Genomic DNA, 72,089 nt, shown 5'->3' with positions numbered 1-72,089 from the left:
TAGCGCAGAGATATATGTCCGCGTGCCTTACAGGCCTTTTTCGACATAGAAAGTTGGCCCCTACAACCTGAGTTACATAGGTAGTCATACCGACTCGAGCTTCCCCGACTGTCACACCCTATTTCTCTCTTTAACAACACTACAGAATAGAATCTCGGCCTTCGACAGGTTGCAGATAAAGGGCGTGATCAATGACTGCGGTAAGAACTGAAATGTGCAATAAGAATTTCAAATGTGCAATAACACTAGCCACAAGTACCCTCTAAACTCAAATTATGTCGCACTAGGCCTAAAACAGGAGGGTATATCATAATTATAGTTCTAGATTATAGAACCTTACGTTATTACACATTTACTATATACCTTAATAAAAAGAGACTTTATATAATATAAATTATTAGTTATTTCTTATTTTTTTATATAAATTCTTACTATATTTAAAACTTATATTAATATTACTATAGTTATTACTATACTTTAAAAACTATTTCTTTATTACTTATTACTATAATTAATTACTATAAATAATTTATTATAAAATTTAACTATTTTATTATAATAATTATATTTAGTACTATTATGGTAAAATATTAAGCTAATAAAAATAAGAATAAAAAAAAAGTTATTAATAATAGTAGTATTATAACTATACACTAAATATATTAAAAGCTTTTCTTTAGTTTAAACTACTATTTCTTATACTTTTTTTACTTTAATAAATAGTAATTTTAAGTATTATTAAAATAACTTATAAATAATATATCTTTATAATTATCTTAAAACCTTTTTATTAAGCAAAAAGTATTTATTTATTTATTTATTTTATCTTATAGTAGTAATCTTAATTAATAAGCTATTATTTATTTTTTTTATATTAGTTAATTAACTATATCTTTAGTTTAAAATAAAGTTTTACTATACCTTATAAAGCTTTATAAGGTATATATTATTCCCTATAAAAAAGCTAAAGTCTTAGAAGAAATTAAAGGTAATAAAAAACTAAGTAAATACTTTACTAGTTATATTAAAGTAATTAATAATACGCTTATTAGCATATATATTCTTACTACTACTTAAAAGAAGTAATATAATTAAAAAAAAATAGTTTCTTAAAATATCTTTACTATTATTTATTTTAATAGTAGCTTTTTATTTTTACTTACTAAAGCTAAAGGGTTAATCTATAATACTAATTTAATTAATTTTATAAATATTAAAGGGTTTTAAGTCTTTAAAGGCTAGTATTTCTTAAAGGATATAAGGTTTAATGCTTAAAATAATATTATTATTCTTTATTTAAAAACCTATTACTATTTATAAGATTTTAAGGATATAAATAAACTACTAGAAATAGCTTAAGAGTTATATAATCTTTAATATAATTATCTTTAAATAATTATTAAGTAAATATTTAGTTACTTAAAATAAAAATAAAAAATAATTACTTTTTTAGCTTTAAAGTATAACTTAAATATATAAGTATAAATTATTTATATAATAATAAGCTTATATAACTTTTTATTTTACTATATTAAGGATAAGAAATATAATAGTAATATAAAAAACTAGCTTAATATAAATAAAGTTAATAAAAAGGCTAATAGGTAATATTTAAGTTAAAGTATAAGATAAATTTATAAAAAGATAACTAAAGTAACATAAAAACAGTAATAAATATAAAAGAAATAAGAATTATTATAACTAATTACTATAATTTATACCTCTCTTTTTTAAATATCTTCTACTATCTCTTTAATAAAATTAAAGTTATAAGCTTATATAGCCTTATAAGCTATACTAAAAACCTTCTTCTAAAAGGTTAAGTATACCTTAATAAGTAGCTAAAGCTAAAAATAAAGTAATAAAACCTCCTATAAAGGCTTAAAAGCCTTTATTATTAAGTAACTAAATCCTATAGTTACCTCTAAGTTAAAAGTAACTTTATCTTATATCTTTATAAGACTAAGAAGAATCTTTTCTTAAGAGAATAAAGCAAAAGAGTCTTAAACCTATATTTATATTAGTAATTTATAGTAATTAGTTATAGTAATTAGCTTACCTCTTTAACTAACTACTTAATAGTTAGCTTAAAGTCTTAAGTTAAGTAGTAACGTTAAACAGTATAAAGGAAACCTTTACTCTATTAACTTATAGTAAAGTAATATTAGAGAATAAATTACCTAAAAAATAATTAATTAATAAAATCTATTAGTTATAAAATTTTAATTTTATTTATTTCTTTTTTTAATAGAAACAGGAAATAATTTTTAAGAGCTTATGGTCTCTAAAAGTAAAGACCTTCTAATACTTAGTTAGGACTAACTAAAGAAGAGATTTCTCCTTTATAAAGATATTTGTAGCAGCTAATAGACTTTAACCAGGCTAAAGAAAGCCTGCTTTAAAAGTAACTTTAAGGTAGATAGAAGGTTAAACCTTTAGGTAATAGACCTTAGTAAAAAGCTAGTTAAGAGCTATATACTAGTAGTTAGTTATATAGTAGTACTTTTAGTAAATAAGATCTTAGTTTTATTAACGATTTATAGTAATCTTTTATAGTAATTACTTACCTTTTTACGTTTAGCAATAAGTACTTATATCTCTTACTAGATATTAATACTTTTAATAGAAAAAGAACTAACCTTAAAGTTATAGTAATCTTTAAAATCAGCTAGCTTTTTTTCTATTTACTTTTCTAGGCTAAGAAAAAAAATCTTTTCTTAGTTATTATTATTATTATTATTATTCTAGATAACTTAATTATTATTATTAACCTAGATAAGGGCTTAGCTCTTAAAAGGGGCCTAATAAAGACTAAGTTATATAATAATAATTCTTAGATAATTACTTTTTACTTACCTATTTTTAAGGTTAAAAATAAATATAAAATAAATAAAAAGAAAGTTATTTACACTATAACAGTAATATTATTAATTACCTTAGTCTTTATATTAGCTTTAACTAAAGCTATATTATTAATATATAGCTAGGACTTCTTAAGAGTAGTTAGCTTATGATTTTTCTAGGTAATAAAGGACTTTTTAGTCCTCTTAAGCTCTTTTATTTCCTCTGTTATTTCCTTAATACGCTTATAAGCTTTTTTAGTATATATATTCTTAGAGTAGTTGTTATTAGCCTTTTGCTTTATACTAGTACTAGAGCCTAGTAGGTAGCTTAGAGAAATATTAGTTAGGTTATTATAATTAATTACTATAAACAAATAGATATAAATAGACCTTGTGAAGGCTAAGAGAAAGATATCCTTAATAGTAAATAAGAAACTAAATAAAAGTTAAAATACTTTTAGAATAAATAAAATAATTAGTTTTTTACCTTTAAATTAATTTTTTTTTAGAGTTATTATTATTATTATTAAAAAAAAAAAAGTAAAGTTAAAAAAAAAGAAAAAGTAAAAATAAGTTAAAAATAATAAATAGGATAACTATAAATCACTTTATTTTTTACACCTTCTTTAACTATTAATTACACCTACTTTACTTATATTCTTTTACTTATTTTCTTTTTTTCTTTTTTTTTAATTTTACTTTTTCTTTTTTAATAATAATAATAATAATAATAATAACTTTTATAAGTTATTTTTTTCTTTATTTTATTTTTTTTAAAAATTACTAATTATTTAGACCTATTATAATACTAGTAGCCTAAGCTTTTTATAAATGCCCTTTAAAAAAGGGTACTAAAAAGCCTTTTATAAAAAAGAATAGTGCTAAAAAGTCCCTTGCTACTAAAGCCTTAGTAAAAAAACCCTTAGCTAAAAAGGGTACTAAAAAAACGCCTAAGAAAGTTAAAGCTACTCCTCTAAAGAAAAGACACTAAAAGGCTAGTAGTAAGTATTTATTTAATTATTATAAGTAATTACTATAATACTAATTTACTCTTAGCTATTACTTTTTACAAAATCCATAAGTATTAGAAGTTAACTAACCTTTTAATAGTAAAAGTACCCTTTTAATATCTTTATAAAGAGATTATATATAATATTTCTTAACAAAATAACCTTTGCTTTTAGAAGGTAATTATTCTTATACTCTAGGAGGCTACTAAGACTTATTTTATAGCTATATTTAAAGGTATATAATTACTATAATTAATTACTATAATAACTAACCTATATCTTTCTAGCTATTTAGTTAGCTACTATTTATACTAAGAGAGTTACTATTATAAAGAAGAATATAAACTATATTAAGTCTATTCTTTTTACTATAAAGCTAATAAATAAAGACTAGTACTATTATTAACCTCCTTTAAAGTCCTTTTAGTCTCTTAGACAAGAGCTATCTAGTTCTAGTTCTAGTTTAGGTAAAGAAAAAGGAAAAACTAGCTTAACTACTACATAAAAGCTTACACTTAAGTAGTACTGTAAAAGGCTTTAGGAAGAGAACCGTAGTCCAATAAGGCTTCAGGAAGAGAACTATAGTCTAATAGTTAAAGAAGATACTATAAGAGAAAATAAGAATACTACTTAAGAGACATTTCTATAAGTAGGCTAATACTAGAAATTACTATAAAGAATTACTATAAATAGAAAGATTCTACTACTAGTACTTAACTTCCTGCCTATAAACCTTTATATAACGTATATGCATAGCGAGTCGCCCATCATAGCGAGCCGCCCACTTTTCCTTAATTCTACACTCTTCACCTTCACAACAACCTTCCTCTACGTACGACCATGAGTTCCTCTTCAAATGAAAGTCGCATTATCCTTGCAATTGAAGCTATTAAAAAGGACCCAAAACTATCCGTTCGAAAAGCAGCTTCTATCTATAAGGTCCCGAGAACTACACTTCGCGACCGACGCGCTGGACTTCTACCACGACGCGAAACTCGTACGAATTCAATGAAGATGACTCAGGTGGAAGAAACTGTGATTCTTGAACGAGTTATTGACCTGATCGATCGAGGATTTCCACCGCGACTTGACGACGTACGAGATATGGCCGATTGTCTCCTTGACGAACGTGACGCGACGCGTGTCGGACCGCGATGGGCAGAGAACTTCGTACGACGCCAACCACAACTAAAGACGCGTTTTCGACGTAGAATCGACTATCAGAGGGCATTGGCTGAAGATCCTGCAATTGTGCAGGCCTGGTTTGCCCTCGTACGAAACACAATCGCGAAGTACGGAATACACGATGACGATGTCTACAATTTTGATGAGACGGGCTTCTTGATGGGAATGCTGTCGCACGCAAAGGTTATTACAACCTCTGACCGCCGTGGAAGGCCTCGTACGAAGCAGCCTGGCAATCGCGAATGGGTTTCTGTCATTCAGGGCGTATGTGCAGATGGCTGGGCGCTGCCTCCATACGTCATTGTTAAGGGCAAATATCACCTACTCTCATGGTATACCAATGGCCAATTCCCACCCGAATGGCGCGTCCACCCTAGCGAAAATGGATGGACTACAAATGAGATTGGCCTAGATTGGCTAAAACATTTTGAAAAGTGCACAAAGTCTCGCACGAAGGGTGTTAAACGGCTCCTAATCCTTGATGGCCACAACAGCCACAAATCCACCAAGTTTGACGATTACTGCAAGGAACACGGCATTATTGCTCTTTGCATGCCTCCGCATTCATCGCACGAGCTTCAGCCTCTTGATGTTGGCTGTTTTAGTCCGCTGAAGGCTTCATATGGCAAGGAAATCGAGAAGATGATGCGGATGCAGATTACGCACATTACTAAGGATGATTTCTTTCCTGCCTTCAAGGCAGCCTTTTTTACTTCAATAAGCAAAGAAAACGTACAAGCTGGTTTTAGACAGGCTGGCCTTGTACCATTCGACCCAGAAGCAGTTCTTTCCCGCCTGGATTTCAAGCCAAAGACGCCAACACCATCCAACTCATGCCCAAGCAGCCAGGGCTCCTGGGACCCAAAGACACCAACCACAGCACATGACGCCGTACGAAGCTCTGCTTCACTTAAGAAAAGAATCACTAGTCATCAAGATAGCTCACCAACTCATTTGTACGAGGTTGTTGATTTGCAAGCTAAAGGTATTAGCAAGTTAGCACACAAACTAGCTCTTGTTGAAGCCGAGTGCCGCGGGCTTCGTACGGCAAATGAGATACTAAGTAAGCGCCGGAGAGCTAAGAAAACCCAACTACGTCTTGGAGGGTCACTTAATACAGCTGAAGCTGAGGCAATACGGGTAGAAAAGGGGGTTGTTGATGCTGGAGGCGAAAACATGCGTCAAGAGGGTGCTCGTACGGAGGGGGGTGAATCGCGCGGGCGGCGATGTGGTAACTGCGGAAAGACTGGACATAATGTACGAACATGTCAGGTAGTTTGGGAGACCTCTGAAGAAGAGGCTGATGAGTAGTTTCAATTGATTTCGTACGATGTGGCTTAATTGACTTACACAAATGGCTGGAGGGTAGTGAAAGGTGGGCGGCTCGCTATGATGGGCGACTCGCTATGCATATACGTTAATATATCTTCTTTAACTTATTGCTTAGTAGTAAATTCTAATACCTTACTCTTAAAACTACTAGTTTCTTCTCTCTTATTATTAATTAGTTTAAAATAACTAAATAAACGTTATAATTAAGATCTTTTTTAAACCTTATAAGGTCTTCTATTACCTTATTAACCTTAGCTTTTTCTCATAATAATTACCTTTTTTCTCTTTTCTTCTCCTATAGCTTTAACTCTAATACCTTTTTTTTACTACTAAAGTATTTGTTCCTAAGCTCTTATATTAATTTACTAACATAAGCATTAACTTTAGTAATAGTAAATCTCTTTTTTAATAACTTATTATTACTAATAGAGATATATTATTACTAGAATTATCTATTAAATTACTGGTTTTATAAAAATATAAAAGTACTAAGAAATAATATAAATAACTATAATAGTATATAAAAAGACTAACTTTCCTATATATTCCCTAAGTTATTATTATTATTTCTATCGTCTTTCTTATTCTTATCTACCTCAGAGTTAGTCTCCTAGCTATATATAACCTTATTAACTAATAATATAGTATTACTCTTCCTAGTATTTATACTCTATATCTCTTTATATAGATCTAGTAGTTTTAACCCTTTTTTAAAAACCTACTTATACTTTAAGTAAGTAATTAAGAAGTTCTCTTTTACCTTATTACTATAAGAGACCTTTCTATTATCTTTATTAAATATATTACTTAACTTATAAGTAATAAACGTTTAAATAAAAAACCTCTTTTTCTTACTATTATACTTATTTTTTATTTACTTATTAGTTATAAAACTAATAAACTAGCCTTTAATATTGATTTATGCTATAAGATCTTTAAAGACTAGCTTTTTTATAGTAGCCTTATTAGTGTTAAGGTTTTTGTTATAATATAAATTAAAAAGCTTCTTTATAAAGCAATAAATAAGCTTTAAAGTCTAAATAGTATAAGAGTATATTAGTATTTATTAACTAAATAAATCTTTAAGAAAAAGTAATATACTACTTAAGGATTTATTATTAACTTTATTATATTCTTTATTATTATTTTTATTATAGACTTTAGTAACGTTTTAAGTAACCTCTTTGTTAAACTATTACTTCTTTACTAGTTTTCTTTTTAACTAACGTAATAGGTCCTTTTATTTATTAGCAATAAAAGCTAAAGTAATTAGTTAAATAATAATAAAGCCCTCTATATTAATAAAAAGCCCTTCTTTGCTTTACTAGTCACTTATTATAGAGGTATAAGTAATTATAGTAATTATTTATAATAATCTAATAAGAAATAATAATATAAATAAAAGTAAAAGGAAATAAAGCTTATTTAGCCTAGAGAAAAAGGAAAGTAATAAAGATAATAACCTCTATAGGGATAACAGCAATACATTACCTAATTTAAGCCTTAATAATACAGGAAACTCTACTTAATTTCAACCTGAGGTATTTTTTTACTACGGTACAGCCGTTACCACACTTATAACGCAGTCATCAATCAGGCTCAAAGATGTCAATTAACCGGATATTTCGACAAGCCGTAACGGAATCAACCCCCGTCTTATCCTATTCTCGACATTTGGCTGGTTAACTGGGCTATCTGACACCCCATGATGTTTTGCCAGCAGGTTTTCTAGTGTTTTTCCAATCTCGTACCTTTCACTGACTGAGAGACGCAGTGAGACCCAGGCACCCAGCACTTGGCGTAATACATGATAGTGACTGGAACACGTGACCCAACGGCACAGGTGAATGCCCAAGCGGCCATCAAGAATCGATGTGAGGTTTTGCTTACAAAGATTACAAGTCTGTCCAAGAACGTTAATAAAAAAGGTGGAGATAGCCACGCAGTGACATGCTTATACGCTAGCTCTCAATCTTGAGGTTTAACTCCTTGTGGTCATAATTACATCGTTTGAGTTCATGTGAAAACACATCACTCGCGGCTATATCATAAGAACTAATTACTGCTAGATATGCCCAAAAGCTCTCCTGTCCATGCATAGCCTCGGCGAACAATCACAATCCAAACCTGACGCGAGAAACAGTACAAACATCATTGACCAGGCTCACTAAACCTCTGCCGGAGACGACTCGATGAATTGGATGCTTTCATCTTCATTCACCTTCTCAATGTCTCCCGTGACGCTCGTGCTACAGCACGAACTGGGATGGTCCGAGTAGCCCGTGGCGATATAACCCCATAAGGGATCTCAGCCGTGCAGGCCGCGGTCTGTGTTGTTGCGGTTGACAAGGTAGATTTGGGACCCGGCGCACATGCAGACGCCTACGCCGCAGCACCTGGATGAAGCACTGCAGGGACATAATGTTTAGTCAGTAGCCAAGAACATACACGAAGAGAGGAGGAGAAAGAAAATCTTGTGATGATGGGCTCTTGGAAGACGACCCAAAAATGATAACAGCCGCTGGCGATCTGGCGGGTGTTCAGAAGCTGGCCCTCAGCCCCCATCTTGAAAGCGGACTCGAAGAGTGGTGTTTGGACTTGGCTGCATTGCTAGCTTGTGTTAAAAACCATTGTATTCACTGCTGGTTTCTTGGGCCTAACTCGCTGACATATAAATTGGCAGCCCCTCTGACTTGAAACCGTCATCAGTTGCGTCGTACTGCTGGTGATAGTTGGTCGTTTAGATCAGGCTGGAGGTGTGACTTCGGTAAACATTAGCGGAACCCAAGTCTTTCACTCACTGTCGTTGATGAGTCGAGTCGCACACTGCGACGGAATATTAACGGTTGCGCTACCAGTAAGTAGCATACAAGTCAGCACCTGGTGTTGGAAGAAGTCAACCAAATTACCGCCGGCTTCTTAACGCGTACAGCCCTTCACCAATGTGTGGTGAAGGGATAAGGATCAGTAAGGGTTTTATAAAAGATTTGACTCCTTTAATAGAGAAATCCTGATGATGCAATACAAAAGAGCTATGGGTCGGCTCGAGTGATGTTACGCATCGGATAAGAGCGAACAGCACATGGCCGGGCGACTCCACTTCCCGGTCACAGACCTTGACCGGCGACGGCCCACACCGACTGATAACAGCACATCGACGCCGAGAACGCCGACAAGCCCGGACGGACTGAATATAATCAAAAGGGGTTTGGAGTTAGAGATCTCGCCGGCAATAGATAGTCTCAGACATCCACGTGTTGAACGAATAACTTCAGTTCTAGAGATATTCACCAATAAATGACCGACTTTTGTGGGGGGAGAAGTCTTCAAACTTCTGTTTGTGCGTGTAATAACCGCGCGAATCGTTCATGTTCAGTACATTTCTCAACAGACTTTGTCGACCCCCCAAAAGATCAATCAAGTCATGAGATGACTGCTGTAAGTCAAATCTGACGTCCTGTATCATGGTACCCTCCTTCAGAGACTGACAACCAACTCGGTTGCGCGGCTCAAAGCGAGGATCGAGTGGCGCACTAAAACCATGACTCGGGTCTCAATGGGCATACCATAAGACCTGCACATGCAGGTTCTCCGTGACTTCCCCACAATCCCCGCTTGTAAATTTGCCTTGTCCGCAGGCGGTTGAAGTCGAGGGTGGATATATCTATCAAGCGCTACCGGCTCATTAGCTATCACGGCTAAAGTCCAGCACGAGGGCCAGCGTTGATGACAGTGACATTCTGCTGTTAAGAAGCGAAGTCTGGTCTCTGTTGCAATCGCGGCCAGTTAAATACAAGTTGAGTCTTACGAATCATCCTTTGCCCATGTTCTACTCCGCTTTCTACCGCATAACTAGTTGTGTAGAGACCATGTCTACAAGTGCAATAGTTCGCCCATCGATGCCTGCCGGCTGATCTGTCGCTGCGGCTAAAATCAATGATGAGGAGCCGGACTCCACCAAATGTGCCGTAATGCCGGAGCTAGGTCCTAAGATGGTCTTCTTTCAACGGCCACCTGCATTGTCGTAGACAATAAGCGGTGCTCTGTGTTGCAAATCGTGGGTATTTTCCAGTGCGTATTGCTGATGATGGTGATTCATAGCCGCAACCGCTGCTCCACGCCACAATGTGTAAAAGGCTCGTAGCCCGCGTATATTAACGACGGTTCGAGTGTTTGCACTCTCAATTAATGATAGTCTCGGTTCGCAGGCAGAAATAGCATAAACTGACACCATGATGAGTATTCACGTGAGCTTAGCTGTAGGGCTCGCCTGCCTGGCTGGTATCAACACCCATCCCACTGCGGTCAATGGGAAGTTATATAGTGCAAGTAATTCTGAGACATCTCTGACGTTGCTCTTCCAGAACAATCTCAACTTTACAGATGATGCCAACCACATCGGAACCATCCTGTTGGACCCCATGACCCTGGCCAGTGGCGCCAAAGCATGTGCCGCAATCGGCGAGACCCTTATCCCACAAGCAGCCATACAAAACTACACTTCCGACTTTCAGCATTCTCTCGCATACAACGCCTATGCTGGTCGGGCTAGTCAGCGTCAATCATACATCATCAAGGATGGCACCGTGACCGTCGACGAAACATCGAGGAAACTCATCTTTGGACGAGTCCCTTGCGGCTACCAGACACTACCCGTGCTTTGCACCCAGTCTAGCAACCAGAACATGGCCGAAAACGCCGTTGCCACCAGCGCCAACAAGATCACCGTTGCCTCGAACGGCAACGCTTTCGTCGGGTTTCGAAACCAAAAGTCTTTCCGTTTCCAAGGCATTCCTTTCGCCAACCCGCCATCACGATTCGAGTACTCGACGCTGTATTCCCCTAAAGGCCGGGTCATCAACGCCACCGCATACGGTCCCGACTGTTCTCAGGGTTCTGACCTACAAGTAGTGAAGATTGTCTCTTTGTGAACTTTCAGACACCATATATCCCTAAGGCCGGCTCTACCAAGAATCTCCGTCCAGTACACTTATGGATCCACGGTGGTGGATTCACCGGCGGCAATGGTGCCGACCCGGGTAGCGACGGCGGCCAGCTAGCTTCACGCGAGGACATTGTCGTTGTCGAGATCAACTACCGCTTGAGCACGCTCGGTTTCCTGGCCGTGCCTGGGACAAACATCACCGGCAATTACGGCATCGCGGACCAGGTGGTGGGCATTAAATGGGTCATTGAGAACATTGCTTCTTTTGGCGGCGACCCGGAGAAGATCGTCATCAGCGGTGGATCTGCCGGGGCCGGCTCTGTCCGCACGCATCTGGGATCCCCAAAGTCCATTGGCAAGTTTCGCGGCGCCATCGCGATGTCCAATCTCGGCGGCGGTGTCGATCTTGGTCTTGACGGCGACTATGGTACCACCTACAGCTCCTATCTTTCTATTGCCGACTCGTACAACCGCTCCGCTGCCCTCTTCTCCGAGGCGGGCTGCAACCAGGCAACTGTGGAGGCGCAAGTTGCGTGTCTAAAGACCATCCCCGCACAAACCATTGTCAACCTCGCAACTGTCGCCCGCTACGTTGTTCAAGATGGCGTCTATGTCACGACTGGAAGCCTGAATGTTTACAACAGCAATGGCTCGACTGCTAGCGTCAACACTATCTGGGGCAATATCGTCAATGATGGTGCCTCCTTCTCGACGTACTCAACTAAACCGATCGCCAACCATACACAAGGTCTTATGGTCGGCCTCGGAATCTCCGAAGCCTACGCTCAGAAGATCATCGACTCCGGCTTATTTCCTTACTGGGACACTGGAAACGCAACTCTTGACTCGTTTAATGTTAGCCAGCGTATTGCGACCGACAAGACGTTCCGCTGCATCGACCAGGCCACCGTCTACGCCGGTGTCCACTCAGGGGCCTTCAAGACTTCTTACTATTACCAGCTGGAACGCGCATACGGTGGCTACAACCCAAACAATGTGGACGGGATAGGTCCGATCGAGCCGGGATATCCGAACGGTGACCCAGAGAAGCCGTACTTCCGACTTCACGGCGCCGATATGCCTTGGGTGTTTGTGAGTGGTGTCCCGCCCGACGCTGTGTCAAAATTTTCTGACTGTCCGAAGGCAAACCTTTACACCATCCGAGATGACAATGATCTCAGGTCAGTTCAGCTTAGCTCTGCGTACTTTGCCTCCTTCGTGCGCGAGCTACAGCCAAACCCAGAGGCCACGTACCTTTCCGTACGCGGGTATACTGACAGTATCGCTGGCGTTGCTGCTAGTGATGCTTGGGAGCCTGTCAGTGGTTTAGAAGGCCCTATCAAGCGGCTAGATGTTGTCTCTAAGACAGACACGTTCCAGGATAGAGAACAGTGTAATTTTCTAAACTACAGTGTCAGCTACTATATTAATGAGAGGTTAAAAAGAGGCAAACTGATTTAGACAAAGAATACTGTTTAAGGATATTGAACAGGTAGCAATTCTTAGTCTAGCCTTTGTTAGTTATACAGTTTAACCTTTTTTATGGTATATTTCTTACTAGAAATATAATATAGTTACAGTAGAGTAAACATTGTTATTAACCTTACGTCGCTATCCAAATCTTAGTATAATGAACATAATAAAGTTTGTTAGAAAGTCTTGTAAAAAAAGAAGTAAAAACGCTCATAATAAAGGTAAAGTTTTTTATTTTATTGTTTTTAAGTACCTGTTATGACCCGGAAAAGCGTTGGTTAACATATCAACCTGAAACGAACCCACGAGAAGCCAGGGGGGCAGTCAGGCTTATGTATACATGATCACGGCGCTTATAAGCAAGGGTCAGAACAGAAGAACTATAGATAGGTCACGTGATAATGAGAAAGTGATCAAAAGATAAGGTAATCACTTTAAGTAATTACTAAGTAAGTAGCTTACCTTAGACCTACTTTAGTTAATTACTTTTACTAGTATTATAATGAATAGAGATAATATATAAATAAGACTTAAGCCTATAGCTTAAGAACTCTCTATAGCTATTTACTAATTTACTTTATAATTTACTTTTTTATAAGTAACTTTTATATTATTTTTTTATTACAAAGCTATATATTACTTATACCTAGATATACTTAACTAATTATTTATAAACTAATAAAATTACTAATAAGATATTATAACCTAAATCTGGTTAGTAACTAGTGTAGCCTGGAGCGAACCCCTGGAGCAGTTAATAGGGCAGCTAGATATTTAAGTATGTAGGCTAATAGCATAAACTAGGCTTAGAATAAAAGAACTAAGAAAAGTTATATAATAAATTAGTTAGATTATTAGTAATCTAATGTGATCTTTTAGTAAAAATTATTAAGTAGTAAAACTAATTATTTACTTAAAATTATAAGTAGTAAAAATAATTTAAGAAAAAGAACTAAGATATAAAAATACTTATTTTAAAGAAATAAAAAACTTTTTATAGCTTTTTAGTAATTAACTTTATAATTTATTTTTTATAAGTAACTTTTAAATTATTTTCTTATTATAAAGCTATAAGCTACTTATACTTAAATATACTTAATTAATTACTAGATACTAATAAACTAATAAGATTATTAATAAGACTCACTTTATTAAAACTAAGTATTAACTTTAGTTATTTATTAATAAAAAGTATTATTATTAGATATTTAATTATAATACTTTATTTACTTTTATTTAATAAATTAACCTTAAGATTTACTAAATAATAAAAGATATCCTTTAAAACTATTTTAACTTTATTTTTTAGTTAATCTAAAGAAAAAGTAATAATACCTTTTAAACTTATAAGCTTAGACTAAAAAATAAAAGGTCTTAAATCTTTTAGTAATAAAAATAATAATATTAAAATAGCTAAATAACTTAAAAAGCTTATAAAAACATTATAGATATATAATAAATATTTAATAATAATATAGTACTTTTTAACTAACTTTAAGCTAAAGTATTATAAGTTAATACCCTTAAAGAAAAGGTTTATATTCTCTAAGCTATTACTAATATTATTTTAACCTTAATAGATAAATAAAAAAAACTTAAGCTTAATTCCTTTACTACTTATAATAAAACCCCTAAAACACTTAAAGGATTCTTAATATATATTAAGACTTATTAAATATTTTACTTTAATAACTTTTATATAAAAATAAAAGAATTATTTATATAAATACTTTTTTTAAAGGATAAGTTTTTTCTTAGTTTAAACCTTACTTAGAAGACTACCTAGATAGTAAAACGTTAAAATGTTATAAGCTAGAAACTTAGTAAATCTTTAGAAGCTTTATAGGATTTAAGTATACCTTAAAATCTTGATTTTAAGATCTTAATAAAAAACACTAAGAATTAAGAAGTAAAATTCTTATAATTCTTATATATAAATCTCTTTATAACTCTATAACTAAAAGTCCTATAAATATATAGTTATTTTTTCTAGATTCTTCTTAAAAAATAACCAATAAAAGTATATATTACTATATATAACTATACTAATATAAACTACTATAAACTAATACAGTCTACTACATATAAACGCATATACTTCTAAGCATTACATATATCAGCGCTTATACTTATCTACAGGTATATACAAGCATATATATATATATACAAGAAACTATAAGTACCTCTCAGCACTTAGATATATACTTAGATATACACTTAGATACTATACGTATCTAAGGGACTTTCTATATAACTAAAAGATATCCCTTCTACTTAAACAGTTTTATAAGAACAACAAAGTATAATAATACCTTAACAGTTAATATATATATATACCTTTTCTATCTACCTTTAGTCTTCTCTACTTTTTCTTATAACTATTTATAAATAACCCCCTATTATTCTTACTAGTTATAAGCCCAGCTCAGTAAAGAAAACAACTCTTATACCTTTTATCTTCCTTTATACTTATACCTCTATTTTATACAACAGAAATTCAACCTTGCCAAAGGATATACCACATTAGCTAAAAGAATTTTAAGGAATATAACTCTAAGGCAACTATACCTCACACCCAACAGTCTATATTCAGCAGAATAGAGGGACCAGCTTACCAAGCAAGTACTACACCTATCGCTATATTTTACGCTACTATAGCTCTAGGCTAATTATAATTTAATCCTACCCTACTAGTTAAAGGTTATTTCTAGCCTATATCCAACAAAGACTATATACCTTAAGCTAGAATTAAACCTAAGAGCTCTAATTAAGTTACTAATTTAATTAGTTAATCTAAAAAATAGCTAAACTACTAGACTAACTGCTTTATCGTCTAGTAAAAGCTTCTTTAATTAAAGGCCCATATATATCTTTAACCTAAGGCAACCACGCAACACTATACTATTAATAACAACATTATAATAACTTAACCACTTTTAAGGCCTATTTTTTAAGACAAATTTAATAGTATTATTAAAATACTAATATCTCTCTCTACTCAACCAAAATCAACTAAAATCCTTATATTCCAATCAAATTTAAACCAAATTAATACTATAGAAAAAATCTATATACTACGCCTTTCTAGTAGCCTTAACTATAATATTTAAGTAACTAGATTTAAGGCTTTACTTATTAGTAAAAATATTAACTTTAGTCTTAAAACCCCTTTAACTATACCTTCTTAATAAAAGAGTAATATAAAAGTATTAGCTTTTATAAAGCTATTTTATAAGGATTCCTCTTTAAGGGTTATAAAAGACTCTATAATAGGATATAAAGCCTAGAAGAAACTAAAGGATCTATATAAACCTACTAGTTTTACTAATAAATATCTTACTTATAAAAAGTTCTTTAATACCTCCTTAGAATCCTTTAGATCTATAAAAGAATAGCTTAATAAAGTAAAAGAGCTTATAAATAACTTATCTTCTAAAGATATAGCTTTACTAAAATAAGTTATTATAGCTTAGGTATTAAATAGTCTAGATAATAGTTATAAAGGTTTTATAACTAATATAACCTAAGCCCTTAAAAGAAATACAAATTCCTATATTATAAAATCCCTTTTTATAAATCTTATAAATAAAGCAAAAAGAAAAGGTTCTTTTACAGTATTATATACTACTTTTACCTTTAAAAAAGGAATTAAAAAGCCTTAGAAAAAAACAAAAGGTATTTATTATATATACTACAAGTTAAAAAACCATATAGTTAAAGACTATAACTTTCTATATCCTATTAAGGCCCTTAAAGGCTAGAAAAATAAGGATAATACTAAGAAAAAAGTCCTAAGGTAACAAAGGACTAATATAAAGAGAAATAAGCTCTATAAGGCCTAAAAGGCCTTAATAGCTAAAAAAGCTATAATAAAGAAAGAAGATTCAAAAGAATTAGATAAATTAGATATAGAAAATATGTATATTATAGTTATAGATATTATAGTTATAAATAACCTTTAATAAGAAGAAAAGAGTAAAATAAACTTAGATTTTAAAAATATAAGTTATATAACCTCCTTTATAATAACTATAACTAATAATAACATAAGTAATATAAATAAACCTATATATATAACTAGAAATAATAAATATATTACGTTTTACTTAGATATTATTACTACTATTAATATTATAAGTAATAAATTCTTATTTAGAAAGACTACCTATATAAATAGGTATATTAACTAAGGAGATATAAAAAGAAAGAAAATCTCTCTATAAAAAGATATAGTAATTTCTTTTTTTAATAATAATAATATATGTTGAATGGATTCTCTCTTTCTAAGAGAACCTGTTTGTATAATTATACTTAGGTTAAAGTTAAAGTGAACCAAAGATGTATTTTCTATGATTATCTTCCTAACTACAAGACTTAGCTTTTATATATGAGATATATGATCTTATATATCCCTGAGTTAGTTTAGTATGAATATACTTTTGATCCCCTTAATGGATAACTGAGGGCTGAATATCCAGTCTGTGTTTTCTGCTATGATGTGTGTCCTTAAGTTATGCGTATTATATAACTAACTAATACTATTATTTTAATACTTATAACTTTTTCTTTTGTGATTATATAACTCTTTATAGTGTTTAATTAGGTTATGCTAATTATGATATTAATAACCTTATTATATAACCTTATAGGTTAAGCTATTTATATTATATAATAAATTACTAATATTAAAACTCTAAGTAATTATCTATTTTCTTTTTACCTAGTTAAGTAGGTAAGTTATATATTAGTAAAGTTTTTTTCTTTTTTGTTAACTTTACTTTTGCTTTTATTGTTAATATATTTTTTTTTTTGTGTAGTAATTTTAGCTATTTAAAACCTTTTTTATTTGTTTTTTTTTTTTCTTTTTTTTTTTTTTTTACTTTTTATATATATTGCTTTTTTATATAATTAATTAATAATAATCTTTTTCTTTTTTTTTAATTAACTTTAATAATAACTACTTATATATAAGATTTCTTTTTATATATTTCTTTTTATTGATTTATTAATAGTATTTTATATAATTAATCTATCATGTTTTTTGTTACTTTTAGTAGTTTAATTTTTAGTAATATTAGTATATATATTAATATATTTAGTAGTTATTAGCTTTGTTTTTTAATTAGTAATATTAATAATTGTGCTTTTTTGTTGGCTTTAGCTATTAATGTATATTATTTTTGTTTTTACTTTGTTTTTATATATTAACCTTGACTGTAGAATAAGGAGTATTTTATTATTAATATACTATTATGTAATATTAAGATTTGTATTACTAGTAATACTTCTGTTTAGTAGTTTATTATTAGTATTATTTGCTACTAGGGCTATTTCCTTGTGGTCTTGGTTTAGTTTTGTGGTTATGTGGCTATTGCTTATGGTAATAAATGCGTGACTATTAACTCTCTATGCTTCTGCTAGTGCACCTGCATTTTCACCTTTTAGGGTAGTACTTGTGCTAAGTGTGTCTAGTAGTTGTATAGTGCTTGTTATACCTACTATAGTTAAGATATTAATTTGTTTAATAACTTAGGTAATAATAATAATAATAATAATATTAGTCTTAGTAACTATAAGGCTTTTAATATTACTAATACTTATAAGCCTTATATGCTTAGTAATAAGCTTAATAAGAACATTAATAAAGGTGGTTATTTTCTTAGTACTTTTGCTAGCCTTATAGTTATTAATAAGGAGTAATTATATAATTTCTTTTTCTTAAAATCTTATATAATAATTAAATAAATTATATAATATAATAATTTAAGAAGGTTATAGATATAGTAGAAGTATAATTTAATATTAAGATTAGTATTAGTAGTAGTTAAGTATATTAGATATCTTTTTAAAGTTATATTTTATTTTTAAATAATTAATAATATATAGTAATAAAGTTATATGAATTAATTATTAAGTGTTTTTTTTTAATCTTTTAATATATATTTTAATTTAAATTTTTAATATATTTATTATAATTAATTATTTAAGTACTAAGTTTAGTAATTTCTTAGTAAAAGCGTTAACAAGGTTATTTCTTTTATTAATTTATCTTACTTTTAAGATTTTTTCTTTTTTATATAACTTATATAGACTTATAATATTAATTATAAGCCTTTTTTTTATTTATTATATTTAGTTATATAAGGTATTTATATAGAGATTCTAAGTCTAAATAGATAATAACTAGAATCCTTAGGAGTTATAATATAAAAAGGATCTTAGTAAGTATTATATTAAGAGATATTTTACTATTAAATCCTGTAGTTATCTTATATAATTTACTTATAAGTATACTTTATATAACTCTCTTATATTTTATTGAACTTTAGTGTATAATGTTTTTTTTAATCTAAAAGTTTATTGTTATGTAAGCTATTTTTTTAGCTAGTATAATAATAAATCTAAGTTATAATAATAAATCTAAGTTATTTATAAATAATTTATCTATAAAGATATATATCTTTATATAATAGAGATTAAGAGGGATATATATAAAACCTTGTGTAGAGTTATTAATTTACTACTAAAGTTATATATTTAAAGCTTTAATATTTTTTTTATTAGGCTTTTTAGTTTAGGCTATAGTTAATAGGTTATATAATGCCTCTGGTTAACAGATAGATGTAAGGTATACTTCTCTTACTTTTTAGGAAATATACTACTAATATATATTATATGTATTAAGATTAATAAGTTTTAGGTATTTTACTTAGCCTTTTTAAGTAAAAGTAATATAGTTATTATATAATTAAATCTTTCTTTTATTAAAATTAATTTTATTATTAAGTAATAAGGTAGTCTTTAGTTTTGTATAAAGTCCTTTCCTTTTTAGCTCTTCTTTTTTTCTCTAGGAAAAAGTAAGTGTAATAAAGCTAAGTGTATTATCTATTTGTATAGCTGTAATCTTAAAGGTATTTAGTTCTTTTATTATATATAATAAGTATAAATTATATATTAACTTTGTTATCTTTAGATCTTTTTTATAATACTTAGAATAGGTTTTGTACTAGTATAGGCTTAACTCTGTTAGGCTATATAGTGGTTTTAAGATATAAAGAAGTATATTTTTAGGGTATTTGTCTTTTAACTTTTTAAGTAGTTATGTAATAATTGTTCTAGTTAGATGATTGTTTAATTGTGTATATGCCTAGGTTACGTTTTTAAGTTTTTTTTTATATTTGTAGTTTTATATAAGGGTAAGTCTAATTATAAGTATAAGCCTTTAGCTTATTTGTTAGATAGTAGGTGCTTAGGTTAAGAGTTCTTCTTTTTTTTAGTCCTTATACTCTTATTTAATAAGTCTTAACTTTTTGTATAGCTTAGATAATAAGTTCTTAATCTCTTATATTATTTGTGTTTTATAGATATAGAGGTAGTTATACTTTTTTAGATTATATAGTATAAAGGTAAAGGCTTTTTAGTTAATAAGGTTATTTATTTTTATTTAGTTTAATTTTTTATATAAAGTACTTAGTATTATAATTATATTATTAAGCTATAACTTTTCTATTAACTTTTTATAGTTTTTTTTTTTTTAAAATAGAAATGCTTAATTAGTATATAGTGATTATTATATAGCCCTTTTTGTAGCCTTTTTTTAGTCTTCTTTTTTTATTTAGTTGTTTTTAAGGAATAAGTTATATAATATTTAAATTTAATTATGTTATATCTTAATAGTATAGTTTAATATGTGTTATATAAAACTGTGTAGGACTATTAACTATTTTAATTGTTACTGTATAGCCTTTTATAGCCTGGATTTTATATAGTCTAGTCTATTTCTTGTTTTTTTTTTATACTAGAACCTTACTTTAGATTAGTAGTAATAGTATATTTTAGAGGTTAAAGCTATTTTTGGTGTTAATTGTATGATTGATCTTTACTTTTGTATAAATGCTTTAAAGTATTTTTATTGCTTTTTGGATTACTTTTATTTTTTAGGTAATTTTAGGTAATAGAGGTAAGTTTTTGTTAATCCTTAGATATATCTTAAAGATAAGTAGTATAGGTATAATACTATATAGACTAGTTATGTTGTTTAATGCCTTTATAGCTTTCTAGAGAATGATTTCTTTGTTTGTGTTATGCTTAAGCTTAGTATATAAGATATTATATATATACCTTAGAAAACTATAAGCTTTTTTTATTTTGTTTATTACTTAGTAAGCTTTTACTAGTATTTTTTTATATAATATATCTATAATATTAGTATAGTTCTTAAATTCTAATAACATAAAGTTTATACCTAGGTTATGTATAATATAGTTTAGTAAACTAATATATATATTAATCTAGTACTTATAAAGTATATTCTATATATTTTATATAAATAAGGACTTTAAGAAGGTGGCTTTTTAAAAGCTTATCTTTATATTAATAACGTATAAGGCGTTTTTATCTTTTAGTTATATAATATTTATAATTATCTTATAGTTAAAGTAGCTTTTGTTTTTAAGTATAAACTTAAATTTCTTTAGTGCTAAGTTATATAATTAATAATAATAATAAAACTTCTTGTTAGAATAACAGCACTAGCTAGTTGTATAACATGCATAACTCAGGGACATATATTATAGCAGAGGGCATAGACTAGATATTTAGCTCTTAGTTATCTATTAAGGGGATTAAAAGTATATTTATATTAAACTAACTTAGAGATATATAAGATTATATATCTTATATATAAAAGCTAAGTCTTATAGTTAGAAAGATAATTATAGAAAATATATCTTTGGTTTATCTTAACTTTAACCTAAGTATAATTATATAAACAGGTTTTCTTAGGAAAAGAGAATCTATTTAATACTAATTAGTGGTTACTTAGTAATCTATATAATTACTTTATGTAATTATAGATTAGTAAGAGTAAAGAGATAAGACTTAGGCTTTATAGCTAGGTTACCAGGTAATCTTATACTTTATGTAAGACAAGAAATCCTTAGGGATACCTAAGGGGTTACACTAGAAAGTCTTTTATGCTAAGAAGCCTTAATCCTACCTATTATTACCTACTAAGCTAAACTAGGTAAATAAGATAAAGATAACTTTTATTTTATTATTATATAAAATAGATTCTTGTTATTACTTATTAAGTTAAACTAGATAAGAATCTTTATTATACTATATATAGAGTATAAAGTGTACACTATAGCACTAAATAAACTAATTTTAATGTTGTATAATATAAAACAACTACTAAATATAACATAGCTTCCTAAGAGGATCTAGAAAATAATTGTTAAAGCTAATATAATAATATTAATAAATACCTACTAATATATAAAGAAATAAGTATAAGGAGCAAAGTCCTACTATATACGTAAAAAAAGACTATAAATCCTAGACACTAAGGAAATCTAGTTAATATTATATAGGTACTATTTAAAAAAGAGATAACTATATATATTATATATATTAACATAGAAATACTTTATTTTAAGTAATTAAAAAAAAACTTAATAATATTACTATATAAAGATTTTAACAAATAGTCTATTTTCTAATAGGAAAAAGTCTATTATATGTTTAAGGTAAAGTTTATATAACTTATTAAGCTAAAAGGATTTTAATTACTACTAATAAGAAATATGAATTAATAGCTAGTTAAATTCATTAAGGAGATTAGGAGGAAGTTTAATAAGCAAAAAGAGTAGCTTTTTACTTATATAGTACTTACACTAAGTTATATAATTATAATAACTTAAATACCTATTTAAAACCTTGAATTAACTTTACCTTAAAACATAGCTAAACTAATAATAAAGCTAATTAAACCTTTATATAATATATAGATAACTTAAATATTAATTATATAAGAATAGTTATAATTAGCTTTAAGAAATATACCTCTTAGAATAAGATTTATATAAGAGGTTAAGAGTTTTTTATAAATCCAGGGTTATATAACACCTTTATATTAAAAAAATAGTATCTATAACCTACTACTAAGATAAATAATCTAAAATAGATTATATAAGCTAACTATAATTTTAATTTTCTAAAAGGGATAAAGAAAAAATAAGAATTATATAGGTAAGCTATATAATATCTTATATAATAAAACAAAGGTCTTTATTAGTATATGTTAATATCTTAGGATTACTAAAGACTAATATTATATAGTATTTCTTAATATCTTAGCTGATTATATAGAAGAGTTTTATCTTTATCACATTAGACTAATAAGGAAATAAAATAAGATATATAATATATTGAAAATATACTTTAATATTAACATTAACCATACTCTCTATTAAATAGATTAGATAAGTCTATTCTTTGTATAAGTTAGATAAGATAATCTAGATAAGAATCTGATGGATATATTAGAGATACTCTTAGATAAGATACCTTTTATATAATAGGTACTTAGCCTAGGTTTTTAGAGGAAGATTATGCTTTGTACGCAAGTCACCTAAGCGTATAGAGGTATACTAGAGCTAAAAACTGCTCTAAGTAATCTTAAAGTATATTACACGTATAAGCAATTCTTTTCTAGCCTAAAAGCATTACTATAAGTCGCTTTAGATAAAAAGTCTATGTTATATAATATTAACTTTGTAGATAAAAGATACTTTAATAATAAGAGTTACTTGTAACTATTGTATAATAGACTATTAGATAATAAAGGATCTTCTTAATAACCTTAGAAAGGTTAACTTTTATTATAACCTAGGTTTAATTATATAATATCTAAAAAAAGATATTTTATATATAAAAAGAAGAGTTATTAGTCTATAAATCATCTAAATAAAGAATATAATTATATAAAAGACTAATACCTTTAAGTATATAGTATACTTAAATAAGAACTATAAAGAGATTTTGTTTTATATTTTCTTAATTTTAAAAAAGAAAACCTAGTAGATAAATTATGTGATAAGGAGAGAGAATTTATAAGAGATAAAGAGATATTAGCTTTCCTAATATCTTCTTTATTTTTCTATTATATAATAAGAGAGGATATTTTTTTATTACTAAAGACGTTAAAGGCCTATTAATTCTTATTATATAATCCTTATATCTTATTATATTAAGGGGAACTATAAGATATAAGAGCAATAAAGTTCTCTATTGTAGGGAAACTTTAAGTCCTTGTATACCTATAGGAGAACCCTTGTATAGTAATATCCTAGGGACTAGGATTAGTAAACGTATGATTTAAGGTAAGGAACTTAATCATATTAATTAGTACTATAGAAATAGAGAATTAGCTTAGAAAGATTATATATTATATCCTTAATACTTTTATTTTATTTTTGTTTTTATTATATAATATAGATAGGTTAGGTGTATATTTTAATAACGTTAATAATATAATTATATAGTAAGATAGAAAACTTATTCTAGTTATATAGAAATAAGGTTACTTATTCTTTAACTTTAGTTATATGGAGGCTAGTATATTCTTTATAGAAGAATAACTTTAAAGGCTTTATAAACGATTTAGATATCCTTGTATAAACTATCTTTATTACCTCTTAAAGAAGACTAGGCATTATAATATTAATATTAATATTTTAGAAAAAGTCTAGAAGTTTTATTATTATTATTAATTATATAACTTAGTACTAAAGAAGTTTAAGTTTATACTAAAAGATAAAAGCTATTTTAATTATAAAACAGTTATAAATATTATATAACTAAAAAATAAGAACGCCTTATACGTTATTAATATAAAGATAAGCTTTTAAGGAGTTACCTTTTTAAAGTCCTTATTTATATAAGATATATAGAATACACTTTATAAATACTAGATTAGTATATATATTGGTTTACTAGACTATATTATATATAACCTAAGTATAAACTTTATATTAGTAGAATTTAAGAACTATACTTATATTATAGGTATATTATATAAAGAAATATTAATAGAAGCTTACTAGGTAATAGGTAAAATAGAAAAAGCTTATACTTTTCTAAGGTATATATATAATATCTTATATACTAAGCTTAGGTATAATATAAACAAGGAAATTATCCTCTAGATAGCTATAAAGGCATTAAATAACATAGCTAATCTGTATAGTATTATACTTATATTACTTGTCTTTAGGACATATCTAAGGATTAATAAGGACTTACCTCTATTACTTAAAATCACTTAAAGGGTAGAAGTAATCTAAAAAGTAATAAAAATACTTTAAAGTATTTATACAAAAGTAGAGATTAATTATACAATTAACACTAGAAATGGCCTTAACCTCTAGAGCATATTATTACTACTAATCCAAAGTAAGGTTCTAGTATAGAGAAAAAATAAGAGATAAACTAGACTATATAAAGTCTAGGTTATAAAAGGCTATATAGTAATAGTTAAGATAATTAATAGTTCTATATAGTTTTATGTAACATATATTAAACTATACTATTAAAATATAGTATAATTAAATTTAGATATTATATAACTTATTTCTTAGAAATAGCTAAACAAAAAAAAAAGACTAAAAAAAGGCTAAAAAAGGCTATATAATAATTACTATATACTAATTAAGTATTTCTATCTTAAAAAGAAAAAAACTATAAGGAGTTAATAGAAAAGTTATAGCTTAATAATATAATTATAATACTAAATACTTTATATAAAGAGTTAAACTAAACAGAAATAAATAACCTTATTAACTAAGAAGTCTTTACCTTTATACTATATAATCTAAAAGAGTATAACTACCTCTATATCTATAAGACATAAATAGTATAAGAGATTAAGAACTTATTATTTAAGCTATATAAGAAGTTAAGACTTATTATATAAGGGTATAAAGACTAGAAGAAAAAAGAACTTTTAACCTAGGCACTTACTATCTAACAAATAAGCTAAAGGCTTATACTTACAATTAGACTTACCCTTATATAAGACTATAAATACAAAAAAGAACTTAGAAACATAACTTAGGTATATATATAGTTAGATAATTATCTAACTAGGATAATTATTACATAACTACCTAAAGAGTTAGAAGACAAATACCTTAAAAATATACTTCTTTATATCTTAAAACTATTATGTAGCCTAGTAGAGTTAAGCCTATACTAGTATAAAACCTATTCTAAGTATTACAAGAAAGATCTAAAGATAACAGAGTTAATATATAATCTATGCTTACTATATATAATAGAAGGACTAGATACCTTTAGGATTACAGCTATACAAACAGACAATATACTTAGTTTTATTATACCTACCTTCTCTTAGAGAGAAGAAGAAGAGCTAAGAAAAAAAGGACTTTATATAAAACTAAAAACTATTTTATTACTTAATAATAAAATTAACTTTAATAAGAAAAGAATTTAATTACATAATAATTATATTACTTTTACTTAAAAAGGCTAAATAAAGTACCTAAAACTTATTAATTTTAATATATATAATATATATTAGTAGTATATTTCCTAAAGGGTAAAAGGAGTATACTTTATATCTATCTATTAACTAAAGGCATTATATAACCTATTTACTATAGCCTAAACTAAGGAACCTAATAAGAAGAATATTAAAGCTTTGAATATATAACTTTAGTGGTAAATTAATAACCTTACACAAGGCCTTACATATATTTCTCTTAATCTCTATTATATAAAGATATATATCTTTATAGATAGATTATTTATAAATAACTTAGATCTATTATTATAACTTAGATTTATTATTATACTAGCTAAAAAAATAGCTTATATAATAACAAACTTCTAGATTAAAGGAAATATTATATACTAAAGTTTAATAAAGTATAAAAGAGTTATATAAAGTATACTTATAAACAAGTTGTATAGGATGACTACAGGATTTGATAGTAAAATATCTCTTAGTATAATACTTACTAAGATCCTTTTTATATTATAACTCCTAAGGATTCTAGTTATTATCTATTTAGACTTATAATCTCTATATAAATACCTTATATAACTAAACATAATAAATAAAAAAAGGCTTATAATTAATATTATAAGTCTATATGAGTTATATAAAAAGAAAAAGATCTTAGAAGTGAGATAAATTAATAAGAAAAATAACCCTACTAATGCCTTCACTAAAAAATCACTAAATTTAGTACTTAAATAATTAATTATAATAAATATATTAAAGATTTAAATTAAAGTATATATTAAAAGATTAAAAGAAAACACTTAATAATTAATTTATATAACTTTACTATTATATATTATTAATTATTTAAAAATAAAATATAACTTTAAGAAAATATTTAATATACCTAACTATTACTAATGCTAATCTTAATATTAAATTATACTTCTATTATATCTATAACTTTTCTAAATTACTATATTATATAATCTATTTAATTATTATTTAAGATTTTAAGAAAAAAAAGTTATATAACTATTTTTTATTAATAACTATAAAACTAACAAAAATACTAAAGAAGCAACTACCCTTATTAACATTCTTATTAAGCTTATTACTAAACGTATAAGGCTTATAAGTATTAGTAATATTAAGAGCCTTATAGTTACTAAAGCTACTATTATTATTATTATTATTATTACCTAGGTTATTAGACAAATTAACATCTTAACCGCAGTAAATGCAGTAAGCACTATGCAACTACTAGACATACTTAGCATAGACGCTACCTTAAAAGGTAGGAATATAGGTGCACTAGCAGAAGCGTAGAGAGTTAGTAGTTACGCATTTATTACTATAAGCAATAGCTATATAACTATAAGACTAAACCAAGACCACAAGGAAATAGCTCTAGCAATAGATAATGCTGGTAATAAACTGCTAGACAGAAGTATTACTAGTAATATAGATCTTGATATTATATAATAGTATATTAATAATAAGATATTTCCTATTTTATAGTTAAAGTTAATATATAAAGATAAGGTAAAAACAAAAGTAATATATATTAATAGCTAAAGCTAATAAAAGAGTATAATTATTAGTATTACTAGTTAAAAAATAAAGCTAATAACTACTAAACATATTAGTATATATACTAATATTACTAAAAATTAAATTACTAAGGGTAATAAAAGATATAATAGATTAATTATATAAGGTACTATTAATAAATTAGTAAAAAAAAATATATAAAAAGAAATCTTATATATAAATAGTTATTATTAAAGTTAATTAAAGAAAAAAAAAAATTATTATTAATTAATTATATAAAAAAATAATATATGTAAAAAAAAAAAAAAAAAAAAAAAAGAAAAAAAGAAAAATAAGTAAAAAAGGTTTTAAATAACTAAAGTTATTATATAAAAAAAAGAAAGTATATTAATAGCAGGAGCAGAAGTAAAGTCAATAAGAAAAAAAAGAACTTCACTAATATATAACTTATCTACTTAACTAAATAAGAAAAAAATAAATAATTATTTAAAGTTTTAATATTAGTGATTTATTATATAACATAAATAGCTTAACCTATAAGATTATATAAAAAGGTTATTAATGTCATAATCAGTATAACCTAATTAGATACTATAAAAAGTTATATAGTTATAAAAGAAAAAGTTATAAGTATTAGAATAATAGCATTAGCTAGTTATATAATATACATAACTCAGGAATACACATCATAGTAGAGAGCATAGACTAAATATTTAGCCCTTAGTTATCTATTAAAGGAATTAAAACTATATTTATACTAAACTAACTTAAAGATATATAAGATCATATATTTTATATATAAAAGCCAAGTCTTATAGTTAGGAAGATAATTATAGAAAATATATCTTTAGTTTACCTTAACTTTAACCTTAGTATAATTATATAAACAGGTTCTCTTAGAAAGAGAGAATCCATTCAACACTTCTAGACTTTTTCTAGAATATTGATATTAATGTTATAATACTTAGCTTTTTTTAAGAGGTAGTAAAGATAGTTTATATAAGGATGTTTAAATTATTTGTAAAGCTTTTAAAGTTGTTTTTCTATAAAGGATATACTGGCTTTTATATGACTAAGGTTAAAGAATAGGTAACTTTATTTTTATATAACTAGAATAGGTTTTCTATTTTACTATATAATTATATTATTAACGTTATTAAAATATATATTTAACCTATTTATATTATATAATAAAAACAAGAATAGAGTAAGAGTATTAAGGATATAATATATAACCTTTCCAAGCTAATTCTTTATTTTTATAGTACTAATTAATATAATTAAGTTATTTGCTTTAAATTATATATTTGTTAATCCTAGTCCCTAGGATATTACTATATAAGGGTTCTCCTATAGGTATATAAGGATTTAAGGTTTTTTTATAGTAAAGAACTTTATTACTTTTATATCTTATAGTTCTTCTTAGTATGATAAGATATAAGGATTATATAATAAGAATTAATAGGCCTTTAATGTCTTTAATAATAAAAAAATATTTTTTTTTGTTATATAATAAAAGAATAAAGAAAATATTAGGAAAGCTAATATCTCTTTATTCTTTATAAATTCTTTTTTTTTATTATATAATTTATTTACTAAGTTTTTTTTTTTAAAGTTAAGAAAATATAAAGTAAAATCTCTTTATAGTTCTTATTTAAGTATACTATATATTTAAAGGTATTAGTCTTTTATATAATTATATTCTTTATTTAAATAATTTATAGACTAATAATTCTTTTTTTTATATATAAAATATCTTTTTTTAGATATTATATAATTAAACTTAAGTTGTAATAAAGGTTGATTTTTTTAAGGTTATTAAGAAGATCCTTTGTTATTTAATAGTCTATTATATAATAGTTATAGGTAACTCTTGTTATTAAAGTATCTTTTATCTATAAAGTTAATATTATATAATATAAATTTCTTGTCTAAAGCAACTTATAGTAATGCTTTTAGGCTAAAAGAAAATTACTTATATATATAATATGCTTTAAGATTACTTAAAGTAGTTTTTAGCTCTAATATACCTTTATATGTTTAGGTGATTTGTGTATAAAGTATAATCTTTTTCTGAAAACTTAGGCTAAGTATTTATTATATAAGGGGTATTTTATTTAAGAGTATTTCTAATATGTTTATTAGATTTTTATTTAGATTATCTTATTTAACTTATATAAAAGATAAACTTGTTTAATCTATTTAATAGAGAGTATAGTTAATATTAATATTAAAGTATATTTTTAATATGTTATATATCTTATTTTATTTCCTTATTAGTCTAATGTAATAAAAATAAAACTCTTTTATATAATTAGCTAAGATATTAGGAAATACTGTATAGTATTAGTCTTTAGTGATTCTAAGGTATTAATAAAAACTAATAAAGACCTTTGTTTTATTATATAAGATATTATATAGCTTATTTATATAATTCCTATCTTTTCTTTATCTCTTTTAAAAGATTAAAATTATAGTTAACTTATATAATTTATTTTAGATTATTTATTTTAGTAGTAAGTTATAAATATTATCTTTTTAATATAAAGGTGTTATATAACTTTAGATTTATAGAAAACTCTTAAATTTTTGTGTAAATTTTATTTTAGGAGGTATATTTCTTAAAGCTAATTATAATTACTTTTATATAATTAATGTTTAAGTTGTTTATGTATTATATAAGGGTTTAATTAGCTTTATTATTAATTTAGTTATGTTTTAAGGTAAAGTTAATTTAGGGTTTTAAATAGGTGTTTAAGTTATTATAATTATATAACTTAGTATAAGTATTATATAAGTAAAAAGGTACTTTTTTTATTTATTAAACTTTCTTTTAATCTTTTTAATAAATTTAATTAGCTATTAATTTATATTTTTTATTAATAATAATTAAAATCTTTTTAGCTTAATAAGTTATATAAACTTTATTTTAAATATATAATAGACTTTTTTTTATTAAAAAGTAAACTATTTATTAAAATCTTTATATAATAATATTATTAGGTTTTTTTTTAATTACTTAAAATAAAATATTTTTATAATAATATACATAATATATATAGTTATCTTTTTTTTAGATAATATTTATATGATATTAACTAGATTTTCTTAGTATTTAGGATTTATAGTCTTTTTTTATATATATAATAAGACTTTACTCTTTATACTTATTTTTTTATATATTAGTAAATATTTATTAATATTATTATATTAGCTTTAATAATTATTTTTTAAATTCTCTTAGGAAGCTATATTATATTTAGCAGTTATTTTATATTATATAACATTAAAATTAGTTTATTTAGTGTTATAGTATATACTTTATACTTTATATATAGTATAATAAAGATTTTTATTTAGTTTAGTTTAGTAAATAATAATAAGAATTTATTTTATATAATAGTAAAATAAAAGTTATCTTTATTTTATTTACTTGGTTTAGCTTAGTAAATAATAATAAATAAAATTAAGGCTTTTTAGTATAAGAGACTTTCTAGTGTAACCCTTTAAGTATCTTTAAGAATTTCTTACTTTATATAAAGTATAAGATTACCTAATAGCTTAGCTATAAAACCTAAGTCTTATCTCTTTACTTTTACTAATTTATGATTATATAAAGTAATTATATAAATTATTAAGTAACTATTAATTAGTATTAAATAGATTCTTTTTTTCTAAAAGAACCTATTTATACAATTATACTTAAGTTAAAGTTAAGGTAAACTAAAAATATATTTTCTATAATTATCTTTCTAACCATAAGATTTAGCTTTTATATATAAGATATATGATCTTATGTATCTCTGAGTTAGTTTAGTATGAATATACTTTTAATCCCTTTAATAGATAACTAAGGGCCAAATATCCAGTCTGTGCCCTCTACTATAATGTATGTCCTTAAGTTATACGTGTTATACAACTAGCTAGTGCTGTTATTCTAACAATATATATATTCTTAAAGACTGTTATTATATGTTTAAAATAGGTATTAATCTTTTAAATTAAAATAGACTAAAAAGACTTAAGATAGCCTCCCTTTTTTAGAATATAAAAGTATCTTTAATAAATATAAATAATAAAAGAACCCTTTATAAGAGGAAAATAAAAGACAGTCTATATTATTTAAATATAAAGGTTTTAAATAAAAAGGATCTTAATAACTATAAAGAATATATAAATACTATAAATATAAGAAGAAAACTTTATAAATATAAGAAGGTTATATATAATAAAGAGATTAATAATTTTAAAAAGTAGTATAATAGACTAGGACATATAAGTAGAAAAGTCTTAATATAACTTAAAGATAATATAAATATAACTAATAATATAATAGAAAAAGACTATACTTATAATACTTATATAAAAGTAAACTTTATTACTAAAGTTAATAAGCATTCTAATAACTATAATAAGGATTACAAATATATAGAAAAAGTCTCTTTTGATCTCTATAGACTTATAATACCTTCTACTTATAATAAATATTGATAGTTTATTATCTTCTTAAAAAGAAAATCTAGACTTATATTTATAAAACTACTTAGAACTAAAGAAGTAAAAGAAGTTAATACTATTGTTCTAGAATATATAAATAAGAATAATATAAATAAAAATAAGATAAAAGACTTTAATATAAATAGTAGTCTAGAATTTAATAATAATATTATAAATCATACTTATATAATTAAAAGGATAAATCATAATATAAAAGTGCCTTATACTTACAAGCTTAATAGTATAATAGAAAAAGTAATAAGGACTATAACTAATAAAATAAGAGCTATGCTTTTATAGGCAAATTTGCCTTTATATCTATAGGGAGAAGCTGCTTTAACAGTAGTAAATCTATATAATATAATCCCTTATAAAGCTTTTAACTATAAGACCCCTTATAAAATAGGTAATAATATAAAGCTTAATATTAATAATATAGTAACTTTTAGATCTATATGTTACTATAAGAATAAGGATCCTAAGATAAAAAAGCTAGATAATAAAGCTATAAAAGCTATAGTACTTAACTATAGAAATAATATATATAAAGTATATGATTTTCAAAAGAAAACTTTCTTTTAGACTAGAGATATAGTTATTCTAGAAAATTAGTTTATACCTTTTACTATTAATAATAATAATATAAATATAAATAATAAAGAAAATAGTAGTAATAATAAGATATTTCTATATAACTATAAAAGTAAAAGGAAAGACTTAAATCCTAGAGGTATAAATATAAAGCTAATAAATAATAATAATATAATAAATAATAATAATTATAATAATTACAATTGTAATAATTATAATAATTATAATAATAATAATAATAATAAATCTAAGATAATAGTAGAAATTTCTAAGTAGAATAATAATAAGCTTAAAGACTATAAATAAGTAATAAACTAAAAAAACGCTTTATATACTATAAAAGACTACCTTATAATTAAACCAATACTTTCTACTATAAATAATCAAAATAATAAAATAAATAGGTTTAATAAAGCTATATATATCCTTACTATAACAATAAATAAAAACCCTACTACTTATAAAAAGGCTATAATCTCTACTTCTAAAAATAAATAGATTTAAGCAATAGTTTTAAAAGTTAATAACTTATATAATATATATACTTAGATAATACTTCTTTTACCTAAAGGAATTAAGCCCTTAGGAAAAAGATAAGTATATAATTTAAAAACAAATATAAATAATAACCCATTAAAATATAAAGCTAGGTAGGTAGTACAAGGTTTTAATTAATATATAGGTATTGATTATCTAGAAACCTTTAATACTACCTATAAACCTAAGAATTATAAAGCTATATTTATAATAAGAATAAAGCTAGGCTGGTTTTTTAGGTAATTTAATATCTCTAATGCCTTCTACTATACTAATATAAATAAAGAAATATAGGTAAAATTACCTACAAGTTTTTCTTATAACTATAAAACAAATACCTTAGAATATATAAATAATATAACAAAAAAAGCTTTATATTATAAACTTAAAAAGGCCTTATATAGTCTAAAACAGAGCCTTAGACTCTAGTATAAGTAGTTAAGATCTATAATTATAAAACTAGGCTTTAAAGAATCCTCTTATAATAAAGGTATCTTTATAGCTAATAATAATAATATAAAAGCTATAATAGCCTATTACGTAAACAATATAATAATAATAGCTTTTATAAATAAAGATATAGAATATTTCTATAATAATATAAATAAAGATTTATAAATACAAGACTTAGGAATTCTATATATGTTTTTAAAAAACAAAATATATATAAATAAAGCAAATAAGATCTTATATATTTATTAAACCAAATATATAAATAAAATACTAAAAAAGTATAATAAAAAGGATACTTATTCTTATAATACGCCTATAAATCCTACTATTAAGCTTAGGAAAAATACAAGGCAAATAACAAAAGAAGAAATAACTTAATATTAACAAGAAATAGGATCTCTACTCTTCTTAAGTCTTAAGACTAAGCTAGATATAACATATCTAGTAAATATATGTGCTTGTTATATAAGTAACCTATCTAAAGAGTATTTTATTGCGCTTAATAGGATATAGGGATATATAAATAAATATCCTAATCTAGGATTAATATATAACTAGAATATTAATTTATAGTTAGTTATATTTTCAGACTTTAATTAAGCTAAAGACTTAGACGATAGAATGTCTACTACTGGATATATAAGTATCTTAAGGTACTATAATATAATAAGCTGGAATAGTATAAAACAGAAGACTGTTGCTTTATCTACTTGTGAAGCTGAATATATGGCTTTATATAAAGCTAGAAAGGAATCTATATACTTATATAACTCTTTTTTCTATGTATATAATAACTTAAGGTTAAATATAACGTTAAATAAGCCTATTATTTTAATAAATAACGAGGCAGCACAACGTATAACAGAAAACCTAGAGCTTCATAAGAAATCTAAACATATAGATATAAGATATTACTTTTCTAAACAAGCTATCTATAATAATCAAGTCTCTTTATATCATATCTATATAAAGAATAATATAGCAGATATATTTACTAAATCTATTAATAAAGAAATATTTAAATACTTTATAGAGACTATAAATCTTAATAAAAAGGGGTTTTTACCTAAAGAAACTATAGATAATAAAGAAATACTTTCTAAAAAGAAAATAATATAGCTTAAATACTAAGGTTTCCCCTTTATAAATATTTTTTTCTCCTTTAAAGGTTTTTAACTATAACTATAACTATAACTATTTTTCTTATAATTTTTTTTATATAAGGTTTTTATAAGTTTTTATATAAAGTAAGTTATATCTATAACTTAGATATAACTTAAGGAGAAAACTAAGAATTAAGAAGTAAAATTCTTATAATTCTTATATATAAATCTCTTTATAACTCTATAACTAAAAGTCCTATAAATATATAGTTATTTTTTCTAGATTCTTCTTGAAAAATAACCTATCAAAGTATATATTACTATATATAACTATACTAATACAAACTACTACAAACTAATGCAGTCTACTGCATATAAACGCATATACTTCTAAGCATTACATATGTTGGCGCTTATGCTTTTCTACGGGCATATACGGGCATATATATACATATACGAGAAACTATAAGTACCTCTCAGTGCTTAGATATACGCTTAGATATACACTTAGATACTATACGTATCTAAGGGACTTTCTATATAACTAAGAGATATCCCCTCTACTTAGACAGTTTTATAAGAACAATGAAGTATAACGATACCTTAACGGTTAATATATATATATACCTTTTCTGTCTACCTTTAGTCTTCTCTACTTTTCCTTGTAACTATTTATGAATAACCCCCTGTTATTCTTACTAAAATTAATAAAGATAACTAAGCTAGAAGAAATAGTGATTCTTAAATAAGTTATTAACCTAATTAATTAAGGATTTCTACTATGACTTAACGATATATAAGATATAGCTGATTACTTCTTTAATAAACATAACATAATATGTGTTAGACCTTAATAGGTAAAGAACTTTGTATAATACTAATTATAACTAAAGACGCGTTTTTAACATAAAATTAACTATTAAAGGGTATTAGCTAAGGATCCTATAATTATATAAACTTAGTTTATTTTTATATAAAATATAATTATAAAGTATAAAATCTATAATAATAATATTTATAATTTTAATAAAATAGGCTTCTTAATAAGAATACTATTATATACAAAGGTTATTATAACTTCTAATTATAAGAGAAGGCTTTATATAAAGTAGCCTAGTAATTATAAATAGGTTTCTATTATTTAAGGTATATATATAAATAACTAAGTATTACCTCTATACATTATTATTAAAAGTAAATATTACCTTTTCTTATAGTATACTAATAGCTAAATCTTACCTTAATAGTATATTTACCTTAGTAAAAATAAATAAACTATAAATAAAATTAGCTTAGATTAGCTATAGTATTTTAAAAAGTATATAAAGTCTTATATAAAAGGTATTAAATAGCTTTTAATTTTTAATAGTTATAATAGCTATAAGTCTACTAAGTCTAATAATTATTATAAAAAATATAGTATTATTACTCTTTATATACCTCTTTATTTATTACATAAGCTTTAGCCTCTTAATGTTAGCTATTTTAGTCTACTAAAAGTATTATATAACAAAGAAATTAAGAAAATAATATAAATATAAATTATATATATTACTAAAAATAAGTTTTTTTTACTTTTACAGTAGCTTTTTTTATTTTAATAAGTAAAAAAAATATATAAGCTAGTTTTAGATAAACTAGCCTTATACCTTTTAACCTAAAAGTAGTTATTTCTTGCCTAGATTTTAAGCCAAAGATATTAACACTATCTAACTTACGCCTAAGTAGCTAGGGCTCCTAGGACCTAAAGACATTAACTATAGTATATAATACTATATAAAGCTTTATATTACTTAAAAAAAAGATTTATAGTTATTAATATAATTTATTAATATATTTATATAAAGTAGTTAACTTATAAGCTAAAAGTATTACTAAGTTAATATATTAATTAGTTCTTTTTAAGGCTAAGAACTATAAGCTTTATATAATAAATAAAGTATTAAATAAGTACTAAAAGGCTAAAAAAACCTAACTATATCTTAGAGGGTTACTTAATATAACTAAAGCTAAAGTAATTTAAGTAAAAAAAGGGGTTATTAATACTAGAGGTAAAAATATATACTAGAAGGAGGCTTATATAGAGGGGAATGAATTGTGTGGTTAGTAATATAGTAATTATAGAAAAACTAGATGTAATGTATAAATATGTTAAGTAGTATAGGAGACTTCTAAAGAAGAGGATAATAAGTAGTTTTAATTGATTTTGTATAATACTGCTTGATTGACTTATATAAATAGCTAAAGGGTAGGTAGAAGTAGGCGACTTACTATAATAAGCGACTTACTATGTATGTATGTTATATATAAGCCTTATTATTAATACTACTTATATACTTTTATAATATATAATTATTTAACTAAAAAAGTTATATTATTATATTATTAGTTAAATAAATAAATACCTTTAATTACTAATAAATCTAAATAACTAAATTATTCTTATATAATATTTATAACATAAGCTTTATATTACTTAAAATTAATAAATTAATATCTTTAAGTCTTAATTAATAAATATTACTATAAAAATTAAGCTATTTATTTTTTCTTTAAAAGTTACTAAGTATTACTTATTATATACTTTACTAAGCCTTTTATTTACTAATAAATAAAAGTACTACTTAAAGTAACTTAAATAAATATATAAATAATTAAATTAATTTTTTATAACTATAATAATTACTAATAATTAACTTATATAATATTTTTATTTTATTTATTATATAACTAATACTAAAAGGTCTAATATAATATACTCTACTTATAAATAACTTAATAAATAAAGTAACTATTTACTATATTTATAAGGGCTTATTAAAGCTTAAACTTAATATATTACTTTATAGTATAATAGAGAAGGTATCCCAAAAAGATAACGTTATTTAGCAACAAATAGCAATTGTTACAATAGTTTAAAAAAAGGGATGTTCTTGATAATACAGCAATTTCGGATGGCTCGGATGTGGGGGTGGCTCTCTTGTGGGGTGGGTGGGTTAACTCGGAACAAGCAAAGAAAAGTCGTTGTTTAAACAACGGGAGCCAAAACACAGCTGCTTGTGAAAAACCTTAATACATTGGCCATGGTGACTTTTTTGAATTACATTGTCATGGTAGCAAATGGCAGCAAGACGTCTTGGCATTTAGGTAGCATCCCGCGGCTCCCACTTGATGAGCAGGCTCACGACCACAGCTGTGTCAGCGCCGCCGCTAGTTATTGTCAGAATGCTTCCGGAGTCTTGAAAGACACAGTGAATGCTCATGATGACGGGGCTCAGATTCACCACGTATTGAAAAACGCCGAGACTGGGGTGACAACAAGCGTGATAAAATGGCATGTCGGATCCAGCCCGATAATCTAAAACATCCGTAGTCTTGAGATAGTTCTCTAGTCTTAGAATGGAGCGCTGTAGGTTTCTCAGAGACAGAGACGTAAAGCGCATGCCATCAAGCGGTTGTTGCTAATCAGAGGCATGGCAAAAAGGCGGGGGCCACGCCACGTTTTCTGGTCTGCAAGACCGCTAAGGCGACGAATGTAAGTGATCCTTTTGCCGGAAGTGACAAGTTTCGGGAGGGAACCTCCACAACTTTACCGATTGTCTTGTCGGATGCGGTTGAACAGCTGCACGATGTGGTAGACGACTTTGAGGCGGCGCGGCTCATCCACGGCTTCTAGCGACGTGTCGGTGTAATAGAGCAATTCCGAATGCGCCTCCAGTTCCTCGATGATGAATATCTCAGTACACAAAAATGCTACCGGCTTTCGTGACAGTCGGAACATAGATGCCCGATCTGGCTGGCCCTGAGCCGCGTCGGGACTTCCATGCTCGTCGGGATCAAAGTCCAGGGTACTCGTGAACAGTGCAAGACACTCTCGGTCGATCAAGTAATATTCGAGCCGGCAATACATCTTGCGCATGTTCCATAAGGTGGTTGGAGATGCGATTCTGACGGATCGCTATGGACGCTCAGATATAAAGCATCAAACAGTACTTTGGCGAACTGAGACTAAGGTTCCGTACTTAAAGCCTATAAGGCAAGGCAAATTTTACCATCATGGACAACGATGAAGTGTCCCCTGAACCACACATAGTTTTTATCGTCAAAGTTTGGGACCTTTCAGAGCGTCGACAACTCGCCACCATCGTATCGTTGCCCCCATTTTCCAATCTATCTTGTCATCTTAGTCCATCCAAGTCATGGAAGTTTTGACCTTTAACTCGATTCATTCTGAGATCGTCAACCTCTCCGAAATAACAGTGGACATTTTGCAGCTTCTCACATTACGGACATGAAGCTGAACATATTGCAATTGCCGTTGCTAATGCGCGACGAATTCTGAGAGACACAATGCATCGAGTCAGGACACGTTGATCGTCGACTATCTAAACGGCGGATGCTGGAGAAATGTATTCTCCTCGCTCTTGGTGACGTACTGGCAATTTCATCAGAGCACGAAACATCCGATTACGCCTGCTCAAAGCAGCCGGATCTGAGCAATCACGCCACCCCCAAATCGCCTTCAAAGATCATTGTTATTGATCATCCACGTGGAAGCGCGGCCCCTTTCGAAAGCTGTCAATTTTGTCTTTTCCAACTCTGCGTTGTGTGTTCGAATCCATCCAAATTTCCGTCTAGAGGCAAGGTCACGGCGCCTACAGAGATCAGCCCAAAGCAGATTTTCGAGTCCAACGGAATGCACGGGCTGTTCTCTAAGGTTCTAGTCGCCAGCTACTGCCGATCAAGTTTCCCGGAGTCTGATTTGGTCGATAATAGAACCCAGCCGAGCTATCAAAATCGCTGCCTTGATGAATATGCGTGTACAAACTGACGATCCTAGGGTCTAAACTGCCTTGCGTTTCGTTGCCTTGCTGCAGGTCCCACTTGTCGTTTGACCCAGTTGACGAATCATAGGTTTCTGTCCGCAAGTGTTACTTCCGAGGTGAATTCCACGAAAATCAGACCTATCACTTTGAACAGACATCATTCGCGTTAGCATCTAACAGTCTTGTGGGAACTTTCGGCGAGTTCCGACAAGTAAGCAGCTCACGGTGGCCTAAGCAAAGATTCGCCCATATCTCAAGTCCTCGATGCTTACTTAAACTATGCCAATATTGAGTCGCATTTACACTGGGAGGCAATCCTGGAGTTGAAAGCCTTGTCCGGCACTCCAAGCCTCAAGGTATTAGGCTATCTCATGCTTCCTTCTCGTCGATATTAATTTCACTCGGAGGACGAGGCAAGTTGCTTTCGCTACGGCTGTCTCTCGGTCCCAGTGAGCATCCCTTCGCATTTTCCATGATGGGTCGTTCATTGGAATCCAAAGCATTGAGTCTTTTAAGGCCACCATCGCGACCGTGACAGTGGACTGTGCCGACATTGCCAGCAACGACACGTTTTGCAGCATGTTAGATCACGCGAGGACCAGATCGAATGAGCACTACCACGGAGACCCTGTACGTTTTTCCAAACTCGAGTTCGAAACTCTCGAGAGTGAGAAGATCCTTAAAATTCCTAAGGTGTTCTCGGTCCACCAAAGAGCCGCGGCAAACTCGGCATGCCGTCAACGAATGGGCAAAAAGTAGTAACAAGATATTCGGCCGAAGCGGAGCCCTGCGGTACGCCAGAAGATGCAGAAAAAATACTCAATTTTGGAAGAAGTATATTCACCAGTCTTGCGGTCAGCTGCTGCGCTACATCCGGAGCTTTAAGGCGAGCTTTGCCGACAGTGACGGGGGTATAAACTCCTTCTGGGTCTTTATCGATATCATGATCGCAGGATTCATCAAGGTTTTTAAGACGAACATGCTGTATCCTGGTGCAATGCTGGGAAGAAACGAAATGGATCCTACTTTGGAACCTCTTCTCTGGCCTCAAGGAGCCGAAACAACCGACGACCTCCCTTTCTACCTGCAACTGGAATATTTTATGTCATAAACTTCCGACCTTCAATTAACTCGTCAGGATCTTGTTACGGATCCCTTTCTTAGGGGCAGGTGGTAACTATATATGGAAGGAAGGAAGGGAGTGAATCGCTGAATGACTGACAAAGCAACGCGACCGTCTGGCATTTTGAGGTAACGCCTTGACATTACTGGTGTTCTTATAACCATCGGCTTCGAGATCTAAACTGTACGTGCCAATCTCAGCACGCTTTGTATAGTGACAGCCGTGAAATATAGAGTTCAGTCGTTAGGATGCGCACTTTGCGGATGGCCCTTTGAAACTCGATTGAGGCGTTGATTTCTCCTATGGCTGCGCCTGATCGATTCCCTGCCATAGTGCTCATCCATAGAAAGGGTCAGAAACGAGACAACCGCAATATCTTGTCAGAGCCCCAGCTAAACAAAAGCATGTCACATATTAAAGATTAATTATACCTAAAGAGCGTTTGTTATAACTACGTGGAATAAATTCAAAAGGTTTGAAGAGCACCTTGGGGACTATATCCTTAGTCTCAGGTGCAGCTTGACCATAAGTCGGCTAGAGGAAAACATTCAAACTCGACTACGGTTAAGGGTATGTATTATTCTGGAGTTTTTGTCAAGCTAATTGATTCACGCGCAGGAACCCAGCATTAATCCAAGGGCTACTAATTGCTTGGAACGTTATAGCAATCCAGAGGCGACTTAGAGTGCAACAACTAGTTTCCAACTAAGGTATCTAAGTAAGAACAAAAACACTAATCACAGAGTCTCATTTGACCATAAGGAATAATGTCCAAACTAAAGTTGATCATACTGTTGAATTCCTACCGGCTAGGATTTGGTAGCAAAACAAGCAAAAGACAACGGCACATGTATTAAACATCAAGCGAAAGGCAGACCGGCAGGTTAAGGGGATTTCTTAGAAACACATAGGCTTAATACTTACAACAAGGATATCCTATTAATCAACAAACTTTGACACGTGCCAACCAGCCCAGAACTCGCCGTTATGACACCCTCATCTGCTAGCTTACCTTTTGTCGGGTGCCAAACGCACGTGCCATCGGATATCGCGTATCTGGCTGGCGAAGTCCGTCCTAGGTATGTATCTAGCTTTGGCCTAGATTGCCTTACTTTTTCGTCTGGGTTGTGTTGCTGCATTACCCGCTTCAACAAAATCCGTCCCAAATATGTATCCGTCATTTGCCCGGACTACCCCACTTTGGCCTAGGTTAGATTGCGCATTGTCTGCTTTGACGACATTACCTACATATTTCAATAACAATTGGGTCATCCCGATTACGTGGAGCGCACACCTGCATCATATTTACTAGGTTGGAGCTTAAATTGACGACCTAGTCCAGTCGTTCTTTTCGGGCTTCCGCGGATGAACTGACTGTGCGCCCGGATCTCCCGGCTTGGATTATCTTTTAGGGTCGGCTGTTTATTATGTTGGCAAGTACATTTTTCTGTTTAACCGCTTTGCCACTTCCGACTGCTTGTTCCCTGCTCACACGTTTTAGTACTTCAACTACATCGGCCTTGGACTCGAGGCTTTTCAAAGTTGTCAATCATTAAAAATCAGCTGTTGGTTGTCTTGCGTAAGTAAGTAGCTGGGTGTAGGTTTTGAATAAATACACCGGGGGTGCAAGTTTCATTGGGTACCTAGCCTTACACAGTTCCTCGTCCTTATCCTAGAGGGCAACCCGGATTTGTGCTATCGGCCCACTCACACCAACGCAAAAGAATGGAAAAGACGGATGTCGTCATTGTAGGCGCAGGACCTGTTGGCCTGTTCACGGCCTACCTCCTCGCTCACCAGAAGATAAAGTGTGTCGTCTTGGAGAGGCGCAATGGCGTAGCAAAGCACCCCAAAGCCCACACCATCAACGCGAGGACACTCGAGATCTTCCGCCAGGCCGACTTGGATGTTGCCTACATCCGGCAAAATGCAGCCACAGCCAAAGATGCCGGATCGGTGCGTCTCTTTTATGGTCTGGCCGATGCCGAGATTGGCTGCTTCCCCTACGAACGCCAGGACGACGAGGTGCGCAGCCTGGCCGCCGAACCCTTGGTGAACTGGCCGCAGACAGAGCTAGAGCACCTGCTCGAGAAGGCAGTGGCCGAGACAGAGCTCGCCCAAATCAGAAGGGGGTGGCAGTTCGATGCAGTCGACATCACGGAGACGAAGGAAGCTGGCTGCGTCGTCTCGTGCAGTCCTACTGGGCGAGGCGACGACGCCAACAGATACAGCATTCAGGCCGATTTTGTCATTGGCGCCGACGGAGTCAACTCGACTGTGCGGGACAAGACAGCCGGCATCGAATTCAAATCCATGGGACCCGGCCATGCTTACCAGTCGATTGTCTGTAAAGCCAGCCTGCGCTCCGCGCTTCCACCAGGTCGTGAGGCCATGCTTTACTTTTGCTTCCACCCCGAGCATCCCAGCGAGTTCATCGCAAACAATCTCGATACCTCCTTCGTCCACGTCACGCCCTTAATGGACCCCGCGTCATCTGGCGGACAACGCAAGACACCACCAGTGGAGGCTTGCCTCCCAGGTCTGCAGTACTCGGAGGTTCTTCGCACCATCTGGGAGACGACCCCGCGGGTGGCGTCCTCGTATAGCGACGCGAAGCATCGCGTGTTTCTTGTGGGAGATGCTGCCCACAGCTTGCCGCCCCAAGGTGGACTGGGTCTCAACACGGGCATCGCCGATGCACACAACCTAGTGTGGAAGCTGGCTGCCATCATCCAGGGAAAAGGCACCCCGAACCTTCTCGCCAGTTTCACCCGTGAGCGCAAACCCGTCGCACTCGCAAGTCTCGAGTACTCTAAGGCCAGCGAAGCGGCTTTCTACTCTGTCAGTACCACTCTGGGAGGCCTCGCCGTTCGGTACCAAGAAGCGAGGGCACAAGCACCGGATCTCGCCATAGATGCATTCCTCCAACAACCCGCCATTTCCGCAGCGGCAGCGGGAGCTGTCACGGAGGCGAGCAAGAACTTTGATTCGCTAGCCCTCCAGCTCGGATTCATCTACGACGACCCATCCTGCACTCGAGGCCTTCTTGACAACCCGACTATATACATCCCACGAGCGTGTCCTGGAGCAAGGCTGCCACACGGGACCATCGGTGATGGGCTGTCTCTCTTAGACCTCGTGCCATACGATCGATTCACCTTGCTGCATTACGCCAATCCCGTGTTCGCATCCTGCGACTGGGCTATCAATGTGGCAAGCCTTGGTCTGCCCGAAGCTTGGTATGACGTTGTCCCGGAAATCAAGGGGGGGAAAGGGATTATTGTGAGACCGGACCACCACGTGCTGCTGCATGTGGATAGCCAGGGCCAGGCGGACGATGCGGTCACGGACTACCTGGATCAAGGGAAAGTGTGCGCAAGATAGGACGGTTACTTCATTAGTGCTATACGAGTTTGCTTGTCGACAGTTTCCCTTGCTAGAAGAGTCCTTTCCAGCCCCGTACCTCTTCTTTCCTTCACATTCATATTCCGGGCAGATTCAAATAGAGTTTATTGCGCGTTGATGCCAGCTACACTTGAGCCACGGAGCTGACTTTATCATTCCGTGAAACGTCAAGTCTATTTTGTATGGGACATGAATCGCTCCTTGTCTTGTTCGTCTGTGGACTCTCCCATGCCATCAATCATATTTTAGTTTGGCATCAGCCCAGCTTGCACGAGACACAGTTTGGTCCATTCTTCGGGACTTTCCCTGGCCCAACATGGTCGCGTCTTAGTGAGAGACTAGTAAGAGCCATTTCATGCTAAATCATCATATTCTGCAAAACTTGTTGAATGGCTAGAAGACCGAAGAAGTTGATTCAATTTGAAGCAGGCTACTATCATATTTACTACCTAAGTACTCATAGAGTGGATGAGTTAGTGTAGCAACATGAAACCTGCCTTTTGGCCAGTGCAATTCTCACCGGACAATTGCTCTTGATCTACAGGTATAAATTTACAGATTTACACGCATTTGTTGTCGGCCACTTCTATCTGAACCCCCAGATATCCCTACTTATCTTTGCCGCATTGCCTCATACGTTTCTGCTCTCTCAATGTTCTGCAAACGAGACTCATTACTACTTTGTTTGCTGTCCTGAGTCTGGTCGGAGATACTGTCGACACTAAGATAGTTCAAGATAAAAAATACAGTGGTTGCGATCATAGTTACTGTTGCGTTACAAGCCATGATGCAAAATGCCTCTTACGGTTTATGTTATATTCCACCTTATGGGCTATATACGGGGTTACTCAGGTGAAGACCTGATCATATACCCTAGTAACCCCTACTCCTTGCATATTTACTGTGCAATTCAGAGTTGAACGCAGTAAGGGTGGGTTGTTTGAGCTTTTTGACATGTGTTGTTGGTAGCATTCGGTTCGGATTTGAGTGTGAAAAGTGTTGCTTTAGCTTTTGCGTACTCTCTAGTGCTAGGGATTTATGTAATGAGATTAGAGCTGTCTATGGCTCGGGTTCAATGTGCAAACTTGCGGAATTACCCATTGTTCAGACGGGAGGCAAGAAGAGAGGTCTAGGCGCCCCCCTTCATTCTATGTCAAAGCCGTGCTAAGAACGAAAGTTTATGCGCGTTATACTTTCATTCTTTTCGTTGGGGTGCCGGGGCAGTCTTTTGACAGACGGGGCCGGAGGTTCTATTTGAGTAATCGCCTCCACTGTCTCCGGTCGCTATACGTCATGGCGACATATGGGCACTTAAACTTCAGCCAACTCTTTTTCTTGCCATTTCAGGGTTGAATTCATCTCACCCCGATGCTGAGCATTAGGGAGGGGGCTTCGACTCGAGTTTTCCTGCCTTTCACTTTACTATTAACAGATCCCATGTGATAGGTCGGACTGACATGCGCTTCAGCATTAAACTACAAATATATAATGTTAGATAGCAGCAGGCATTGAAACATCTTGATCAAGGCGTGGTATCTGGGTCTTGAATTGATCTTGTGCCATTCCACATACTGAAGTTCAAAACTGCATCTCAACTGAAGCTTCGTTTTTGTTTTTCCAGTTCAAATAATTCGGAGAGCAGTATTTGAGCCAAGTGAACTGTTTCCCTGACTGGTATCAGCACCTTAACTCACCTGCAGTCTTGGTCAACAACCATGGCTGCCACACTCTCCACGAACAAGAACGTAGAGAGCGGGCGGCCGGTATTACGGAGCAGGCCGACATCCGCTCAACAACCCCAACCACAGCCGGCGCCCCCACCCAGATCTTCGCGCCGGTCTCGCCCTCGCTCCTCTCTCGTTAGTTTTCCGGGCGTTCCCAGCGGTCAACGACCAAAATCTGTGCACATTTCTGCAGACGAGTACAAGGCCATCACCGACCTCGTCGAGCTCGCCAAGGACTTTCTCGAGAAGCAACAAACCGGCGATGTCTCGGCCTCGTCTACCCAAAGCGGCTCTCTCGACGTCTCGAAGCCTCCTAAGCAGGACGGGCCTCTTGACCCCTTTGGCGCCAACTTCGACGCCCGTGAGTGGGCCAAGTCCTTCTACCGCCTCCGCTCCGACAGCTGTGAGGTGCGCAAGGCGGGGGTGGCGTTTCGCAATCTGAGGATCTCGGGCTATGGGTCTGACACGGCGTTCCAGAAGACGGTGGGCAACGCGTGGTGGCTCAAGGCTGTGGCCACTGTGGGCGGGTTGTTGCGCATGAAACGTCAACAGGTTCGCATCCTGCACGACCTCGAGGGGGCGGTGAACGATGGCGAGATGCTGTGTGTGCTAGGTCCGCCAGGCAGCGGGTGTTCGACCTTCCTGCGGACGATCGCTGGGGACACGCAAGGTACGCACGTAGCAGAGAATGCATATCTCAACTACCGCGGCGTGAGTGCCGACGAGATGAAGCGCTATTTCAGGGGTGACGCCGTCTACATCGCTGAGGAGGACGTGCATTTCCCGGTACTCTCGGTGGCGGACACGCTTTTCTTCGCCGCGCGGGCGAGAGCACCCAAAACCCGGCCCGGGGGGCTCACGACGGACGAGTACGCGCGGCGCGTTCGTGATGTGACCATGGCCATGCTGGGGATCCAGCACACGATGCAGACCCCTGTCGGCGGCACTGACGGCGATACGGTGCGCGGCGTGTCGGGCGGCGAGCGGAAGCGCGTGAGCATTGCCGAGGCGGCGCTGAGCTTTGCGCCGATCCAGTGCTGGGACAACAGTACGCGTGGGCTCGACAGCGCCACGACAGTCGACTTTTGCAGGACCCTACGCGTCCAGAGCGACATAATGGGCATGGCGAGTGCGGTGGCCATCTATCAGGCCCCGCAAGAGGCCTATGAGCTGTTTGACAAGGTCCTGGTCCTCTACGAAGGACGACAAATCTATTTTGGCAAGACGGCGCAAGCCAAGAGATACTTCCAGCGACTGGGCTTCATCTGTCCGCGGAACCAGACGACGCCGGATTTCCTGACGTCCATGACCAGCCCAGTCGAGCGTGAGGGCGTCATCAAGCCCGGCTACGAGGCAAAAGTCCCGCATACCCCCGACGAGTTTGCGGAGGCGTGGCGGACGAGCAGCAACCGCCGTCAGCTGAGCCAGGAATTGGACGCCTATGACGGATCCTTCGGCCTGAGCGGCTCGCGCACTCACTATGCCGACTTCCTAGCCAGCAAGAAAAGCGATCAGTCGTCCCTGCAGCGGTGGAAGTCACCCTACACCATCTCGTACCCGCGGCAGGTCCAGCTGTGCCTATGGCGCGCGTTTGCGCTGCTCAAGGCGGCGCCACAGATGACGGTGACAATGCTCGTCATCAACCTGTTTCAGACGCTCATCGTGGCCAGCGTCTTCTTCCGGCTGCCCGACACGGCAGAGTCCATGAAGGCGCGTAGCACGCTCCTTTTCACTACCACGCTGGTCAACGCCTTTGGGTGCGTGCTCGAGGTGTCGGCCTTGTATGCCAAGCGCGCCATCGTTGAGAAGCATGTGCGGTATGCCCTGTATCACGCCTCGTCCGAGGCCATTGCGGACTTGGTCATGAGCTTACCGTACAAGCTGCTCAACGCCATCACGGTCAACACCATCTTCTACTGGATGTGCAACATGCGCACGGAAGCTGGGGCCTTTTTAACTTTCGTGCTGGTCCAGTTCGCCATGACGCTCGCCGTAAGCTTGCTTTTCCGGCTCGTCGCTTCTGTGACAAAGAGCCACACAGCGGCCATGGCACCGTCGACCATAGTAATGCTTGCGCTGGCGCTGTATACAGGATTCGCGGTCCCACCTATGTATTACAAACCGTATGCCGCATGGATTGCCACGCTCAGCCCTGTGGCATATGGGTTCGAGGCCCTCATGGTCAATGAATTTGGCGGCGGGCGTAGATTTCCTTGTACGGCCTTTGTTCCGTCAGGCCCAGCCTATAATGCGACCATGATCGCACAGACGCGTGTATGTGCCGCGCAAGGGGGTGTCGCGGGCACAACGTTCATCGATGGGAGCGCATACATCACCGGTGCGTTTGGGTATTTGGACAACCATCGGTGGCGGAACGTCGGTGTAATTTTTGCATTTGCGGCGGCGTACTTTTTGCTGCACCTCATCGCCACGGAGCTGGTGAGCAGCGAGAAGAGCAAAGGGGAGATGCTTGTTTTCCCTAGGGGAAAAGTCCCGATACGGCGGGCAAGAGATGTGGAGGACCATATCACCAAGGGAAGGACAGAGGCACCGAGCACGAGCACACCCATGGCTTCCTTACCCGTCACGCCTGTCGCACCCGTCTTTACGAAAGGCGGACATTGGGAGAGTGAAATTACGGGCACGTATACTGATGGGGGTTCCCCGACTACAACGGGGAGTGGAAAGGTGTCCTATACTGCCAGGACGAGCCCGCCAGCCAAGTCCTGGAACTGGCCGCAGGAGCGAGACAGGTTCGAAGATCGTAGCGGCGGCAATAACGATGGTGAGTTGGGTATTGACCGCCAGACGGCCATCTTTCACTGGAGCAACGTCTGCTACGAGGTCAAGGTCAAGAAGAATGAGACGAAGCGCATCCTGGATGGTGTGGACGGGTGGTGTAAGCCGGGGACGCTCACTGCGCTTATGGGCGTCTCCGGCGCTGGCAAAACCACCCTCCTAGACGCCCTCGCCTCGCGCCTGTCCACCGGCGTGGTGACGGGAGAGATGCTGGTTGACGGGGCCCCACGCGATGCCTCTTTCCAGCAGAAAACGGGCTACGTCAAGCAGCAAGACCAGCACCTGGTCACTTCAACAGTGCGTGAGGCTCTCACTTTCAGTGCTGTGCTCCGCCAGCCAGCCAGGTTTTCGCACAAGCAGAAGATTGCATATGTTGATAAGGTCATTGACATCCTTGGCATGGAGGAATATGCCGACGCGGTGGTCGGCGTGCCCGGGGAGGGTCTGAATGTGGAACAGCGTAAGAGACTGACAATTGGTGTTGAGCTGGCTGCACGTCCTGCGCTACTACTATTTTTGGACGAGCCCACCTCAGGCTTGGATTCGCAGACGAGCTTGTCAATTTGCAATTTGCTCGAGACGTTGAGGCAGAATGGTCAGGCTATACTGTGCACAATTCACCAGCCGTCGGCGGTCGTAAGTTATTTCCCACCCAGGCCCTCTCCTTTCCCCTTCTGCTATTACACCGCTAACATTGCATGCGATCAACCACCAGCTCTTTGAGCGGTTCGATAGACTTCTTCTCCTTGCTCGCGGCGGACGCACAGTCTACTTTGGCCAGATTGGACGCAACGCCAATGTCCTAGTCGACTATTTCATTCGCAATGGCGGGCCGCGACCCAAAAAGGGGCAGAACCCAGCTGAGTACATCCTCGAACAAGTCCGCGCAAGCGGGGAAAAGACCATGGACTGGCCCGACATATGGCGGCAGAGCACCGAGTACGACGAAGTCAAGGCCCACTTGACCCGACTGAAAGAAGAAGCGGGGAGGGGGCAACGCACAACACACCCAACGCAACAGCAGCAGGACCCCCCTTTGCAGCCCCCTTTCCAATCCAGCTTTCCGAGGTGACGAAGCGTGTAGCCCAACACTACTGGCGCACCCCGAGTTATATCTACGCAAAGATGCTGTTGACTTTCGGCTCGGCCCTCTTTATCGGCCTCTCGCTGCTCAACCTGCCTAACACGCAGACAGGCATCACGATCCAGACCATCGCCATCTTCATGTTCCTCACGACGCACCTCAACCTGCTGCAGCAGATTGTACCGGTCTTCGTAGCCCAGCGCACACTTTATGAGGGTCGCGAGCAGCCCTCGCGGACGTACTCGTGGGCCGCATTTATGGGAGGTCAAATGGCTGTCGAAATGGCCTACAACGCGCTGATGGCCCCGCCGGCGTTCCTGGCATGGTACTATCTCGTTGGGCTGTACCGCAACGCAGCAGAAACAAACGACACTGCCTCGCGCGGAGGGTTGGCGTTTCTGTTTATGCTTGTTTTCTTCCTGCAGGCCAGCACGTTTTCGCACATGATCGGGGCCGTCTTCGACCTCGCCGACCAGGCCGCCGGTATTGGCAACCTTCTATTTGTCATGATGTTTATCTTCAACGGGATCCTTGCTACGCCGCCCAGCTTCTGGGTGTGGGTGTACCGTGTCAACCCGTTCACGTACCTCGTCGAGGGGCTGTTGGGAACAGGGCTCGCGAATGCGAGCATCCACTGCGCGGAGAACGAGTTTCTGCACATAAACCCGCCGCCCGGGCAGACGTGCGGTCAGTACTTGCAGCCCTATATCGCGCAAGCGGGTGGGTACCTTGCTGATCCGGCCGCCGCCGGAAATTGCAGTTTCTGCACGACGAGTAACACAAACGAGGTATTGGCTGGGGTGCACGTCGAGTTCGGCAATCGCTGGCGCGACTTGGGAATCCTGTCCGCGTACGTCTTCTTCAATGCCGTGGCGGCTTTTGCTTTGTACTGGATCCGTGTGCCCAAGCCCAAGAAAGACAAACATGTTACATCACCACCTTCTAAAAAACTATCAGGCCAAGATAGCAGCAGCACAAAGCCTCCTGCAGAGTCCTGGGACCGTCTGTCGGTGGAAGAAGGGCAGGTCGATGCCGATGAGGGCTCGTCAAATCTTCTGTATGACGAGGAGAAACGCTCGGACAAGTCTTTGAGCGGCCACACCTTGAAGGCCACGCGGGTAAGGAAACTGTCGGGATCGCTTCGGTCGTCTGTCAGCGGCGGTATACAGGTGCTTGGTAGCAGTGGCAAGAGGTACTGGGATGACGACGAGGACAACGTTGACGATATACACACACTTGACAATGAAGCACAAGAGAATGAGGAAGGGGGAAGTGGGTTGGAGGATTTGAGTGAGGGCGAAGAAGGGGATCAGGACATACCTATAGGCTACTTCTCGATGCAAAGGCCACCCGCGACTCCTCAATACTGGATTTGATGATAAAGGATCATTATGGTTGATTCCAGTTAAACTTGTAGAAAATGCAGAACTTAATCACAAATGGTTTATAAATTATGCACCCTTCTACATCTACTCAATAGTCCACATCTTATTAATCCCATGGGCTTGTTATTACTTAAGGTGTTTGGCTCTAGCCCTTGTGAAGGAAGCAAGATATGATTTGATTTTCACTATAGTGAATTTGTTTATCATGGGTATTGAGATGTGACACTTGCAGAGTAGTCCTGCGGAACTGATACCACGATCGTGCAACAGCGTATAATTATGTCGGGACATTACCCTGCAGCTATGCCAAACTGCAGTTTGCAAAGATTCGATTAACACTAGTTAATTGGAATGGAATTCTAGGAGTTCAGTCGTGTGCTTGTACCTGTCGGAGTCTAGTATATAGTTTTTGGGCTTTCTCCGCCCTGGGGGTGAATTTGGGACATACTTTTAGAAGTGTGACTGTGGGAAACTTAGACTTGGACCTGTCGACATGCAGATGGATGTTTATGCGACCAGAAGAAAAGAAACTTATTCAACAGTCTAGTAATTTGCTTGAGTGCTCTCACTCATAGCATCTACACATGATTCTTTAACCGACACTCAATCACATTCCCTAGGCCTCGGCAAATCCACACCTTGACAATCTTCAAGCCAGCCGCCTCAACGACATTGCTTACGTCATGGACAGTCCGCTGACGACCATTTGGGCTGACGGTCAAGATAAATCCTGAGATAAGCCCCATGGCCTGGAACTCGCCATAGTTCTTCAGCAACGGGGACGGCGCGTTGGGTAACAGGGCGTCGCCACACGTCGGGTGCATGATGTATTCGCCGATCAGCAGGCGCGACTTTCCGGGCGTCATGGCGTTCTTGATGTGCGTGAACATCTTGATCAAGTCGTCGTCCTGCCAGTCCACGATGACTGACCGGAACCAGTACACATCGGCACCCTTGACAGGATTCTCGTTGAAGAAATCATGCGCGGTGAGCTTGACCGCACCCGTGGCCAACGCCTGCGGGTCCGTCTTTTGCCAGTGGGCGGTGGCGTGCTCTATCATGCCGGGCTGGTCCTGAACGATGCCGACAAAATCGTTCTGGCGGTCGGGGAAGTTGGTCCGCAAGGCCTGGATGGAGCTGCCGATTCCGCCTCCGACGTCGACAATCACGGCACCATTCTGGAGTGTGGATTCCCACGGGTACCCCCCCACGTCGGTCAGCCCGTGTAGGTACTCGCCTAGCGAGGCGAGGTAAAAATCGAAGCAGTCGCGCCACTCGGGATGCGCGTTCAAAAACTCAAACTGGCCCATGCCCTTGCCGATGCTCTTGGCGAAAGCTGAGTCTCGTGATGCGTAGCTAGCGCAGAGGACCGGATCTTTGAGGAGGCTTGGGAGCACGTCGGCTGTGGGGAAGAGAAAGGAGGCGTAGCGCACCGAGTTGGCGAGGCGCTCGTCGGTCGCAAGGGCGGTTGACGCCTCGTCATTAGCAAAGACGTCGAGGGCCGTCTCGGCGAAAATGTGGTGTGCGCACAGAGTTCGCATCACGAGGCCTAGCTTGCGCGTGTCGACGATGCCCGTCTTTGCGGCGAGGGCGTCAAGACACATGGGCCCATTGGTTGCCAGCAGCTGAGGGATCTCCCACTCGACAGCCATGTGCAGCGCCCGTGACACAAAATAGTTGTGCGCCAGGTGTCCAACGCGCCACTGAGGCGTGAACACAGCCGCATCGAGGGAAGCTGTAGCGGCGATGACGCGCTTGCGGGCCTCCTCCGTCTTGGGATCTTTCGGAATGCGAACGTCTGTATGGTCTGCTGTGTCTCCGTTGCTAGCCGTGGACTTGGAAGACGAGGAGGAGGAGAGTTCAGCGATAAGGTCGTTGATTGAGGTAGTTAGTATGTCCAGGAGGGAACGCAGGTGAGTGATTTGGTGTTCTGCGGTAGCCATGTTGATTGATGATTACAAATTGTTGTTTCTTGCTTGGTTACCGAGGTGATGGACTGGATGGATGTTGAAGAGTGTAACAAGTTCGGAGAAACAGAGTGCATCATTCTTATGGCACTCCGTGTGAACTGTTTTCCGAGGTCGCCGAGCCTCGGGCCTCATGTATGAACACCAGCGGAGGTCCCGGTTTCGGGTGATGTAGTTGCAAGTGTCTTTAACCGAGGAGTTGTGATGGTACAGATGAGTAAGTTCATCGTGTCTCGTATTCGCCACTGCTTGTAGTCTTAGATACTATCGTAGAGAACGTAATGATGTTCTCAGCAGGGGACATAGGCGGGATTCCCGGGTTCGAGTGATGTAATGGCAGGTGGCTTTGAGGCTTGGATGCGAAAGAGGATGTGTGATAGAGGTGAGTGAGTTCATAGTGTTTCGTGTTCGTGCTCGGAGTTACTATAGAGATGGCGTCCATGAAAAGCCCGAATGGAAAGTCTACCATGTTACAAAGTATTCTTACAATTTCAAGAATACCCGTGCCCTAACCGTGCCCATTATGCCATGGCGCTATCGGCATCGTCAGGCTTCTGCATCTTGAGATAAGGAGGACGACATATTGCTCCTGAGCTAGCTGACAGAGCCTCGCGAGCAAACTACCTCTTTCGGTCAGGCTAGGGCGTTCAGTAGGTGATAACCAACGGCGGAGGGGTCACTTACCAAAGGTCTAAAATGAATACTCTTGGAATTCCCCGCTCTGCATGACGTTATGTTGAAGCTTTCGCATTAGCTTAGGGCCCGTGAACCATTGAAGTTTACAAGGGCCTCCCCAAACCTTAGTTATCCCACCAGTTCGCCGAGAAGTTCCCAGCAGAACACTACCTTCCCTGTTTTTACCGCATGAAAAATGTATTTTAGACTTCGAGCCCAGTCCTGTCATGCCCTGCTCTTGGGACGAGAGGAATAACGTCACATCAAGCCTTCTTTCACATGTCAAGAACAGTCTTGTCCCCTTGGCCTTGACCTCAAGTGCCCACACGTGCCTGATCAGTTTGGGTTAGGCTAATTTGGGTGACACCCGCAGTTTGCGTACTTGCTTTCCGGAAATTCCTTAGCTTCTGAAGAGTATTGCGTTATTGGTAATGACCCAGTGGGAGTCCTAAAGAGGGAACTCATTGCGAACTTTGGCATTCAATCCATAGATGCTCAAAGCAGTGACCTAGGTAAACTCCACAGATTGACCTCGGGTCAAGTTAGATCTCCAAAACAGAAAAAGCAACCATCAAAACGGAAACAGACAACACGGGTACGTGTATCAGCCCGTCAGCCAGGAGATCACTATGGACACCAACAACCTCAACATGGAAAATCATCATTCAACCACCGTTCTTCATGCCAATGGGACCACGGAGAAAAACATCTACAATGAAGTCGACCCTTCCACTTCGTGCAAAGGAGGTCCTCTCGTCTCTTCATGGCTCCCCACCGTCCACAACACCCTCTCCTCACTCCTACGCTGGACGGGCTCCTACCCAGTCCACATTCAGGACTCCCATCTCACTTTTGTGCGCGAGGCCGTGGTTCCCCGACTTAAGCAGCCGCCTGCCGCGGCTGACAGGCTGCAATACATTCTGACACACAACCACTCGCCGTACGAAGTAAGCATTGCATTTGCGTCTCGCAAAACGGCCAAAGTGCGGTTTACGGTGCAGCCGCTAGTGGACCTCGATCCTGTGGGTGATGACCCCTTGGGACAGAAGGGGCTGCGCGAGAAGCTGGAGGATCTGGCGTCAGCTTGCGGTGCGGATCGTACCTGGCTGGATGCTTTTGTCGATTCAGTCTTCCTTACTGCCGAAGAGGAGGCGGGCTTGGTGGAAAAGGAGATGAATGTTGGTGGTTCTGTTAGTTCGCTGCCGCGGCAGATCTGCTATGCCGGATTCGATCTCGAATCCGACGCGGACGAGAATGGGAAAGCGGCCATCGGCATGAAGGCCTACCTGTTCCCTCAGCTTCAAGCTCTCGCAACAGGCCGCGAGCTGGTGGATATCACAGAGTCCGTCGTGACGCGACTTGCTGAGGGTGACAGCGGGATGTTGGCCGCCTGGGGATTGCTCAAAACGTTTCTCGACTCCCATAGCGAGGACAACATCAACATATACTTCCTCGCCATTGACTGCCTGGCGCCCCACATGGCGCCTCGCTTCAAGGTATACACCCACACACACGCTAACTCGCTCGCCTCGGCCCGTCACGTCCTCACCCTGGGTGGCCGTCTTTCCCCTTCTTCCGCCAACTTTCTACCACAAGTCTGGCCCCTGCTTATGGACATGGAAGACGTTCCCCAAGCCATCATGGACGGCCTGGAAAAGCCGCTCAGTGAGCCGGACAGCAAGTACTGCGGGCTCTGCTTCGCCTTCGAGATGGTGCCGGGCAAGGCAGTCCCGCAAGTCAAGATGTACGTGCCCATGTGGCAGTATGCGCGTGACGACTCCGCAGTTGTGGAACGCTACGGGCGCATACTCCAGATGCAGGGGATGGGGGATTGCGACTTTGGAGCTGCTGTCCAAGACGCCTTGTGAGTAATGTCCTTGCTGTGAGAGTCTTTTTAGGCTCATGAACGCCCGTAAATGCTGACTCACAATTTTTTTGAACCGAAAAAGCGAGAACGAGAGAGAGACGGGTCTGCATACCATGGCATCAATTTCCTTTTCTGAAAAGGGTGTAGGGCTTAGCGCCTACTTCGGGCCAAGGTTTTGGGAGTAAGCTTCATTGGCCGATTTTGCAAGAATATATTCAACCGGTACATTACCGTTATGAAATCATCGAATGAATAAAACCGTTTAGCTAGTGATATGAGCCCAGGAAACTATTAAATACCTTTCAATCTTATATATGCGGTCCACTTTGTTGTGGTTTCCTCACTTACACGAGACCATCCGTAAGGCTGAGCTGTTCCGGGGGACTGAGCTGTTTGTTTAAGAAGGCTGATTACGGGAAACTCATATAATAAATAACGTATTTTCAATACTTCAAATTGGAAGATTATTCAATATGCGAGTTTGGATCTACAGAACTGTTTCGCATAACATTTTCTGCCTTTTACAGCCTGAGTTTCAAATGACCTTTTCAACTTGGCGACGCACCAGCGTTACCCAAAGCGGGTGCTTGTCCCAGATCCCGTAACTGTTCTGGTCTAACCAGTCAAAGCTGGGGTCGGCCAACTCAATGTTGAAATGGTACAACAGGCTGGCCATTATGAGTCTCATCTCGGGGTACGCAAGGCTGCGTGGAAGCTGGTCAGTAACCACCACTGTGGACACAGATGGAGAAGACACCATTACTCACTTCTTGCCAATACAGTCTCTCGGTCCCGCCGAAAATACCTTGACGCACTCTCTCCGATCCCCAGCATACTTGGCAGGCCGGTCGCTGTCGTCCAGCCACCGCTCCGGCACGAATTCCTCAGGATCGACAAAGTTATCCGGGTGATGCGCAACTGCGTACAGCGGGATATCGACGCGCGTGCCGGCCGGCACGTAGCGCCCGCAGACGACACGGCCCCCGCGGGGCACTATGCGCGGCATGGGCGTCGGTGCGGGCGGGTACAGGCGCATGGCCTCCTCGATGCACGCGTTGAGGTACGGCAATTTGCGCAGGCAGGTGAAAGTCATGTCCGCCTGCGGGTCATTAATGGCGGCGTCGATCTCAGCGCGCAGCATGGCCATCTTGGCCGGATGCTTGAGCAGCAGGTACGTCAGAGCCGACGTGGCGGCTGTAGTGGTCTCGGTGCCGCCGATCATGAACGTTGCGGCGTTAGAGTACATTTCAGCCCGCGTGATGCCTGGTTGCTTCTCGCTGCCGCTTTTCTGCATGATCATTGACCAAAGGTCGCTGCCCGAGTTGTCACCGCGGTCCAGGCGTTTGTCGACACGGTCCATCGAGAAGCGGTTGTGCTGGGCGCGGCGCTTGCCACTGCCGCCCCAGACGTATTCAAGAAGCAGCGGCCCCAGGGGCGGGTGCCACCCCATCATGGCCATGCCGAGCGTGACCGTCTTGATGGTCGAGTACGTGTCGCGGACCCACTGGCGCGCCGACTGGTCGCTCTCGAGCATGCCGAGCGGCTCGCCGTACATGAGGTCGCTCATGATGTCAAAGGCCAGATAGCTCAGCCAGGTCATGAGGTCGACTCGGCCATGGGAAGAAGCAGGTTCCGCATTCTCGTCGGCCAGCTTGCACATCAAGTTGCGGACATGTCCCTGCACGAGGCTCTCCTGCTTCAGCACGGCACGATCGGAAAAGGCATGCGAGAAGATGCGCCGCTGCCGCTGGTGGTTGGCGTCGTCGGCGCGCACGATGCCTTTCTCGGGCGCCGCCATGTCTGGCCCCAGCCCGACAAAATCCTTTGGCATGTCGCCTCCACCGCCAGCCTTGGCATAGATGTCGTGCCATGCATCAGGGTGGCTGTAGCTCAGCTCACTAGGGCCGATGCGCACAATGTGGCCGTACTTTTTGTGGAGGAGCAATGGCCAGCTATGATTGGACCCATCGGCGCGGTGCCGCAGCGACGTGATGGTGGTGATGCGTGCGAGAAGCGGGCCTGGGTATCCCGCCAGGGGATGGAGGGTCGCGTAGTAGATGGTGCGTAGCACAAAAACTCCGAGGATGGCCAGGCCGAGGCTCCAGAGGAGGTCCGGCAACTTGGGTACGTGAACATTGGAAGGTATGTCTAGAATCATGATGTCCTTGTTGATCGGCCCTGGACCGAGCTATGAGTTGTTTTCTCACTTTGACTTTCCTTCGTTCCTGTTCCTGTAAGTAGTAGTTATCCTCCGTACAACAAGACGAATACGAGGAGAGACAACGGGAAGAGACTGTCGTCACTGTCCTGGCTTCTCACAATGAAAGGCGTCAGTGACAATTTAACCTAATTCGGCTTGAGTTGCAAGTGCGAACCCAACCTTGCGAAAGCGAGGATCTCAGAATAGAGTTTTCTCGCAACTAATAAACGATAGTACGTGAGACGACCGGACTCCGAAGCTGAGAGTGCCGAGAGTGCCATGGTTCACGGGGTCCGACGGAGGCCTTTGACGTAGCTTGCAGGGCTGACAGCTGTACGAGCAGAGCCTTCTGGTCTTCTTCCAAAGTAGACCACGGGCTCTGGGAACTTTCTCTCGTAATTTCCTAAACTAGAAACTCACAGTCAAAGTTTGGACGAATGGCTTTACTTTACCAAACGTGACGTGCTATCGCTCGGATGACGTGCATTCTGCAGAACGATATGTGCTCCTAGCAGAGAGCATCTGCCGTGCACGGACATATCTATCCTGCACACCTAAACTGGTTAGGAATTTAGGTACGTTTTTGACGTAGTGATGTGTAGCGGTGTCCCTTAGAGCTGTAGTTTTTGTCTGGCTGGTAGCCATCTGGACACGGCCAAGCCATGTCTGCTTAAGTTAGCTGGACAATAGCGCAAGATGTTTATGCCAGTCGGGGAGGGATATCAACTAATACAAGGCATTTCCAAATTGGAACAAAAGTGCAAAGATACTTATAAGTTTATTTTCCAGTCAAGGCCTTCTGTGCTTCAAACTTCACAAAGTTTTTATGTACATACGACACAGTAAAGTCTAGACGAAGATCGAGGCTATGACATACAATGTCCCTTTCTCTGTACCCATGTCTATCGACGTACGTCAATTCATAGGCTATCCTTGTTGTAATTATCAGGTCCATGTTTCCCCAGGAAAATCCCCTCATCTGCCGACTCTGCTTTTGCTGAGTGCTAAATGCACGTTCCATCGGATTCCGAGTACTTGGCTGGCGACATTTGACCGGACTGCCCCACCTTGATCGGTTGGTCTGGCGCATTGCGCACTTCAACAACATCATACACATATATATAATTTACCTGCTTCGCGGAATCCATTGAGGCCTTAGCCGACAAAGCCGATAACTTTGACATATGATCTTCCTGAATAACGAAACCAATATATCCTGCCATCCTTGGCAACCTGGGGCCGTTGAGAACGCCTCTCATTTTGTTTCGTTGCAATAACAATAACTTCCACTTTGTTTGTTGGTATCTGCTTTCACTACCATGTCTGCCTTTCAAGACCCTCCAACACCGTCTCCGTCTCCCACACCATCCACATCCTCTTCCTTGTGGAAGAAGCCACAGCAAGATGTGGCCAAATACACGAGATCATCATCACTACCACCGTCGATCTTCCTCAATGTGCCCCAAACATCAGCTGGAGGCATCATCACGCCACCAGAAACTCCGGTCAAGGATGAACACGCCCTAAGCATTGCATCCGCAACAGTAATCGACTGTCCCATTTCCAAGGCCAGCTTCCTACTTGCCCAGGCCTCTCTTGCAACGGGACTGTTTGGCGGGTCATCAACGACCGAGTTTAAGTTCCGTAGCCCAGGGTCACCCCAAGCGGAAACACGAACACTCCGTTTCGGCGCAGGCCTTGATGGATGTTTTACCCGCACAAGGGGCTTCCTAGGAGGTCAAAAAACACATCAAAATCAGGCCACTACCGGCAGTAATACCTCGGCACGCTCAGGCCAACGCCTGCCAGCGTCCCTGGAAGCATGGGAGGTGGTTCATGGGAATTTGCCGCGGTTACTCCGAGCGGGCCGAGTGCGCCAAGCTGTCGACGCTTTGGGTGAGCGCGCGACAGGGGGAAGAGCTGCGTGGAATAACTTAGAACAGCGCCATCTAGCCAGAGCGGCGCTGGTGCTAAGTGCGCTGGCTCACGCGTACATGTTTGGCGAAGAGCAAAGCAAGGGCAAGGGCAAAGGGGACGATGGCCGGCCCCAGCTACCGCGCCATGTTCTCAGTGCGTGGGAGAGGGTTTGCAGGCAGTTGGGGAGACCCTTGACTGGGCGGGTATGTAGAAATACTCGAAACAAACTACCTATATAGTACAGTAGCTAACTTACCACGATAGGTGCCCGCCGACGACGTTCTCAACAACGCTGTGGGCAATGACTCCTTCAGTCTGAGCAGCACCTACTTTGGTCTCCCCGAGGAGCGGCTCTCCTCGGGGCTTCAGGGCACGATGGAGGCCGTTTTTGCCCCCGCGCTCTCTGCCATGGCGCTCGCGCAGAGCGGTGTGCTGGCCGACCAGCCCGACCTGGTCGCGCATTGCCTGGAGAGTCTGGCGGCGCGCATCGTAAAGTGCGCCCACGTGTTCGAAGCTATGACGCCGCGCGACACGGCACACTTCGACCCCGTCGTCTGGATCAAGACGTATCCCGCCATGGGCCGCGCGGTGACGTCTGGCGAGCTGGGGAACAGCGGCGTTGATGCACCACTGTTCCATGCGCTGGACGCGTTCATTGGCCGCCAGGATGTTAAGGGTGACTTGAAGGGGATGCAGAGCGATAGACGGGCCACGCTGCCGGCCAACATTCGCGCTTTTCTGGATGCCCTTGGTGACGGAGCCGGAAGCGTCAAGGACTACGTCGCTGCTGTCCCTTCCCGGCAACAACATCTGTCCCCTGAAGAGCAGTCACAATATCAGCATCTCTCAGCAGCGTGGGATGGGCTTTTGCAAATGTACATCTGGTTCCTCGAGCGGCACCGCGTCAAGGCTGTTGGCGTTACGGGCGTGAGCTTGAACACGGGGCGACACTCGACAAGTACCGGCGTCAAGAGCAGCGACCAGGACAAAGGCGCGGCAGGAGGAAAACCAAAGATGCGCCCCGAGACCATGCTCAGCATGCAAATGAAGAAGGGCATGGCGTCACGACTGGGCGGTCGGCCGCTGTGGCAGAACGCGCATGTGCAGTCGCAGAGCGTGTACCAAGGCAGCGTGGTGGTGGTCGTGAGGTTGGATGCGAATTTGCCGCTCGAGCCGGGTGATCGAGTGCAAGTCTGGCCGCCGAGAAAGAGGAAAACGGCTAACAGAAAATCATCGCACCAGCGACGGTTGCGTGCATCCTCCCAGAAGATGATGATTCGTCGTCAGACATTAGTGACGATGATACCGAGCCGAGATTCTACTCTATCGCCCGTGCAATGCCAGATGTTGCTGATGGCGCGACAGAATTAGGGGTGAGAGGTATGATCATCACTCTGACAGTCGGTCAACAATCGCCCGAGGGACTTGTCTCCTCCTTCCTCAGCACTGCCGCTGAAGGCACACATCTGCGCCTTCGTCCCTGGCCTTCTCCGCGTTTCCGCCAGCCACGTGAACTGGCCGTGCCACTGGTGCTGATTGGTCAGGGCAGCGGCGTCGGCCCCTTCTTGGGCTTCCTGCACGACCGGGCGGCATGGGCACAGCGGCTCGATCACAGCCAAGACGACATCAGTGATGTAGGCGAGGTTCTCCTCCTGGTGGCTGCCAGAACACGTCGTCATGTCCCCTGTCCACTCGACAGCCTGGAGCAACTGACCAGGACATTGCCACTGACCATAGTCTTGGCTCTCAGCCAGGAGACACACCTCTTGATCCGCAACGGGACCTGGACTCGGCTCCCCCAGGGAGAACGGCGAGTAATGCGCCATTTGATAGAGCACCGGGACTATGTTCAGCGGCTCGTCAAGGAAAAGAGCGGCCACGTCTTTGTCTGCGGCAGCTCCGAATTTGGAGCTACGGTGATGAGCAGTCTTAAACTGGACCAACCTCAACAGCAGCAGCAGCAGCAGCAGCAAGAACTCAAAGCACGAGACGTAAATGACGAGTCCTACTATGACAACCACACACAAATACCCTCCCCTCCGGCGTATTGGTACCAACTGCACCAAGATCTCTTCACTACGGTGAAAAGACCTTCCACCTCACGGTCTTCTTCCTGCTCCTCATCCTCGTCCCGCTCGTCTTCAACCCCAACAAGCCCCGAAAACCCTATCATCAGCCTCTCCAACCTTGCAGCACACAACTCCATCACCTCGTGCTGGACTGCCATCGACGGAACAGTCTACGACATGACTCCCTTCCTGGCCACCCATCCGGGTGGACCCAAAACGCTGCTTGAGTCAGCAGGCACCATCGCCGACGCGCGCTTCGCCGAAACGCACGGCGGGCCGCACGCCCAGGAGATTAGGGGCTATCTCCAAAGCTATGCCATTGGGCGTCTGTCTACAGCTACCACAGGCCCTGGCACGCAGACAAACACGGCAAAACTCATCGATGCCATGGTAAGGATTCAAAACGCGCTCACCAATAATAGCGCCTTTGACGCAAGCCGTGGACCGGTGCCCATGTACGTGTACGAGGATGCTCTACTCGTTTTTGCCGATGGCCTAGACGTTGTGGTCGGCATCCTGTCAGACGTTACCACTAACAGTCGCTCCTCTAAGCTGAGAGAAACTGTGATAAACACGCAGTCGCTATTGAAAAAAGCTTTCACGGTTCTGAAAGACGGGTGCAAGGGTTGCCTGGTGGCTGCTGGCTCCAAGGGCTCCGGGCCCCCTCCTCGACGCTCCTTGACGAGAGTGAGGATTTGATCCGGAAGCTGTACAGGGAGCCTATTAGGAAAGTGCATGCGGCTATTGATTCTTGTAAGAGGTGTATTGGTGAGGTTGAGGCTGGGACAAAGGCGGACAGCAGTGACAGGACTTGTGATGCCCATGACGACGAAAACGCTGACGCACTGAATCGTGTTTTGGAGAAGTTTTGCAATAGTCTGACGAGCGTCGCCGAAGATTTGCTCTATTAGAATTCGTTACTGGGAAGACTAGAGTAGAGTCGAAAGCCGAAGACAATTAGAGTTCTAACAGAATTTTTGTACACTTATCTTAACAGAAGCTCTATTTGCTCTATGTTTGATATATCCATCTCAATGTAGAAACAGATCTCTGTATGGAAACCTATTGCTGAGAGCCTGCCGTACGCAGTTGGGTTATCAGATTGAAAGTGGATTATGTTCTCTGACTAGTTCCAAGGTAAGATTGAAGCTTGATGCTGGTTGGCGGCGCCAGTTTTGGAATTGGTAAACGTTGCAATGACCAAATTGCCCTTGTCTAGAAGAACAGTCAGCTTAGCCTCGAAGCTGATGTTTACAAAGCCAGTGCCCAAGGCATTACCAAGTAAGAGGTTTGCGAGCTCGTACTGCTGTAGTATTATCGAATGCTTTTGACCAACAAGACTTTCATTTTGGCTTTCCGGGTATTCCAGCTTCGTTATTAAGTCTCCAAGTTTTCTGACATTTGGGCCCTTGTCTGTCAACTGCTTCCTCCAGCACACGCCGAAAAGTCTGAAGCCCATAGCGTCTACATTCTCCAATACCTAGGCCCGATTTAGGGCAATCAAAGAGCAGCCAGAATAAACCTTTCCATGTATAATCTGACAGGTTCTGGTCCCACAATTAGGATCTGGGTGGTCTAAGAATGGTCTATAGCTGAAGAAGAGTGAGACATCGCATTTACATGTCTTGGGAACAGAACTTCAATGTAAAACGGCTTGCTAAGAGGCTTTGTTCAATGGATAGCAATTACTGTTCTAGAAAAAATATAAATGACCCATGAGTGGTGGAAAGTGTGTAGTTATATAGTCGAGAGCTTTGTTCGGTATTTGTCTAAACACGTCCAATTGATTTGCATTTTGTTTTGTCGGTCTTGAGGACACGGAACTGACCATGTAGGTCGCTAGACTCAGACAGGGGATTTCATCTTGAAATTAGCGCAGCCCGCGGCCCTCCGAGAGGCAACCATGCCAAGAAATAACGATACAGGCTGAAGTGAAATGAACCAATCATATACAATACCCGCAAGGATCTCCACAACCAACTTAAGTCGCCTCCACCTAATACGCCCTTACTTCCGACCAGATCTTCACTGTTACACATCCCGACCAGGCTGTTTTGTTAACCTGCAATAAGATGCACCCATCGCTTGTGGATGCGCTAATTTAACGTCAGCTTGCATTGATACGAGCAACACTTCATCTAAAGAGTCATTCAAATAAACAAGAACCTTTTGTCATCTTACGATTGATACACTGCACGATTCTGAGACTTACATCAACCTGACTGAGCCCAACGACCTTATTCATGAGCCTGGACCATGGTTCTCCGATTCCATTAACATACTCCTCCACGTACAGCAGCGACTTAATGGATACCCAACTTTTGCAAGTACTACAAACGCTTTAGTACACTAACCTCGCAAGTCCAAACCGGAACTACTATGTGAGATAATGATTCCTGTAGGAGCGACTCTTAAGTGCTCTCCGTTAGACCCGAGAGATCGGAAGCTGCCTAATCCAAGTCAATTGAGACGGAGTACACGAAGAACGGGTTGCCGGTAGTTCATTTGCATTCAGGTGAAAGCAACTGTTGGAGGGGCGTTTCGTCCTGTTCTTCATTTAGGATTCGAGGAACGAAAACGTCAATGCACGAGTCTCGGATTGGCCGCCGAATGCGATCAGCTCGCAACCCTCAGGGCCAACAATATATACGGTTTTCTGTCAGACATCGACAAAGCCGAAAATGCCGATGATACCCATAAATTCATCTAACCTAAAACATTCAACATGGTTTTCTTGTTTTGGCTAATACTTGGACATCTTGATTTGACAAAGAGCGACGACAGTTATTGATATAATGTGATTGTACATCTACATCAATCTCGTTTCCATACTTTTGGACTGCTCTTGTAGATTTGCAAAGCATTGACAAGCTAGATGATGGTTGCCTTAAAATGCAACACATACTGCGAGTCAAATTCTTGGGCCGTAAGATTGTTTTGGCATCTAGGGTTAGTCAGTCGCGTCGATAATTTGGACCAACGGCTTTTTGTCACATTTGCCACTTTCATTGTTTGCTAGCTAGCGACAAGGACTCAACCAGCCTCAAATGCCCCACTCAATCTATATGAGGCATTCGCAGTTTCCACAGTAGGCCGGGTTGACCCCGTGTCAGTTTTGTCGTACCAGCTCTCCGCCGACGCATGTGCCGCAACTACATGATTCCTCAGACAGGCACATAGCCTGGAGAGTAGTACATAAGTAAGTTCATGACCTCTCTCTAGTAGAAGCTTATTCTTCTCTTAATTGTACCCTTCGACTGCTTTAGGTTTTCAGAGCTCTGTCCCCTTGCCGATACTCAAAGTCACGATGAAGATCAGTCTTTTGCTACTTTCAGCTTTCGCTACAATCTGCGCTGCAGCTCCGCCTGTGACTCCAGAGCCTGGTCTAGGGAAATCACCTGAAGAACTAGTGTGTATAGGTAAAACAGTCCTATGGTAGTTACTATGCTAAATGTTCCATAGGCAGTACGCTCTCCTTGAGAGTCCTAATAGATCGTAAGCTGAACCTTCACCTAAACTTAGCTACAGAAATTGGCTAATAGAGCGGCAGGTTGCTGCTGTAAGTACTGTGGTTAAACTCAAAAAAGAGGCTAACTAACGTAGGCGCAGGGTTTCTCGCGGGAACTGAAGCCTCAGACTGTTTATGCTCTTGTGATGGGGCATTTAACACATATCCTTGCACAGCTGCTGCTTGTGGGCCGCGCTGTTAAAATCGAACCGGACATCATAGGGATCTATTATGGACGACCCAAACAAACAATTGGCGACGATTTTAGTTCAACAAGGTTGATGTTAGTTGAGAGCATAAAGAGGGGGGTTTAGAGACTAGCAAGCTGTTACGACCTAAAGAAGCGTTGGTTAACATAACCACCTGGAACAAACCCACGAGGGACCAGGGGACATTCAGACTCATGTATGTATGATCACGGCGCTTACAGGCAAGGGTCAGGACAGAAGAACTATAGATAGGTCACGTAATAATAAGAAAGTAATCAAAAGATAAAGTAATTACTAAGAGTAATTACTAAGTAAACAACTTACCTAGGACCTACTTTAGTTAATTACTATTAATAGTATTATAATAAATAGATACAAGTATATAGACAGGACTTAAGCTTAGGGCTTAAGGACTCTTTATAGCTCTTTAGTAATTAACTTTATGATTTACTTTTTTATAAATAACTCTTAAATTATTTTTCTATTATAAAGCTATAAAGCTATTTATGCTTAAATATACTTAACTAATTACTAGATACTAATAGACTAATAAGATTACTAATAAGGCTTACTTTACTATTACTAAGTATTAACTTTAGTTACTTATTAGTAAAAAACACTATTATTAAATATTTAATTTTAATACTTTAATTACTTTTATTTAATAAATTAACTTTAATACTTATTAAATAGTAATAATATTTTTTAAAGTTACCTTAATTTTATTTTCTAATAGATTTAAAAAAAGGTAATTATACCCTTTAAACTTATGAGTTTAAACTAAGAAATAAAAAGCATTAAGTCCTCTAATAATAAAAATAATAATACTAAAATAAGTAAATAACTTAAAAAGGCCTATAAGGATATTATAAATATATAATAAATATTTAATAATAATATAATACTCTTTAACTAACTTTAAGCTAAAGTTTAATAAACTAATAACCTTAGAAAAAAAGTTTATATTCTCTAAGCTATTATTAACATTAGTTTAATTTTAGTAAATAAATAAAAGAAACTTAAGCTTAATTCCTTTACTACTTATAATAAGACCCTTAAAACGCTTAAAGGATTCTTAATATAAGTTAAGACTTACTAAACGTTTTACTTTAGTAACTTTTATATAGAAATAAAAAGAATTATTTATATAAGTATCTTCTTTAAAGAATAAGTCTTCTCTTAGTTTAAACTTTATTTAAAAGACTATTTAGATAATAAAATACTAAAATACTATAACCTAAAGACCTAGTAAATCTTTAAAAGCTTTATAGGATTTAAGTATACCTTAAAATCCTTATTCTAAGACCTAAATAAAAAATAATAAGCTAAATAAGACTAAGTAAATCTTAAATAAACTAAATTAATTATTAATTATACTATAAAGTTCTAAAGAATTTATATATAACTTAATTATATTAATAATACTAAGATCTTTATATTCTATTAAAAACTTAAAGAAAAAGTAAAAGATAAGCTATTTAAGCTTAATTAACTAAATAACTTCTTAGAATATATAGAAATTATAATTAGAATTAATACTAGACTGTATAAATAATAAAAAGAAAAAAAAAGAAATATATTACTTTTAGTTAAATACTAGTAAAAAGTATATACTATAAGAACTTAAGAACTTATAACTTAACTTATACTAATAGAATAACTAATAATATAGTAAGCTAAGTACTTCTTATAAGTAATATAATAGACTTATAAATATTAGTACTATAATTAAAAAGCTTTATTAAAACTACTAGAATTTAAAAGACTTTAAATACTATAACTATAAGAAGCCTAGTTATATAACTAAAGACTATAAATAGCTTAAGTAACTTTAAAATTAACTTATATTTAAAAGTACTAGAAAAACTAATATAATAAAAAAAGAAGTTCTTTATAAACAAAAGAATTAAACTATTTATTTTAATAATAACTATTTAGTTTATTAAAAACAAAAAAAGTAAATTAAATAATACCTATAATAGCTTAAATCTAGAACTATAGTAATCTCTTAATAAACCTAGAAAAAAAGCTACTTAGAATAAACTATAATTCAATAACTAGAGTAATAAAACTAATAGCTAATTACTAAGCTTATCTAAGCTAAAGAAGCTATATAAAGTAAAAAAGATAACCCTTATATACCTAATACCTTAAAAGTTATTAAAGAATAACTTTAACTATATATATAAGCCTAAAAGAACTTTTAAAAATAATAGGTATTTAAAAAAGACTTTAAAAATACTCTTAAAAAAAAAAAGCATTAAACCTAAAAAACCTACTAAGATAATAGCTATAAGATAAAAGTAACTATAATAACCTAGATTTTCTTTTTTAAGACTTAGGTTTAAAGAACCACTAAGAATTAAGAAGTAAAAATTCTTATAATTCTTATATATAAATCTCTTTATAACTCTATAACTAAAAGTCCTATAAATATATAGTTATTTTTTCTAGACCCTTCTTGAAAAATAACCTATAAAAGTATATATTACTATATATAACTATACTAATGCAAACTACTGCAAACTAATGCAGTCTACTGCATATAAACGCATATACTTCTAAGCATTACATATGTCGGCGCTTATGCTTATCTACGGGCATATACGGGCATATATATATATATACGAGAAACTATAAGTACCTCTCGGCGCTTAGATATACGCTTAGATATACACTTAGATACTATACGTATCTAAGGGACTTTCTATATAACTAAGAGATATCCCCTCTACTTAGACAGTTTTAAATGAATAATAAGATATAACAAAAACCTTAACGGTTAATATATATATACCTTTTCTGTCTACCTTTAGTCTTCTCTACTTTTCCTTGTGACTATTTATGAATAACCCCTGTTATTCTTACTGAACCTATACCTTAAAAATTAATTAAAATACTTAGTAAAAAAATAAGCTTTAAAAAAGAACATAAAAAATCACTTAATAAGTTTAAACCTTTAAGTAAGCTTAAAAGAAAAGCTATTAAGTATCTTATAGATCTTAAAAGATTAAGCTAAACTTCTATATAATTAATATTTTATAAAAATATTAAGAAAAAAACTAAAATAATTATATTTATATTATTCTTAAAAAAAAGAATCCTTTAATAAATTAGACCTTAAATAAAAAGTCTTTTATAAAAGAGAAATATAGCTCTATAAGGCTAACTAAAGCCTAACTTATTATAACCTAAATAAACTAATAGCTATATAAATAAGTATTAACTTTAGTAATAACTTAATAGTTAAAAAAGCTTAGTTTACTAAAAAGGATTATTATAAGTATTAATTATAGTATAAAAAGAATAAGAATAATTAAGAAGTCTAGTTCTATAAAATAAATAATACTAGAATTAATAAAAAACTAGTAGTATTTATCTTAGAGGAACCTATATTTAAAGACTATAAATACCTTAACTAAAAACATATATACTATACTAAAGTATTCTAAGCTAATTATATCTATAATAAATACTAGTTCTACCACCTAGGACAAGGAACTTAATAACTTCTTCTTTTAATAAAGAAAATAGTAACTAATTCTTATAATCTATTTTTACTACTAACTTAGTATATAAATAGTTAAGGAATTTAAAGTAAGCTAGTTATATATATAACTTAGTCTAAAATACCTAGTTTTATACTATAATAGATCAATTAAATACTAGTCTAAATATTTATATAATAAATATATAATATATTATATAAATAAGGTAAAAGCCTAGAGAACCTAAATTAGAGAACAAATACCCTTTAAAATAAAACCAGTAGATATAAAAAAAAGTAAGCTTATTAATACTACTTAAAAAGCTAGAGATATTAACTATATAAAGATAGTAGAAAGTAATACTAAAGAAGTCTTTATACTTTACTATAATAATAAACGCCTTATATCTTGTTCTAAGCGTCTATATTAAAGGATAGTTTACTTAGGTTATAATTAATAGTAGAGTAAAAGTAAACTTAATATTACTTTAACTAGTAAATTAATAAAGAATTATATAGAAATTTAAAGAGGTTTTTTATACCTTATAAAATATAAAAAAAGAAATAATAAAGTATAGTAAAGGTACTATTAATAAAAAAACTATATAACTCTTTATAGTTACCTATAATTATTAAGAATATCTGATCTTTAATATAGTATAAATTAAAGATATAAATATTATTTTTGGAATCTTATAGTTATAATAATATAACCTAAGTATAGATTAAAGAATAGGCTAACTCTAATAAAGAGATTTAACTATAAGATAATATTATAAGCTATAACCCCTAAGTAAATTAAAGTAATATAAATATATTATACATATTAAAAGAATTAAGCTTATAAAAGATAAATAATTTAAATTATTTATTAATAAATAATAATAAAAAATGTCTTTCTTTAATCTTAAAATAATACTATAAGTATACTAAACTCTTTACTAAAGAATTAGAAACTAGCTTACTTAAACATAACTTATATAATTATAAGATTTTACTTAAAAAAAAATATACTTAAAGTTTTATAAAATCTATAAATTTAATAAAATAAAATATAAAGTACTTAAGAAATACTTTAAAAAAAACCTATATAAAAGTTATATATAATTATTAATATTCCTTATAAAATACCTAATATTATTTATACTAAAAAAAATTAATAAACTATAACTCTATATAAATTACTAATAATTTAATAATATTATAATTAAGAACTATTATTTACTACCTCTTATCTTAGAATTATAAAACCAGCTATATTACGCTAAATAGTTTATAGCTATTAACTTTAAAGGAGCCTATAACTTAATTAGGATAAAGGAAGGTAAAGAGTAAAAGATATACTTTTATACTAAAAATAGTAACTTTAAGTATCTAGTTATACCTTTTAAATTTACTAATATACTTATTACCTTCTAAACAATAATTAACTATATCTTAAGAAAATTTCTAAATATACTTATTATTATTTACCTAAATAATATATTTATTTACTTTTATACCCTTAAAGAATATAAAAAGTATATTTATATTATACTTTAATAACTATAAAAAGCTAAACTACTAGTTAAACCTAAGAAAAGTATATTTTATCGTTAATAAATTAACTTCTTAAAATTTATTATTATACTAAAAGAGATCTAAATAGAAAATAAAAAAATTATAGCTATTAAGGACTAACCTTAACCTTAAAATATTAAAAATATCTAATTCTTTTTAGGATTTATTAACTTTTATTAATAATTCTTTAAAAAAATATTCTAGTAAAATTAACTCTTTTATTAAGCTTACTAGAAAAAATATACTCTTTAAATAGACTAAAGAATAAAAAAAAGCCTTTAAAAAAGTTAAGTAATAAGTTTATTTTAAACTAGTTTTAATTATCTTAGACCTAAGAAAACCTTTTAAACTAAAAACTAATGCTTTAAATTATACTATTAGTAAACAACTTAGCTAATATAACAACAAAAAAAAAACTACACTTTTGTACTTTCTTTTTTTAAAAGGTTAATAAAACTAAGCTTAATTACTAAATTTATAATAAAGAACTTATAGTAATTATTAAAGCTTTTTAAGAATAGAAACCTTAATTATCTAGAACTAAACATAAAGTCAAGGTTTATACTAACTATAAAAACCTTACTTACTTTATTACCTCTAAAGTCCTTAATAAATAATAGATTAAATAGTCTAAATTCCTATTAGAATTTAACTTTAGGATTATTTATATTAAAGGATTTAAAAAACAGAAAAGCTAATACTTTAAGCTAAAGACTAGATTATAAAACCTTAGTACTAAAACAAACTTAAGTTATTCTTAAAAAAGATAATAATAATAACTTTATTCTAATATAAAAACTTATTATAATTAGTACTTATATTAATACTAGTATAACTAGTAAAATAATACCTGAATAAATTATAGAGATTTATAGTACTAAAGCCTATAGATATTAAGAAGTTACTAAAACATTTAAATAATTTTAATAATATTATAATATATAAATTACTTAAGCTAAAATAGTTTCTACAATTAAGGATTATAATATATATAAAAAAAGCAAAAATAGTTTATATAAACTATATAGATAATTATAACTACTACTAGTACTACTAAAAGCCTAGTACTTAATCTCTTTAGACTTTATTATTAAACTCTTTAAGTTAAAAGAACTACTTATAAAAACCTACTATAATAACATGTTAGTTATTATTAACTAACTTATAAAATACATATACTTTATTTTATACTTAGAGTTAAGTATAATAAAAGACTAAGTATATACGTTTTTGAAATATATTATTAATAACTATAAATTACCTAAAGAAATTATATTTAATAAAGATAAACTATTTATATCTAAGTTTTAGAAATCCTTAATTTTATAACTAGAAGCTAATTACAAGCTATTAACTACTTTTTACCTATAAACTAACAAATAAATAGAATAAATTAACTAGATATTTAAGTAATATTTATAATTGTTAAAATAATAGTACTAGCTAGTTATA

At 35.4% G+C, this 72,089-nt stretch overlaps 9 protein-coding genes across 9 annotated transcripts; 6 read left to right on the top strand and 3 right to left on the bottom strand.

The window, feature by feature from the left end:
- Positions 1–10,602: 10,602 nt before the first annotated feature.
- On the top strand, positions 10,603–12,776 carry ColSpa_08953 (cholinesterase; the record flags this gene model as incomplete). The annotated part of the gene is made up of 2 exons (XM_049275165.1): positions 10,603–11,280; positions 11,310–12,776. 2 exons carry the CDS (start codon positions 10,603–10,605, stop codon positions 12,774–12,776), a joined length of 2,145 nt encoding a protein of 714 aa, XP_049131122.1.
- A 25,645-nt stretch (positions 12,777–38,421) lies between these two features.
- On the bottom strand, positions 38,422–38,742 carry ColSpa_08952 (uncharacterized protein; the record flags this gene model as incomplete). Its single annotated transcript, XM_049275164.1, has 1 exon — positions 38,422–38,742. One exon carries the CDS (start codon positions 38,740–38,742, stop codon positions 38,422–38,424), a length of 321 nt encoding a protein of 106 aa, XP_049131121.1.
- A 3,764-nt stretch (positions 38,743–42,506) lies between these two features.
- Positions 42,507–44,165, top strand: ColSpa_08951 (FAD-dependent monooxygenase apdD; the record flags this gene model as incomplete). The annotated part of the gene is made up of 1 exon (XM_049275163.1): positions 42,507–44,165. The coding sequence occupies one exon, from the start codon at positions 42,507–42,509 to the stop codon at positions 44,163–44,165; it is 1,659 nt and encodes a 552-aa protein (XP_049131120.1).
- Positions 44,166–45,901: 1,736 nt separating this feature from the next.
- ColSpa_08950 (multidrug resistance protein CDR1) lies at positions 45,902–49,781 on the top strand (the record flags this gene model as incomplete). The annotated part of the gene is made up of 2 exons (XM_049275162.1): positions 45,902–49,345; positions 49,425–49,781. 2 exons carry the CDS (start codon positions 45,902–45,904, stop codon positions 49,779–49,781), a joined length of 3,801 nt encoding a protein of 1,266 aa, XP_049131119.1.
- A 53-nt stretch (positions 49,782–49,834) lies between these two features.
- On the top strand, positions 49,835–51,169 carry ColSpa_08949 (ZEB2-regulated ABC transporter 1; the record flags this gene model as incomplete). The annotated part of the gene is made up of 1 exon (XM_049275161.1): positions 49,835–51,169. The coding sequence occupies one exon, from the start codon at positions 49,835–49,837 to the stop codon at positions 51,167–51,169; it is 1,335 nt and encodes a 444-aa protein (XP_049131118.1).
- Positions 51,170–51,756: 587 nt separating this feature from the next.
- ColSpa_08948 (O-methyltransferase gedA) lies at positions 51,757–53,121 on the bottom strand (the record flags this gene model as incomplete). Its single annotated transcript, XM_049275160.1, has 1 exon — positions 51,757–53,121. One exon carries the CDS (start codon positions 53,119–53,121, stop codon positions 51,757–51,759), a length of 1,365 nt encoding a protein of 454 aa, XP_049131117.1.
- Positions 53,122–54,449: 1,328 nt separating this feature from the next.
- ColSpa_08947 (indole prenyltransferase tdiB) lies at positions 54,450–55,688 on the top strand (the record flags this gene model as incomplete). The annotated part of the gene is made up of 1 exon (XM_049275159.1): positions 54,450–55,688. The coding sequence occupies one exon, from the start codon at positions 54,450–54,452 to the stop codon at positions 55,686–55,688; it is 1,239 nt and encodes a 412-aa protein (XP_049131116.1).
- A 534-nt stretch (positions 55,689–56,222) lies between these two features.
- ColSpa_08946 (averantin hydroxylase) lies at positions 56,223–57,845 on the bottom strand (the record flags this gene model as incomplete). Its single annotated transcript, XM_049275158.1, has 2 exons — positions 56,223–56,391; positions 56,455–57,845. The coding sequence occupies 2 exons, from the start codon at positions 57,843–57,845 to the stop codon at positions 56,223–56,225; spliced, it is 1,560 nt and encodes a 519-aa protein (XP_049131115.1).
- A 2,036-nt stretch (positions 57,846–59,881) lies between these two features.
- Positions 59,882–62,572, top strand: ColSpa_08945 (cytochrome b5-like reductase apf12; the record flags this gene model as incomplete). The annotated part of the gene is made up of 3 exons (XM_049275157.1): positions 59,882–60,007; positions 60,069–60,947; positions 61,031–62,572. The coding sequence occupies 3 exons, from the start codon at positions 59,882–59,884 to the stop codon at positions 62,570–62,572; spliced, it is 2,547 nt and encodes an 848-aa protein (XP_049131114.1).
- Between the last annotated feature and the right edge of the window lie 9,517 nt (positions 62,573–72,089).

Source organism: Colletotrichum spaethianum (assembly GCF_022836535.1).
Source record: "Colletotrichum spaethianum MAFF 239500 DNA, contig25, whole genome shotgun sequence".
Classification (NCBI taxonomy): domain Eukaryota; kingdom Fungi; phylum Ascomycota; class Sordariomycetes; order Glomerellales; family Glomerellaceae; genus Colletotrichum; species Colletotrichum spaethianum.
This window is presented reverse-complemented; position numbering and strand designations above follow the sequence as displayed.